This window comes from Uloborus diversus, unplaced genomic scaffold (genome assembly GCF_026930045.1).
Source record: "Uloborus diversus isolate 005 unplaced genomic scaffold, Udiv.v.3.1 scaffold_12, whole genome shotgun sequence".
In the NCBI taxonomy this organism is placed as follows: domain Eukaryota; kingdom Metazoa; phylum Arthropoda; class Arachnida; order Araneae; family Uloboridae; genus Uloborus; species Uloborus diversus.
This window is the reverse complement of record NW_026557876.1, coordinates 6,565,549-6,637,637: the sequence shown is the minus strand read 5'-3', so window position 1 is coordinate 6,637,637 and position 72,089 is coordinate 6,565,549. Positions and strand designations below refer to the sequence as shown.

At 34.2% G+C, this 72,089-nt stretch overlaps 2 protein-coding genes across 2 annotated transcripts; one reads left to right on the top strand and one right to left on the bottom strand.

Annotated features, from left to right (window-relative positions):
- The first annotated feature begins 7,654 nt into the window (after positions 1-7,654).
- LOC129232445 (zinc finger protein 569-like) lies at positions 7,655-8,881 on the top strand. Its single transcript, XM_054866591.1, has one exon. It carries the CDS (start codon positions 7,655-7,657, stop codon positions 8,879-8,881), a length of 1,227 nt encoding a protein of 408 aa, XP_054722566.1.
- Positions 8,882-17,476: 8,595 nt separating this feature from the next.
- LOC129232356 (serine/threonine-protein phosphatase 6 regulatory ankyrin repeat subunit B-like) lies at positions 17,477-54,828 on the bottom strand. Its single transcript, XM_054866504.1, has 3 exons — positions 54,676-54,828; positions 45,165-45,268; positions 17,477-20,130 (listed from the first exon to the last, which is right to left on the bottom strand). Exon 3 carries the CDS (start codon positions 20,124-20,126, stop codon positions 18,489-18,491), a length of 1,638 nt encoding a protein of 545 aa, XP_054722479.1. The 5' UTR covers positions 20,127-20,130; positions 45,165-45,268; positions 54,676-54,828; the 3' UTR covers positions 17,477-18,488.
- Positions 54,829-72,089: the final 17,261 nt, after the last annotated feature.

Below are 72,089 nucleotides of genomic sequence, written 5' to 3'. Positions count from 1 at the left end.
AAAAAATCATACAGAGGTTCTTAGGAAAGAGGAGTGGCATATAGAATTAAACAGGCATTATTGATTGTAATTTGCTCACTTATCTGCTTCCTCTACATTGCTAGCGATTGAAATTATCATGTCCTGTGCTTCAAGAAGAAAGTGCCCGAATTTCGTACCTAATGTCACAGCTTTGCAAAACAAAATGGCCCCATTTCTCAAAACTTATATTTCCAGTCAAATTTTTACCACAACCCCAGTTACTACATGGTGGACCAATTATACAATAAATGAAAGTTTCACGATCATTGCTTGCTCCTTGATGTATTGTCTGCTAGCTCTTCTATTCCAGTCAAATTTTTACCACAACCCCAGTTACTACATGGTGGACCAGTTATACAATAAATGAAAGTTTCACGATCATTGCTTGCTCCTTGATGTATTGTCTGCTAGCTCTTCTATTCCAGTCAAATTTTTACCACAACCCCAGTTACTACATGGTGGACCAGTTATACAATAAATGAAAGTTTCACGATCATTGCTTGCTCCTTGATGTATTGTCTGCTAGCTCTTCTATTCCAGTCAAATTTTTACCACAACCCCAGTTACTACATGGTGGACCAGTTATACAATAAATGAAAGTTTCACGATCATTGCTTGCTCCTTGATGTATTGTCTGCTAGCTCTTCTATTTCAAGAATATTCTAAAGTTTCTCATTTGTGCATATTAAATTTAGAATCTGTTTAGATTTTTGAAACCACCTTTTCTAAGAGGCAATTGCAGAGTCCAAACAATGTAACATTTGATTTTGAATTATGATAATTTTGTAATAAAATTACAGTGCTTTGGTTAACAATTAATTATTTTTTCCATGCATGTTCTGTGTATATCAAGAATTACTTTTTCATTTTGTGAGTTTTTGCCAGTTTCTGCCACAAAAGTGGCAGAAAGTGGTTTTTGCCATGCCGGTTTTAACCGGTTTCTACCAGTGGTTTTAACCGCCTCGGCAGAAACTTGCCAACCCTGGTTTATCTATTTATAATTCAGTGTTGAAAACACATTTTTTTTTTCCATTTTGCAAACTTAATTTACTGAAATAACCACTCCGGGCCTATGGACCCCCCCCCCCCATGTGACGAAAAGTACCGCCAGTTCTCCCGCGTTAATAATATCCGTGTCTTCACTAGCCTTGAGCCGCCTGTCACTGCTTGCATTTTCTAATTTTAAAGGATAACACCTTTCAAAATCATACCTTAGTAACACCCACTAAATATTTATGTTCTAACCCCAAGTAATTACTTTTTTCACTGTCTTCTCTGTAAATGCTTAGTTGTCCCCAGAATTCATTTACACGACCTGCCGTGGTAAATTAACAACAAGGCAAGTAGAGCTGCTCACTGGTACATTACCATTACCCCCGAGGGTCCCCTGTTCCTGTCACCAGTGGCGTAGTGAGAAAAAATCCTTGGGGGGGGGTTAATTTTTTCTGAAGTTTAAAGTAAAGCCATGCCCTCAGTTTATACACTTATACTGTATATATATATATATATATATATATATATATATATATATATATATATATATATATATATATATATATAATAAAAGTGAAAAATATTGAAAAGACCACACCAAGAGCCCATAGATGCGCAACGCAGCAAGACTAAAAAGCCAAGTAAATATAAAATTAAGCAAAAACAGAATTACAAATATTAAACAAATTATAAATAACAAATGATGATAAAAAGGAAAAATACAAACAGCTATTAAGTAGAAATAGAAAAAGAGTGAATCCAGAGCTCATCAGCCGTGGAGGATTCATTAATTATGGTCAAAAGACCAAAATTTTAACTATGAACTAGAAGAGTCTTCTCTTGGTCTTTTGACCATAATTAATGAATCCTCCACGGCTGATGAGCCGGCTAGTATATATATATATATATATATATATATATATATATATATATACTAGCCGCCTGCGGCGACCAGCTGGTCCGCCTTTTTTACGCCAGTGGTGCCGCCTTCGGCGTCTGCTTAAACAATTTTGCGACGACATTAATCAATGTTTTTCTCTATAAATCAGTATTATCATTCGTTTTTTACGCCAATGTGGCCGCCTTCGGCGGCTTTTTAAATAAATTTCGTGGCGGTGTCAATCAATCTATATCTATCTATATCATTAATAATTTGAATAAAATATTTTCTAGATCTGTCTCCAGTTTCGTCGTTTCGAATATTTTTAAAGGAGGGGGAGAGGAGACACAAACGACGTACTCTTCATGCAAATTTTGTCGAAAAATAACAAAAAGCACTTCCACTTTTATGTGAAAGCATTGTTTTTTCAAAGTCATGGTGTATCTGGAGGAGGGAGGGGGGCATTGACACCCAATGTGCAAGCAGCCACCTACGGCGGCTGTTTGGCTAACTTGTCATTTACCTTTTTACTTCAAGTTTGCCGCAGCAGTATTAATCAATCCATTTCTATCTTTTTTTTGTGCCATTCACATTTTTACGCCAAGATTGCCGCCTTCGGCGGCTATCTACCTTTACAATCTATCTCTACATTTTCTTATCCATCTCTATTTATTTTGACTTCCTCGTCCATTTCCTAATAAAAAGAAAGAACACTCAAAAAACCGCTTTTTTTTTTTAATTTAAGTAGAGCAAAAAAAAAAAAAGCTCAAACTCCCCGTAGTGTGCAAAAAGTAGCGTTTGACAAAGATAAAAAAATCTCGCTGTTTTTATTGAATTAATGCGCACAACTATGAAATGTAACGTAATATAGATACAGCGAAAGGTCCAGCTTGGGGGGGGGGGGATGGAAGAAGAAATAAATGCAATCCCTAAATAAAACAAAAAAAAAAAAGGAAAGAAAAAAAGCAAGCGCTGCCGAAAAAACATGTGGTCATCACGTCAGAAAATGTAAAAGTAAGCTAGATAGTAAAAAAAAAAAAAAAGATTGACATTGCTTGCGATTAAGATTCCATCGTAAATATCGAATCGAAACCCAAGTAGTGACGTCACAGGTATAAAAGATTGAAGAACGCTTTTTTCGACTGATGCGTGAAAGGACATGATGTGTTCAGCATTAAAAAAATTGTAAAAAAAAAAAACTATTGCGTATTTTTAAGAACTTTTTTCTTCTGAAGAGGGCGAAATGTTTTTACTATTACCAACTTAAATTTCAGAAAAGAGGCTTTGATACTTCTCGCAGGATGATATTAGGAAAAAAAAAAACCCAGGAAAACATGCAAATTAAAGGTTTTTTCAAAAACTCATAAAAAATACAAAAATTGCTTTATCTTCAAAATTTTTTTTGTTTATCATATTTAAAATTAAATTTCCGACACTATAGTACGAAAAATATTTGTCTGGCGCCATTGGTTCGGGGTCTGTGAGGTTAAAAGTACTAAAAAGTGCTAAAAATCACATAAAACATTAAATAACTTTTTTTCTAATTAAAATATCAAAAATCGAAGCCCGAGGTGCAAAACTTCAGCAAAAACTACACCTGTATACCAAATTTCATCTTTCTAGGCCTTACCGTTTTCCCGGGATGCGCGCCACACACACACACACAAACATCTTATTTTATTATATGTATATATATATATATATATATATATATATATATATATATATATATATTGTTTTGAGGCTCATGGGGGGTTCTGACCCCCCTATCCCCCCCATGGCTACGCCACTGCCTGTCACTGACGTGACATACCAGATGGGAGTCCCTCGAGAAATGTTCACTGGTACAGAATTACTTGGAGTTAGAATATAAATATTTAACCCCAAGTAATTCTGTACCAGTGAACATTTCCCGAGGGACTCCCATCTGGTATGTCACGTCAGTGACAGGAACAGGGGACCCTCGGGGGTAATGGTAATGTACCAGTGAACTGCTCCACTTGCATTGTTGTTAATTTACCAAGGCAGGTCGTGTAAATGAATTCCGAGGACAACTAAGCATTTACAGAGAAGACAGTGGAAAAAGTACCAGAACTTAAATGGAAAAGAGCAATAAGTTTTTTTTTTAAAGATAAATCTCACATTTACAAAATTCTTGTAAAAGCCACTTCGGAAACTTCTGGCTCCAGAAATTTTCTAACAAAAACAAACATTAACGGTTGCAGGTAATATGGACAAGACTTCTGCTAGGGAAGAGAATATTATTATAACACGACTGCATAGAAGAAAAAAGACTACCATTTAAGTAAAAGTATGTAATAAAATGGAGTGCTGGCATTGGAATCGAATAGAAAAAAGATATTTTTTACATCGAAAAATAAATTTCGTATTTTTCAGGAAGGTTGCGTTCGACGAGCTCGACCGAGAGCGACCGGTTAGTTAATCACGGTTGCGTTCGACGAAACTCACCGGTCGACCGGTAAGTAACTGGTACTAACCGAATCGTTCTATGATCAACCGGTTACCACGGCGGTTACCATTCTAAGCAGTTGATTGGAGCACGTGATCATTAGCTGTCACGTGATTAACTAACCGGTCGCTCTCGGTCGAGCTCGTCGAACGCAACCCACGTGACAGCTAATGATCACGTGCTCCAACCAACCAATCAACTGCTTGCAATGGTAACAGCTGTGGTAACCGGTTGATCATAGAACGCTTCGGTTAGTAACCAGTTACTTACCGGTCTATCGGTAAGTTTCGTCGAACGCAAACGAAATGAATTCTTCTTTGCAACCGTCGTTTGTTGTTGTTGTTGTTTGTGGTTTCCATGGTTTGTTTGATTTTCAAACGAAGAATATTCAATGCTTGATTGAGATAAACATTCTGTTAAAAGCAGCTGTCGTTCCTTATAAATGTAGCCTGACATATGTTAATTCAGTTATCTGAAATAAATGCCCACCAGGCGAGAAAATTCATTAGGAAAAAGGGGTTTATGGAAGAAGGGACGGATCAGTGTGGACGAATTTGTTTCTGTCCTAAATTTTTACTTGCACATCAAAGCTGGTACGTTTTTATTTTGCACTTCATGAACACATTTATTTTATCAGTGGGAATATAATTTATTTAACCTTTTGCATTATTGATACTTCTATATTTAGGTTAGGTATTATACTTCTGTATTTAGGAATATTACTACAGAAGACCTAAATTTTTGATGGCAAAAAACAGTCACTGAATATTTTTGAAATATGAAAGAGAAAACTAAATGTGGGTGCAGTGTACTTAATGATTTTAGGTCACTATATTAATAAACTGCAAATTATTGAATTTTTTTAATGGTATAATTTTTTTTTTGAAAAATTTTGATAGCCTTAATATTCCTGTATTTGTAGAACCACCCATTTGCATCAGTTCTTCTATTTTGTAAAAAAAAAGTGATAAAAGTTTGTACCTGAAATCATTGTCCAAAACTTTGCACCCATTGAAGATTACATTTCTCAAAACCTTTCGTTTTGTTTTCTTGTTGAAAATTTAATTTAGCAAATGTCGTAAAACTGCTCCTTAATGTTGCAGAACTGTGCTTCAATATCAGAATTTAAGGAGCGGTACTGCTGCTAAAATGAAATATATATTTCCCATGCTGGTGCCCAGGGCTGGATTTGAAAGTGTGGAGGCCCCAAATCAGGGTTCGAAAAGATCATCATATTTTCGAAAATATCCAATACTTATATATATGTTATGATATATATCCGAATATTTTTTTATATATATGTATATATCTGATATTTTAGATTTAAAAAATTTCCATTCAAGTCATTTCGTCAAATAATGTTTAAATTTTTGAGCTCAAGAAGCGAGAAGTTGTAAGGATGACCTGCAAAGTTAACCATTTTTCGGATTTTCTTTTTACTTACTTTATTTTTCTTTAACTCATAGGTACAAATTACAAATTAAATGAATTTAAAAAAAAATAAATAAATTGCCACTGAAATGCTCGATCAAATAAAAATTGATAGTAAATAGATACTTGCAATCAGGGCTTTCTGATATATCAATAATATTATTTTTGTGCAAGCATTCTTTAGAAATATTAAAAAATGTCTGGGAGAAAAAACGTAAAATTTACTAACCCGTGAAAGTTAGGATATTTTGTAAAAATTTTGTTGTGGGGGCCACTTTGTTGTGGAGGCCTCGGGGCAGTAGCTCTGCCTGCCCTCCCCTAAATCCGGCCCTGCTGGTGCCCAGTATCTTTGATGTAAAACCAGGATAGTTTATAAACAAATAGCTCTTCTCAAAATAATGATTGATGCTTGATATACGGCACTTTAAAAAGAGATTCAAATTACATTTACCAATTGAGGCAGTAGGAAGTAAAGGTGTGTAAAGGGGACTGGCTGGAGTTTTTAGTAAACACCATTTTAGCTCAAACCGTGAAACGTTTTTCTGAAACATGCTGTATAGCAGCCATTACCATTGCTACAAGTCCTTCTCCATCCAGAAATGAATAAATTATTAAAAATGTAAAAATTTTAATGACTCTAATCTGTCCTGAAATTGGTTTCCATGGGGAAAATATTCTGCTAAATCACGGGGAAAATATTTGAGCCCCCCCCTTGCAACTCTTCATATGGGCGCCCATGTACACGCTTTTGCTTCTTGGGGCTTCAGTTGAAGTACTCATTTATGCACAATCAAAACTTTTAAGAGCGGCCATAAACTGTCTGACCATCAATTACATGGAAAGGCTAATATCCGGTTTATAGGCGGAAATGGACATATCTATTAGTTTATAGGGGTGTTAGTTGGTTTATTTCAGATGTGCACTTTTGCCTCTCTATTATTTAACCTTAGTTTTGTAAAAAGGAAAATTTGCTCTCAATAACATATTTTAAGTCTAAAGTACATTCGATCTATATTCTCACGGCAAAAATGAATTGATTTATTTTTTCACAACAAAGTTTTGAGCTTACCATTTTGCTTTTACGTTCCTGAATGAAAGGAAAATATTTTATTTTATTTTTGTTGTTTCCATGGTAACTACCTTTGTCTCCCCTTATTTTATCTTTGAGAATGCAATAAATGAATAAGGCACTAGTGACATAATGAAACGCGTGCATCAAAATCCCATCGTTATTTTCCCTTCTTCCCTGCTAGATTCATTCAGATGGAATCGTATTTACTTGGCAGATTGCCAAATTACATACAATCCATGGTCAAACAGTAGGTGACCTTATGAGCATGGATTATCTATGTCTGGCATTAAAATAATAGATGATTTCTTTTTTGCTTTGTCCCTCTTGTGCCTAAATGTCCTTTTTGTTGACTGAAATTATTTTTTTATTTCTTTACAGAAATAAGTTGGACAGCTCGACAGCAGATTTTAAGAAGTTGAACTCTTTTCCGCCACATTTTCTGAAGCACTGATTTTCAAAAACATTTAAGGATAACTTTCGATTTCCTCTCAAAGAGATTTTCTGAGGCTTTGGTTTGCAAAAACAACTACAAATGAGAGAGTTATCTTCTTCAAACAGCGTTTCTGAAGTTCCTTAACCAGAAAACCATAATTGACCAGACGGATCCATGTCCGTTGACTTTTTTCAATTGACACTTTTTGTGTGAACAAATAGGTGGATTCCTCATAAGTAATTGATTTTTAATCAAATGCATCTTCCGATAACTGAGAGGACATTTGAGCGTCCATTTCAGAAAAATTCGCTTTCTATAGTATTTTCAACAAGTGCTCTTTAGTAATCTTCAGCAATGGCATCTCCTTCGAAGATTCAAGCTGGTAAAAAGCAGCATTTGTGCGAGTTCTGCTCAAAGGGATTTTCTCATCTTTACCAGTTGAAAAGACACATTCGAGTACACACTGGCGAAAAGCCCTACGTGTGTACACAGTGCTCGTGGGCATTTTCTCATAATTGCCAATTAAAGACGCATATGAAAGTTCATACTGGCGAAAAACCCTTTCCCTGTTTGGACTGCTCAAGGGCATTTTCTGACGCTAAGCAGTTAAAATCGCACAGGAGACTCCACTCCAAAAAGGCACCCTTCTCGTGCGATTATTGTTTGAAAGGGTTTTCGACGGCCACGCATTTGAAGATACACAGCAGGGTTCATACTGGCGAACGGCCGTACTCGTGCGAGTATTGCGAAAAGGCATTTGCTCAGTCTTCGCAGTTAAAAAAACACGAGAAAATTCACACCAGGGAAGAGCAATTTTCGTGCGAGTTTTGCCCCGAGGCGTTTTCCCGGGCTTCGTGTTTGAATAAGCACATGAGGGTACACACTGGCGAGAAACCCCTGTCGTGCAAACTTTGTCTGAAGAGGTTTAGATACCCTTCCACCTTAGAGAGACACATGAGGATGCATACCGGCGAACGACCGTTTTCTTGCGAGGACTGTCCGATGTCATTCGCCGACAATTCACTCTTAAAAGCACATAAAACGACTCACTCGGGGGAGAAGCCCTACTCGTGCGAGTACTGTCAAAAAACGTTTTCGAAAACCTCGAATTTGAATCTGCACAGACGGTCTCACACGGGCGATAAACCCCATTCCTGCGAATGCTGCTCGAAGGAATTCGCCCAGCTTGCCCAGTTAAGGCAACACATGAAAAGTCACACGGGGGACAAGCCATTTTCGTGCGAGGTTTGCTTCAAGGCATTTTCTCTGGCAGCGACCTTGAAGACGCATATGATAGTACACTCTGGCGATAGGCCATATGTGTGTGACTCTTGTGATAAGGCTTACGCTTATGCTTCACTATTGAAGATACATAAGAGGAGCCATACCGGCGAAAAGCCGTATGTTTGTACATTTTGTGAAAAGGCGTTTGCTAATGCTGCTCACTTGAAGGTGCATTTGAGGATGCATACTGGCGAAAAGCCACATTCGTGTGAGCATTGCTCAAAGGCATTTTCAGAAAAAGCGTGCTTGAGAAAACACATGAAACACCATGCTGGTGAAAATAGTGTACATCAGTGAAAATTTATGACAACTACAGGGTGTCCGAGAAAGATCCGTACAACTTCAAAAATTTATTGAAAAAGAAACAATAGGGTTACAGCGAAACTAATTAGTACATTAGATAGAATGACTCAAAAAGTTTTTTTCTACAGTATTTTTCAGACTATATATGGCGCTACATGTCACGCAAAGGAATATTAAAGCATTTTAGGTATTTCAATGGCGGAACGCGTGAAGAAAGCTCAATGTGTTGCACAGTTTATCGAAACAAAATCCAATAAGCATTCAAACAGCTGTAGCTACTGTTGATGTTAGCATGCTGAAACGGTCGTGGATGGAATTGGATTATCGTCTTGATATTGTTTGTGCTACGAAAGGGTCTCATAACTTAAGTTATAGGAAAAAACTTTTTGAGTTATTCTATCTAATGTACTAATTAGTTTCGCTGTAACCCTATTGTTTCTTTTTCAATAAATTTTTGAAGTTGTACAGATCTTTCTCGGACACCCTGTATTTTCATATGTTGGAGATTGTGAATGTATTTTGACTAAAAAATGTATTATATGAAATTTAGCTCAAGTTGTAATGAAATGAATCTAATCTACTGCTTACAAAAAAATATTTTTACTTCTTGTCATTAGATTTATGAATATATTCGATTTAATCATCCAGATGAGTCATAGTTGGATGACATCAACTTCAATACAAAAAATTCTACAATACTTAAAAGATTTCTCACTTTGAAAATTTTAGCTGTGTTATTTCCAAAATAAAATTTAAAAAACCCCGACCGAGTCGCAAATGTAGAATCTAGAGGGAAAATTGAAAATCCTTTTATAAGCCCCAATACTATTGAAAATCAATTGGAAGTATTTTATTTTGTAACAAATAGAAATTGGCAACAGATAAAAATTTTAAATCATTGTGTTTAATTTCCTTGTCAGCCAACAACGAATTCGGTAACGAATTGCGTGAATAAACGCTCAGCGGTATTTAAAATCTGCTTTAGAAAAATGTTATAATTTGAATTCTATATAACATGGAAGTTCCAAACACATTCTGTCAGACCCAGGAAGAAATACTTTTTAATTTAGTACTAAATTTTTAAATATGTTTTCACTGCCAAAAATCTTGTAGAGGTTTCTAATTAATAGTTAATGTCCTCCAAAGACACAACCTAGCTAAGAACACTCTTGATCAACTCTCCTTTCGAGCAAAAAAAGGTTTTTCAAAATCTGTCCATTCGTTTAGGTGCTAGAGGGCCACAGGCAGATACACAAACATGTCAAACTTTACTTATAATCCTCTTCCTTTGTGTGTCTGTGGTTAAAGATTGTGAGCGTCCTCGTTATTCTGTGATGTCAGAGTGACTTGAGCCACTGGGATCAGAGTACCATTCTCCTAAAATCTGAGGCTGAAGTGTAGATTAGAGGTATATTGGCCAGTAGGGGATTGTTGGAAACTAAGGATTTCCTCGTTGTGACATTTCACAGGTCAGGGTTCGTACTCAATTTCAGAAATAAAATGAAGGAGTTTTGAAGGAGTAAAAGGAGATTCTGAAGGAGTACTTTTGGGCTATCCTTCAATAACACTTTTTTTAAACACATTCGACCCCCTTCCTCCTTCGTACTTTACCTTTCTTCTCCTCTTGTCACATGTCATATTTTTCATGAACATATTGTTATAACTGTGATGTCACTTTTTGTCACCCTCTCTCTCCCCCTTGTCATAATTTCATGAGTCTGTCTCCTCCTTAAGACATGACATCACATGTGGGTGACCCTTTTTACTACATCATAACTATGATTTACTAAACTAAACAATTGTTTTTATAACACAACCACTTAATATGGTAGATCTGCTTATGTATTTTTAAATATTTAAATAATAATTAGACAACCTGACGTTTGCTACTATGGTGTAGGGAATAACAATTATCATAAAACTTTAAAAAATGTCCAAGCATCATTTAAGCATGGTTAACTTCACATATGAAATGTCTTAGTCATCTAGAAATATTTTCACCTTCAACTTTTATGACTCAACTATAATCAATTTGTTAATCATATTTTTTATGAAAAAATAAATACTACATTAAAATCACCCTTGTGATGAAGTTAGTTGTCGATCGAAGTATTTTAAGTTACTCTCATAGAGGAAGATTATGTAGTCTTGAACTAAAAGAGAAGGAGTTAAAACCAAAAAGAAGGAGTTTGAAGGGCCCTTCAAAAACATTTCCTAAATGAAGGAGTTTTGAAGGAGCGTACGAACTAGGGCTCGACCGATGGCATTTTTTGGCCGATGGGCCGATGCCGATTGTTCAAAGATGGCCGATGGCCGATGGCCGATTGTTTTCCTCCAAATGGCCGATGGCCGATGCCGTTGGCCGATGGCAAAAAAAAAAAAAAAAATCAAACAGAAATAAATTGATAAAATTGTCAGAGATTTAAAGGATGATTGATTCATTTCACTTTACTTCCTTTCTACGAATAAGGAATTGCAATCACAAAAAATAAATTTAAAAAAATCAGATTTTCACCTAAATTTTTATTTTACGATCACCCAATTTAAACTTCACAAGTTTTTTCGGCACATCTGTACATGCATATGTACCTAAGAACATGTAGATGACCGAAATATCCATTTTGAACGCTTCCTCAGTTAATTATCGCAAATTCTCTTGTGATGTCTTCATGCGCGTAAACTTACGTCGCTCAAAAACGTTATGAAATAGTAAGTTGAAAACTCATACGTACGTAGTATGATCTAAAGGTTAGAGGACAAGTTGTATAAAACCTTACCCTGAATAGTTCACATTACCGAAGCAAATCTATCTACAAAATAGTCACCTTGAACGACTATGCACTTCTGCCAATGTTCGTATAGCTTTTAGAAGCGCTCCTGGAAGACATTTTCGCAACCTCCTGTAAGGCCTCTTGCGCTGCTGCTTTAACTTCATCGTAGGGAAGAAGGCGACTTTCATGTTGAGGATGCACGGTTCGATTGGTCAATACTCTGATATGACAAACAAATAACATAACGTTTCGTCGGACTTAGCTCCGTGTGACTTTTACCTGTTCCCAGCAAAAAAACATTTGCATGGACGATGCTTTCCTCCGTCAGGAGAAGATAAAGCTGCATCATAGAAGGTAGCGAAAAATGGCTTTCAGAAGTGTTTCCAAAAGTTATATGAACACTGGCAGAAGTACATAGTCCCTCAAGGTAAACTTGTGAAGGTGGATGTGCTTCTGTAATGTGAACTATTCTGTGTAAGGTTTTATGCAGCTTGTCCCGAACTTTTGGATCGTACTACGTACAATCTATATAGGGTGTAGTTATGCTTCTCCTTTTTTGACTGCTGTACAATGAAAGATAAAGAACAGCAGCCAAAAAAAAAAGAAAGAAAGAAAGAAAGAAACTAGCATGTTATGGCCATTACGAAACTTTCTTCTATATTTTTCTTTTTTTTCTGATCCTTCCCCATGCTTGACGAGGAAGCAATATTCCCAACAAAAACAAAATTACACATGCAAATACTTGACGACCAACCCAATGTCTGAATTATTGCAAAAGCAAAGCAAAGAGCGGAAATTGAAAGTTATTTTAAAAGCCTAGCTTGAGTTAAATACAAATATTTTATTTGTTAACAAACATAAAATGGCAACAGTTAAAAATTTTAAATCATTGAGATAATATTTCCGATCATTTCCATACAATTAAAGTCACGAGAAATACGCAGACGACAATCTATTACGATTTATCTTTCTTATTGTTGCATTAATGAAGCTATTTTTGTTCGCAAAAAAAAAAAAAAATCAACACCTCTTGGAGCGATTGGCGTCAAAATTGAACCAAAGCCTGTTTACATATGAATTCACATACATTCCAAATTTCAACCAGAACGTAGCAATACTTCTTGAGATAGGGCACTCACAATGGAAAAAGAAGAACGGGCGATTGCGCTACCCCCTTTTTAGCTGTTGACACCAAAATGAAATCAGCTTTTATACCCACTAAGGGCTACTTGCCGATAAATTTTTCTTTCATTCCGTTCATTATTTCTTGAGATACAGCAGTCACAATTGACGACAAAAAACGTTCTATAGCTCAACCCCCGATTGAGTTATTGACACCAAAATTGAATCAGCACCTGTTCCTGTTAATGGCAACATATGGACCAAATTTTGTTTAATTCCGCCAGTTACTTCCTGAGGAATAGCAAGCATGCGTAACTCAAAAAACGTCCCATTGCTCCACCCCCCTTGGAGGAATTCGCGCCAAAAACCAATGGGCACAGGTTCACATAGGGGCACATATGTGTACCAAATTTCGTTCGATTTCATGCGGTAGTTTTTGCTGTAGAGCGGCCACAAAAAACTGGTCACACACAGACGTGACACACACACATACATACACACATACACACACACACATACACACACACAGACAGACAGACATTTTCCAAAAATAGTCGAAATGGACTCAGCACACCTCAAAACGTTCGAATCCGTCAAAATTCGAAATTCGAAAATTTGCACGAATCCAATACTTTCTTCTATGTATTAGATATAGAAGAAAGTAAAAAGGAAGAAAAACAAAAAGACTGTTTAATAAACAATTGATTTTTTTTTAAATTGAACATATAACTAAGATTTCAGTAATATTGTAATGATGTATGGATTTAAGTTCACTAAACATAGTTAAAAAACATTAAATTATGTTGTTAAATCATTCAAAAAAAAATAAGAATAAAACTATGAAACCGTCAACAAATTACGCAATTAAATTGGAAAGATTGCACGTAGACATTTTTTAGTCATCAAATTAAAAAAAAAGATAACAGATAAATTACAATACTAAATCATAAAAGAAATTTTTTTTTTCTTATTTAAAATTTATGAATAGAAAATTTTGCATTTTTCAAAAAACTAAAACAGTGACATAAATTTTGCTGGAAAAAAATTGCCATGAAAAGAGCGAGGTTCTTAAAACGCAGCTATAAACAAAATCAATATTTACACAAAGTTAATAACTGAATACTTATGACTACTTGATCTGATGTTTGCATACATAATATTGAACAATTAGGTTATTTAATCTTTTATGAAGCTTTGCAAACAAGTTCAAATTAAATTGTTCAATTTAACAGTAATTTTCTGAAATTTAAAAAATTGCATAATAGAAAATCTTTGAAACTTACTTTTCTATAAAAAACGAAAATAACTTATTCATTGATTTTATATAAATACATAAAAATAGTTACTTACAACAGAAAAAAAAAATCGATCGCTATTAATGATACAAAAAAAAATAGCGCATTACGAAATGGAGGGGGGGTCACCCTCTGATTTTGCAGTAACTCACACTTCGGCCCCAACCTCGGCCTAATATTTGTAGTACTGAACCGCTAAAACCAACACCTCGGAAGAGTTTCTGAATCTATTTCAGCACTTCCGAAGAAAAAATTCAAAAGTCCCTTCGATTTCCGAATTGTGTCACCATTCAAAACGTCTTTCTTTAATCAATTTCTTAAATTAATGCTCTAAATTCTTTCTAAACAATAGATAAAGTTTGAAAAAAAAATCTCTAATTTTATGAATGGTGTTAGTTTTAAACAACTCAGGAGTATAACTAGAGTTTAATTTCAGAAATTGAGGGAGTGGGAGGAGGGGCACACAAGTGCTCTCGAAAATTCAAAATAGTCGTAAAAAATCGAGTTCAAAATAATCATTAACATTGAGCAAAAAAACCCTTCCGAAACTTGCACCCGAGTTTGTATTGACTTGCAGTGGCGGATTTAAAATACAGAGTGTTTTAAAATGAATAGCGGGGTTTTGCCATCTCATATTTGTTTCCATAGTCTCCAATTCGGCAATATATCACCAAATGACCGTCAGTCTGAGACGCTATCTTAGTTTTGCATTGAAATAAGTAATTAATAGCCACAAAAAATGAGTAAACAGGCTTTTCAGAACACCCGATCGAAAACAAAAAGGGAAGTGCACAACTGGAACGTACGCACACCCCACAAGCGAAAACTTATCCTTCTACAGTTTACCATTTTGGAGTTATGACTTATGACAGATACTACGTACATCCAGCAGCAAGAAACAACGCAATAATTAACTTGTTTGGTACCTGAATGCAATATTAAAAACTCTTTCAGGGGTGACTCAAATAAAAATTCATACTGAAATTTAGTAAACAATTTTATATGAAAACAACCTTTACTTTGTATTAAAAGGTAAAACATCAAAGGTCTTTTTTTTTTCAAAAACATCGGCCAATTCCATCGGCTTTTCGAAGTTTTTAAGGCCGATGGGCCGATGTTTCTTGCAATTTAGCATCGGCCGCCGATGCCGATGCCGATGGCTAAATTGTTGAACCATCGGCGCCGATGCATCGGCCAGGCCGATGCATCGGTCGAGTCCTAGTACGAACCCTGCAGGTGCAACCGTGATGTGTATCGCCATGTTTGGTCAAAATTACATGGAAACATATTTGGCGATATAGTTTCTTTTAATTTACTTCAAAATAAAACAAGCCATTTAATTAGATATAAAGCTCTATTAAATGGGGGGGGGGGTGTTCTCTGCCAGGTAATATTAAACTAAGCCATTCAATTGTGAAATAGTGATCCAAAGAATAAACATGCCATTAAATTACAGTACAAGTTGTGTGAAAGTGTAAAATAACTAAATTAAACGGCATCCTAAGATCCATTAAATGGGAAAAGTAGTTCGCCAAATAAATATTTCATGTAATTAAAAAACTATTTAAGATTTTGACAGTCTAATGAAATGAAGGTAGTTTTCAGTCAAAAGCACATTATTTGTTGACTTGTTTACTTCCCGTTGGAGACGACAGAAAAATTGCTTGAAGCAATTATCGATATTTTTTCCACCCTAGAATTTAGAAATAAAAGTTGTTGATTGTCAACAATTATAAAATTTTCAGTTTACAATAGCGATAAATTGCCAAAAATATTTCCAAAATTGCACAAAGTCATGTATGTACCTTGAATGGAAAAGTACCAAAATGTGAAGCAAACATGTTGTCAACATTAACCATGTTTACCCATCTTTGCCAAAATAGAAAGTAAACAAATCGCCAACTGCCAGTGTGGCCTTATTTTGCACTTACAAAGCCTGAGCTTTTTAACAGTGATTTTCAATAAGATTGGCATTTCCCAGCACGATCCGAAAGGCAATCTGTTAAGCACTGAGTAGTAGATTTGGAAATGCCATGCTTCTCAAATAAACAGCATTATACAGCTCGCATTAACAGTTTCTCCATGTTACTTTTTTATTCTTAGTCTCTATAAGAGAATCTAAATCATTGTTTCAATCAAGATCTACATAGTAGTATTGCAATGAATTTGTAAAATATTTTATGGTACTGAATTGTATTCTGTACTTGGGCTTTTCTAAACTTATAAGTAAAATTATTTTCTGTTCATTTTTTTCCTGCCCAGTAAAAGATTGTGATGAATAAGACAAAGCTTTCCCAAGTTTAACAAACGTGAGCTGTACATGTTGTACATCTGTTTTTTTTTTTTAAACATTTAATAGTTCTAAAAAGCAGCTTTAAGATATCTTTCCTCAATATTGATTTTGCGATAAGCGATACATCTATAAAACTGCAAAACAAGGCCAAAAAATAACAAAATAGCGAAAAGAAAATTTGCCATTTTTAATGATACAAGTTCGCTTCTACAGAATATAAAGTGTTGAAAATAATGGTAAATTCAAAATGAGTTATGTTCAAGCACTAAAATCACATTGCAAAAAATTCAAATTTGTTTTCAGGATAGCTTAATTTTCCCAGTTTTAATAATTTTTATGTGCAATACTGTTAAATCACTTAAGATTTCAAATGCTCTTTTAGCAGTCGGTTCCTAAAACTTTGCCCAGGACATTTTTCCATGACCTAAAATAAATTTCCATGACTTTGTATGAAAATTTCAGTTTTCCATGACTTTTCCAGGTCCGAAATTTGTTTATTTTTTTTCCATGACTTTCCAGGATTTCCATGAATCCTGGAATCATACGAACCCTAGGATTAATGTAAGTTTTTTTTTTTTTGAATTTTAGAATCAAAATAACTTGAAGCCATCATTTTCTGAAAATTTATTTCCTTTAGGTTAATTGGTCCTTATTTCATTGAAAACCAAGAGTTGGACCTCCCTGTTACAGAGAATCCAAATTTAAATTGGATATAAACAAAGAGGACTATGTATGTTTTCTTTTTTTTTTTTTTCAATTTCAGAATCAAAATGACTCGAAGCAATTTATTTTATGAAAACTTATTTCCCTTAAGTTAATCTGTCCTTTCATTGAAAACCAGGATGATAAAGCAACGCAAGTAACTTCACAACTTCTCGTTTGCAGAATACAGGGCTCTCCGACAACGTAGGACAGCCCCCAAAGCATAGTTCCTGAAAAATATTAGGTGTGAAATAAATCTTTCAAGTTATTCTGCACCTAAAATAATGTATAATCTTTCCACCTGACAGTATTGTAAAACTAAAAACCGCCAGGTTCCTTAGCCCGGCCCTGCATACACGGGTTTGTGTGTAACATAAACTATAACACAAAACTCTTCATACAAATAATCTCTACTACGCATTTTATTTAAATTTTAGTCGTCTTGTAAAACATAACACAGGTCTGTAACATATAATTTAAAATAACAATAAATATTGCTTTGAAATAAATAAATTCATCACAGGTCTTCAGGGGTCCGTCAAGGATTTTTCACAAGGTCTTATTTTCGTGAAGTTTTAAAAACATTTTGGTAAATCAAATCATTTTGTGAAATTTCAAAATGTGAACCAAAAGTAATGCATCAATTTGGTCAATCGGTGAACGGTCCATTTTAAACAGTTGGACTTTTGTGAAAGGTCCTTAAAGGAACACAAATTTCTATTGGTCAGACCCGTGGTCATGTTTTCAGCAATATATCTTTAAATTGGTACTTTCCAACATTTCTCAATTCAATTGTACAACAATTCGAATTTCAAAACATTATAACAGCTCAAAAATAAAAAAACAAGTGAATTTAATTTCATACAGCACATAATTTAGAGTGAAAACAACAATGCTGTTTCAAGACAAATTATTTTGTAACAGGAAAAAGAATAATTTAGTAAATAAAAATGGTTCCACCTGTTAAAAATGTACATCAGGAAGAATACAAATATTAATTTTGAAGAATACATGCAGTATTTTTTAACATTGAATTTTGTTGAGAAATTGAATGGTGCGTATAAAAAAATTCAAAATGCACCATCAACTGGGGCGGATAACTTTGGTCTAATGAGCGAAAAGAGATCGTCTTACTGTATCCAGAAGTGTGAAAATTACTTATTTGTTTCAAGGGTTTAATAGGTGGCAGCAGTGGCTTGCTTTAATTATTGCTGGTAGTAATGATAGACTTAACGTCTGTAGGACCAATGTGACTTGTAAAGGCCAAAGTTACCCGAGTTGATGGTACTTGTGATGCAATTTAAATATGTATATTTTACCATTTTTTCTCTCAAAAAAGTTTTTTACCTAAAGATGCCAAAATTTCATGATGCTCAGGTTTCTTAGTGGTTAACCTTTCTTCACCTAAAACACAATTCTCAGGAATTGAACTGGAAAGCAGCGACAAAATTCTCCATGTCTCGCTCATTTAAACAGCCCAATATGATGTCGATGCTTATTCTAATCAGAGGAGGCAAGTTCCTGCACAAAATAGCGAAACAGTCCACACACTTGGCAGCCAGGACTCGCCTCTCTTCGGCTTTACCCGATCTGAAAACAATCAAATCGGAGTAGTGGGGAAAGATCAATATTGCCGGGTACCCCAGCAATGCATTGCGAACGTTTTCGTTCTCGAGGTACACTGCGGCTTTGCGCAGGGGTGCCTTCGCAAAAGCATAGTAGGAGAGGGTAGTCCCATACACTTTGCTGTTCTTCATTTGCTGGATTTCGGCGTCACACTCGGACATATATTCGATGCATTCCTGCTCCTCATAGGGCCTGAGCTTCATCGCCGTCCAATCAATCGCCACCCCTTTCCAAGCATACATTTCCAGAAGTATATTCCGGAATTTCTTAACCTCTTTACACCCTTGCAGTATATATCTTCCGAACTTGTTCTTTGCGTGAGGATTCGCGCCGTAGAACAGCAGCTTTTTCACCGTGCCTTCATAGTAATGCTGAAAGGCAAAAACCAGAGGGGTCGTACCGTCTACATCCGGTACATCATTTCGGCCATCCACATCGGCGAGGAATTCCGCCTCTTCCTTCTTCCCACAATCGATAGCGAGATGCAGGGGAGTGAAGCCACGTTTATCTTGGAGGCGCAGATTGACGCAGGCAGAAATAAGCTTCCTCATGATTCCCGCATGCCCGTACTTTACGGCATAATGAAAGGCAGACCTCCCTTCTTTATCTTGAACGTCATATTCACCGCCTCCAGCCAGGAGGACTTCTGCCTCCTCTTCGTCCCGATAAGCCAGAGCGACTTGCAGGGGGGTCCGGCCATTTTTGTCTTGTATATCCATATTGACCTTTCTGGCCAGCAGCTTCTTGACCGTCTCCACACATCCATACCCGGCAGCTACATGCAATGGACTTCTTCCCTCCCCATCTTGAATATCCAAATTGTCCTCGACGTCGATGAGGACTTCTGCCGCGGTTTCCTTCCGATATATCAGAGCGATGTGCAAAGGCGTCCGGCCACTCGCATCTTGGATGCGGGTGTCAACGCCCGTGGCAACCAATCTCCGCACAATTTCGACGCATCTGTACTCGACGGCTATATGCAAGGGAGTTCGCCCATGCTCGTCTTGGACGTTGTTCTTGATGTGCGGATCCAAAAACATATCTATCGCGCTCCTCTTATCTCTGAGCAGAGCGATATGGAGAGGTGTCTGGCCATGTTTGTCTTGGATGTGGGTGTTGGCACCAACTCTGACCAGCTTCGTCAAGGCTTCCATGCATCGATACTCGACGGCTAGATGCAAGGGAGTTCTTCCATCCTCGTCCTGAATGTCGAGACTGTCGACCATATCTATGAGGACTTTTGCTACAGCTCCTTTCTGGTAGATAATAGCGAGGTGGAGGGGCGTCAGACCGCGACCGACTCGGATACTGGTACTCGCTCCATTAACGAGAAGACGCCTCACTCTCGACACATCTCCTTCTGCTGCTGCCTCGTGCAAGGGAGTCCATGACTCTCTTTCAGACGCTTGCTGAGACGATGTAGAGGCCATTTTCCTGGAAGAAAAAGGAATTACAGTCAAACCAGCGTTTAAGCCAAGTTTAAAAATTCTTTAGCAAAAAAACTAAAATTGGGGAAAAAGTCTTTAGCAAAATGCTAAATTTCAGGCTTGAAATCTTCGAAGAAATAAATGCACGTTATGTGATATCTTTTAAAAATTTGAAATGGAAAATTCAGAATTGTTCTTAATATTGAGGGAGCAAACTTTTTTTTCTGAAAACCCCCAGTAATGTATTTATTGGGGGGATAAAATGCCCATTAAGACGAAATATTGTTCAACTTAATAACAGTTTATGCATGTTAGATATGATTTATAAAAATGATTAAGTTCCATATCGCTTCCTCTCTCTGATTGTACACTTTTCCCCCTTCTTTTTCTTGTTATATTGGAGCAAAAAAGCGAAAATGCTTTGTTCCATTTTCGTAATTTGAATAGTATTTTCGCATTTTGCGAGAAATGCGACCGTAGCGGAAACCCTGAGTCAAACGTGCCTATGATGATACTTCTGGGAAACGAGAAAAAATAGTTACAGACAGATTATCGTTGCAGACAGTTTTAATATAAAAAATTTCAAATTCTGTGCATCAAAGATACTATGTGAACATCAGTTTATTTCGTAAGAATTTGCAGAACTTTTTTTCTTTTTCGAAAAAGCGTGTTAATTTTTTTTACTTTTTTTTAATGCAAATCACATCAAAAATGAATTTTGCTTAAAACATGGTCTTTCCAAATCACGTGGAGTCGATCCTCTACAAATGAAATGCTTCGACACTGACGTAAAAAGAAAATTCCCTCGTTCCAAGTTGGGCGTTATTTCCAAAAGAAATAACCAGTTGTACACATTTCAATCATTACTTCTTCCCCCTCCTTTTCCCCTTCAGCTACAAAATTGTAGAATAACGTTAGACATATTCCGTTCTTTTCTTATCTCACATTCCTTACATTATAGAGTCGTTTTTTTGAGACAGAAGGGGAAAAATCTGGTTCTTCAATGAGCTTACTAAAGAGAAAAAAATATCGTTGTATACAAGTTTTGTTAGAGAATGAATACAGTCGAGTCCCGACTTACGCGAGGGATGCGTTCTAAGACCCCTCGCGTAAGTCGAAATTTCGCGTTGTGGAAAAGGGTATGTGTAAAAACTTATAAATGTACCCAATTATTTCAGACACTTGTAAACACCCCTTCAACTGTTAAAAAACATTTCACTGTACAGTAGATCCAGTAATGATATTTGTAACTTAAAAAAGTGAAGATGATAATGATTTACGCTGCGTGCTCAAACCGTTATTCTAATATATTTTTAAACAGTTGCTTCACTAATTCTTTTATAACGTTTCCATCTATGGCAAGACCCCTCTTCCAGGTTTCCATAATTCACAATACAAGAGCAGATTCCATTTCCACAAATTTTTGCATTTTAATAAGATATTACTTGGTAAACTTTTACGGGTTTCCTTTTCTCGACTTTAAATTGTATGTATGGAATATGGAAGAATCAATCATACCTAATTGTCGTGCTACCTTCAACGCTTTTTTTAGTTGAGATTCAGCTTTTCAAGCAGCTTTAACATCCACAAGGTTTAGCTTTCCTTTAATTGTTAAAAACTTTCTCTTTTTCTTTCTATCTTCACAAACTTTTGATGAAACAGCTCTCTTATATGTCATTATATTTCATCAACTTTCTTGTTTAGAATGAAAAAAATAAATGGAAAATAAGGATTAGTTATTTGTGTGAGCGATGTTCAGACTAGTACGGTGTGGGGACTTCCGCTCGCAGTGATGCGAAAGGGATGAAAGTCTATTCACGGAAAAAAAATTATAGTAGCCAATTACAAAGCCAATATTTGTGCACCACAACTCCCCATCGGAATTTTTTGCGTTGTGGGGAGGAACTTGCGTTAGGCCTAAAATTCTTTACTAGTGAAAAAATCGCGTTATAGCCATTTCGCGTAAGTCGGATCGCATTGTAGCGGGAGTCGACTGTATTGTTGTACGCAGGTTTTAAATGCATCGAGTAAATAGGAAATTCCCGGGGACGAAGCGGAAATATCGTTGTAAGCAGGTTTATAGTTATGGATAGTATCTTTATACACAGGTTTTACTGTATCGGTAAATATAAATGCAGAAATGAAACTGGTCAGCAGTCAAATAGTGACCCTAAACTTTTAAAAGTTTTCGCACTTCAACTTCCGGCATTTTATAGTCAGGGTTTGCATACCAGACCCATGGGTCTTTGTATAAATAAAGAAATAATTTACTGTCATAATTCAGACATTATTAATTACAAATAACCAAGAATAAATTCTTGCAGATTAATTTCTTCATAATCATAGCTATCTATTATAAATAAAAACATAAAAGTAAAATTAAAATCACACATTCTTAAACATGGAAAGTATTTTGCAGTATCTTCAAATGAATCATAAGTCTGATGTACATTATACAATTTTAAAAATCAAAAGATAACGCATATTTTGTGTAAAGATTTTTAAAAAAGTTACTAATTATGTAGTTTATTTACCTAATGTATCAGTGATAACAATTATTGAAACAGGACAAGTAGGTTTTAAAGAAATCACTACGTTTTCCTTTGTAGACATCATTTCTCCTGGTTTAATGCATTTAGGAATATTTTTTTTATTAAAGAAAAAGAAGTCATTTTAATTAAAAGCCTCAGTATAAACTTAAATAAAAATATTTTTAAACATATTTTAATAATGAAGACTCATAAAAATTAATGTTTATTGATTCTTCCATCATTCATACATGAGACTTATTATATTGGGGTCAAAAAAGTTCCTAGAAAAGTGAAAATTTGGCATTAATTTTTCTTTTATAAGAGCACTGAGTTACATAAATACTTCCTGTTTTCATAATTTTACATATTTTCTTTTCTTGCTATGACTGCATCGTCTACCAGGGATGCAAAAAGTGTGCAGGTATCAGCACAATTTTATGCCTACTCTACTTGCATTACCTTAAAAAATATAAGTTTTTAAATTTATTAAATCTGTAATTTATCAATAAAGCTCTGCTAGTCACTTTGCATTAATTAGATTTTACTCCTTGCAATAATATGTAAATTTATGAAATCATATGGGGGGAAATGATTAAATTTTTCAAAAACAAAAACATTTTTGAAAAAAAAAAAAAAAAAAAAACCACTTGGTTTAAACCACGGTTGGGATATCATTTTAAACACCTGAAAACACTTCAGTTTTTTAAGTCAGTTTTGCAAAACAATTGGCGACACCTTCAGTACCAGTAAAGGAAAAGTTTCTACCTTTTACACCTTATTCTTACAACAATCCCCATGTTTAGTGCCACGTTAATGCGTTTTCATCATTTCAACCAGATCATTCATTAATAAGAATAAGAAATGAAGCACAGAATTCACAAAAAATATGACTTTGTTCAAAGTTTACAAAAATTCGATTTAATAGTGGACTGTAGTGAATGAAGTCAGAAGAATTCGCACAAAGAAACTCAAAACACAACCCAAGAATAGTTTCACACTCGGACAAGAACAAAGCACCACTGAACTGGCATAAAGAATACAACCCAATTAGATAGAATGTTGATCAAGGTCAAAGTATTTTTAAGCTGTTACATAAAGAAAAAAATTCAGGAAATTTACAGTAATTATATTCAGATAAAAATGATAAATCAGGTGTGAAGTAGGACAACACCATTTTCTTTATTCTTCCCTTTTTTTTTTGTTCTTGCTGTATCAAACACATTATTTGCCCTTCAAAAACTACAAATCATAAATGATAATAATGAACATTATTTTAATTTTCAAAACGGATAAAAATTTAGGAGATTGAAAAATATTAGTAAAACAAAATATATAGCAAAACATGTATTTACAATATTCAGTAAATCACCGCCCATTAGCCAGGGCTAAAGCAGAAATACCTGAAATCAGGGGCGCCGACTTGCAAAAATTATTGAGGGGGCTAGACGTCACCGGTGGTCCTGGGGTTATGAACTCCCACGGCGCTCCCCCCCCCCCCCCCCAACTTTTCCCAAAAAAAAAAGTTCAGATATTTTGAACCTTGAAAATGCCAATTTATATATTTTCTGGTGTATGTGATTTATATTAACAAACAATATGTGGCATGTCGTTTTCAAAGTCAATCTAAGAATTTGTATGCAAATTTTCTGGTTCAATTAGGTCATGTCACTTATCTTCAGTGTGGGACATTTTTGCAGTTCTATTTTGGGGGAAGTCGTGCAGTTCCGTGGCTAGACATTGCTATAAGGTGTAGGGCACTTGACTTGCATGGAAGGGCGCCTAAATACCCAGTGCGCCTAAATACAAAAAAATATTGGGAGGGTGGGGGGCATGCCGCGGGTTTAACCCCGGGAAATTTTCTAAATTGGAGATGGAGAAAGTAAGTTTTACAGTTTTTTAAGCATTTTAGAGTAATATATTATCAACATTAGAACCCCGAAAACTCTACTCTCGCTAACTCGACACATGTTTTGGCTTTGAAAAACGAAAAAAAACAAAAACAAAAAAAAAGGAAAAAGAAAACCCCACATGTACGGTGTTTTCGTAAAAAAATAGTTTAATTTATAGTATAATAATTTTGTTTTTAGACTATTACAGAATAGTGAATTTATATATATATGAAAAGATTGAAGTTATATTTAAATAAACTATCATTAAAAAAAATAAAGCATAAGATATTGCTGTCGCACTTTGATTAATAAGTGAAATAGCTTTGAATAAAGCTCAGAGTTCATTAAATAAAAATAATATCCCACAGTTAATTTGTTTAATAAAGTTAACATAGTATGTAAATAGCGGGTTTTTATAGAGTCTTATACCCTAAAAATATTTAAGTATTTGAAAATAACTAATGCAGTACTATAGTAATACGGTAATAAAATAATACTAATATTTCGAAATTTTGAATCTAACATTCTGCTTTAAATACCAATATTAGGGCTGTCTTTAGAAAGGTGCGAATGTCGACCGCCTGACTAGATTACTGAATTTGAAGTCGTTGACGTCTGGTCGAATATCCAATTCATCAAAAATATCTCGGTGGTTATGAAAGTTGTTCAATCGCATCCCATTGTTGATCGGACAGACTATCCGCAGGTTCGCACACTGGGACAAATTTAAGCGCTCGCAGCACCGTAACACTATCATTATTCACACCACTCGTTTTCAGTTAACCTCCTTTTAACCATAAAAATTATTTGTTGTAACTCATTGCTGAATGTATTTTACAAGGTACTTCAAACAAGGAAAGATTACTATCTTCAAACAAGGAAAATAAAAAATACTGAGACAAATTTGTGAGTTTAGAAAGCATTAAATAACTAATAATTTTCTTAAATTATTGGGGGGGCTCTGCCCCCTCAAAATTTTTTTTGAGGGGGCTCGGGCCCCCTCAGGCCCCATGGAGTCGGCGCCACTGCCTGAAATACACCGCCAGCTCAGTCATTTCTGCTCAGTCTGGAGGTTTTCCATCTCCAGCTCAGTCACTTTCCTATGCCGGGCTGATGAGTGCTAATAAGCACGAAACTGCAGTTTTGGAATTGACTGAGCTGGCGGTGTATTTCATATATTTCTGCCTTAGCCCTGGCTATAGGGCAGTAACTTACTGTAAAAACAGATTGTCACAAAGAAGCCCTTGCAGCAACAACTTAAACAGGTATTACAATCACGGGAATTACCTCACAGTAGAGGGATTGCTCCTTTTTTTTGTCCCACGAAAAGTTCCGCGAAGACTTGTCACTTTCTTTATTTTTTACGTGATGGGTCTTCGCATTCACCTTGGTGAGGTAATTCATTGGTGATCATTGATTTCTACTCGTACAAGTTTAATTTTGCCAATGCGACCTACGCAAAACATTTCCTACCAAAACATAAATGTGGTGGATCATTAACCGCCGCATCACGCATTTCGTCACGCAGAAACACTGTCCCTTATTCACTTAGTTAGTAAGGGACTTAGATGTCCCTTATTCACTTATTTACTAGCGGTACCCACATGGCTTTGCCCGTAGTAGAAAATTAAACAGTCATTTGATTCACGTATGTATTTACAATACCTACTGTTGTGGGCAAGTAAAGGACAATAACGGCAAATGTTTCATTTTTCATTGTTTTGAATGATCTATTGTACCTTAGCTTTATATTACAAGCTTGCTTAGTTGGTTTCCAATTTAAAAAAATGAGCCAAAAAAAAAAAAAGCTTAATGGGGTTGTTTCTATCAGTCAAAAGCACTACTTTTAGTCACTGAAGTTGATTGATTAAGCAGAAAAAACTCATTTTCAAAACATTTAATTTTTAACTATTTTTTTTAAATGTCCACTTTTTCAAAAAGGTGTGGTTTATATGACGTCACAAGTGATTAACTTTGGAGCGCTACTCCACTGGCTTACGCTTGCTGTCTACTGCGTTTCCACGATATGATAATCAAGAAAGGAATAAATATTGCGCTCTACGCTTAGTATCAACCATATCGCTGCCAATGCAGGTGAGTAAAGATGTGAATTAAATATTGAACTAATGGCACCAGTAAATGGCATTTCATCACTTATGTCATGTGCAGAAGCGTAAGAAAATGAAATTGAATCTGTGCACTAATTAAAATAATTGTTAAAAAATATTAAATTTGTCAGTTTATTTTTAAAATGGTTAAATCCTATGTTTTTAAGCATGCTCTTCCAGAAAAAAATACTTTTAAAATTTCGGAAACAACCCATTCTACCATTTCCCTATCGTTAGTATTAAATCCAAAACGAGTTTCTTCAAATATCCCGAAAACTCATTTCTGCAGATATTGCCATTTACCTGCCCACTACAATAAACTTACTTAAGCATTTCTTTCCAACGCACCCATTATAGCACTGGCGATGTCCAAAGAGTAATATTGACAAAGTTGGGAAACAATTACAAAAATAAAAAACAAAATAAGCCACTTTCAAGTAACATATGTTAAAAAAACTCCAACTTTTAAAATTTGATCAAAATGCTGATAAGGATGCTAAAGGATTGAAACCTCAAGCATAAGAGAAAAATATTTTTTAAAACCCTAATACAGGGTTCATACTCACTTCAGATAAAAAAAATGCCCATGATTTTTTTCACAACTTCATAAAAATTTTCATGACCTTGTTGCACAAAGAGAATAGTATTATTTAACGTCAAGCTCTTCAACTTTTTTGGAAATAGGCATTTAGCAAAACTTTTAAGTGAATGCAACTACCTCATTGAAGCGCTTACTTGTGCTTGAAAAAATGCTAGTGCACACTATAGGAACATGGGCGGATTTATGGGGGGGAAGAGGGGGCAATGCCCCCCAGCTTTGGGAGGACTTTATGTAGTAACAGCACATCTTCCAAAAAAATTTTTTAACAATCATTATTATAATTATTATTATTTTTGAATAATTCAGAAGGGCATGGGTGGATTTATAGTAGAAAAGGGGGGCATAGAGGGCAAGGCCCCTCAGTTTTGGGAGGATTTCATATAGTATCAACACATTTCCTAAAATCTTAAAACAAAAAAAAAACATTTTTTTCTTTGAATTGTTCAATGAAAATGAAGAGATTAACGAATGTGCTTTTCTGATTGGAGAAGAGAAAAAAAGAGAAGAACATGAAATACAAATAGTACAGCTGTCACTGGGGTGCTGAAAATATGTCTAAATTCACTATTTGACTGAAGACCATTTGAGCAAGTATATAAATGGAAATATAGGCTAAACGAGCTATGCATTCAGCTGCAACACTTATAATAATTGACGATTATTTTTACAAATTAGAACCTATAACAAAGGGAACCCCCCTCCCTCTCCCGTATTTGCAGTACAGAACGATCTACTCGTTATAATTTGTTTTCTTTCTTTTCAGAATGTTTATTTTCAATTTGCGTGATTTCAAAAACTAGATATTTTGTGTTGTTACAGCCAAAATATGTTGATGAACCTTCTGGATTCACAAGTTCAGATTGTTAAAATTGTAAAATCCTTTAACTGTAAAAACTGACGAATTTTCGTTAAAATTGCAAAAATCTGCAGGTAAGAGTGAATTACATACAGGGCCGGATTTGCCTATAAGATAAACAAGCTATAGCTCAGGGCCACAACTTTGAAGTAGGCCCGTAACTCAAAATTTCATGATTCGCTCCTTAAAAAAAGGAAAATGCTTGAAAAAACTAATTTTATTTTCAAGAGTTTAAAAGCTTTGAATATTTACAAACGTGAGGTTACAAACCTTAAATTTTAAAATTTCTAACAAATGGTAGGGGGAGGAATGCCAAAATATGTCAAATTCAGTTCCTTGCTACATCCTGCATAAAAAAGGAAAAATCACAGTTCTTACGTTTGTAACATATATTACTTGAAATAAATTTTTGAGACTCACATGTTTCATATCTTGCTATTTATTTAATACCGAATGCTGTATTTTGGAAATTCTTTTGTATTGATTGTTTTTATGTTACTTCTACTGCATATTGTTAATCTGTTTAGCCCAGAAAAAAAAAATGATACACTACCTCCATTCCTTTTCGTTTTCTGCACTGCTTATAATTTAAAAAAAAAAAAGATTATTGTAATTAGAATTCTATAGCTTATTTTTTCTTTCAAACTTAAAATAGCTGTTTTTTTTTTTACAAAGTTTGAAAAATACTGTACAACTGTATAATCTAGTACTCAATTTCAGAGACTGGAAAGTGCAAATGAGGTGTCTTAAATTATTAAATGTTCTAAAATCCTTGAAAAGAATTGGAGCAGTATAACCTACTAGGGCTCTTGTGCCAAAACACCCAATCTAACCAACCAAACTTTGAAAATAATTAGATAAGTCTTTGAAACTCCTAAGCAAAGTGTGCTTCAATTTTATTTCTTATCAAGTGTATAAATTATGAATTGTTCAAATAAGTAGTATGTTACTCTCATGTTACTTATTTTCTAAATCTGTACACCATTTCTTTTAAAATATTAACTTACATCACAAAGCACATTTAAAATCATAAAACTTAAAAAAATATATATATTTGTCTATTTTTCCCCCGAGATTTTTTGTCTGTCCAATTAACACTTATAAGGCTTTAAAAAGCAGAATTTTCTATCCATTTTACAAAATTTCCTCCGGGGGTTGTAAAATGGATATCCCCTAAAATTGGAGATCTACTATATCCTACTTAAAAGGGAGCCTTGCGTCACTCTCTTGATACCAATCACTCCTCTTAAGGTCAATTCAAAAAGAATAGCATATAAAAACACATTAATTAAAACGACACAAAAAAAGTAAAGCATGGCCTTATGCATCACAGGAAAACAAACCAAAACATGTGGGGGGGGGGGCATTAAAAATGTTGCTCAAAAAAGATTCTGCCCCCCCCCCCAGGAACTCAGTCCTAAATCTGCCTATGTATAGGAATTAATTATAAACTGTACTTATTTGTCTTTAACATATAAATTTGATTGAAGTAAAAATATACAGAATGCAATATATTGTTACAAATTCTGTAAATAGTAATTATTTTGATGATTAATTTGTTATAATCTGGCTAAATTTGGCGTTTATTCCATTATTTTTATCTAAAATTATCTAAGTAATGTAACCTGTAAATAGCTTCTTGTAATGTACATAACACATCGTTCAATAAGTCCCGAGACTAACAATGAAAACACAATTTTTTTTTTAAAATCATTTTTATTCGTCAATATAATCTCCTTTTAGAGTGACACAATCTTTCCAGCGCCTTTCCAATATTTCTATTCCATGCTTATAGAAGGATTTCTCCTTTGCCTCAAAATAGGCTTCTGTTTCGGCAATGACCTCCTCATTCGAGCCGAATTTTTTTCCCTGGAGCATTTTTTTCAGATCTGCAAAGAGCCAGTAGTCGCTAGGGGCTAAATCTGGCGAATACGGGGGGTGGGGAAGCAAATCAAAGCCCAACTCATTAATTTTTGCCATTGTTTTCATGGACTTGTGGCATGGCGCATTATCCTGATGAAAAAGGATTTTTTCCTTTTTCATATGCGGTCATTTCGCCGCAATCTCCTCCTTCAAACGTACCAACAAGTCAACATAATAATCGCTATTGATGGATTTGCCTTTTTCCAGGTAGTCAATGAAAATGACGCCATTTGTATCCCAAAAAACAGACGCCAAGACTTTGCCAGCAGACTGCTGCGTTTTTGGACGCTTTGGGCGGCTTTCTCCAGCCATGCGCCACTCAGATGATTGCCGTTTCGACTCCGGAGTGAAATGGTGTATCCACGTTTCATCCATGGTCACGTATCAGCGCAGGAATTTTTTTTTTTATCGTGATTGAATATCGATAAACAGCTCTCTGAGTCGTCAATTCGTTGCTGTTTTTGCTCCATTGAAAGCAATCGCGGCACCCACTTTGAAAAAACCTTTTTCATGCTCAATTTTTCATGAAGGATTTTAAACACGCTTCCAGATGATATTTGTATCATTTCTGCAATCTCACGGACCTTCACTTTGCGATTTTTCATTACTATTTTTAACGTTTCACTCACATTTTCCGGTGTAACGGCTTCCAATGGCCTACCCGAACGTTCCGCATCATTTGTGTCCGTACGACCACGTTTAAACTCAGCAAACCAACGACAAATCGTTGATTTGGATGGACAGGAGTCCTGGTAATGTTTTTCAAGCCATTGCTGGGCTTCTACGGTGTTTTTACCCATTAAAAAACAATGTTTAATTAACACGCGAAACTCGCTTTTTTCCATTTTTCAAACTAATAACAAAATCACTTTACTCTAACCTCTATAACTCTGCTGTTTGTTGTTCAATCGACGTGAAATTTTTACACGTTTCATGTAAAGGTTATGTCTCTAGGGAAACGTGGCTAGTTTGGTACTACTAGCGCCATCTATGGGTTAGTCTCGGGACTTATTGAACGATGTGTTACAACCCCCTAACATTCGACTAAAGTATACGGTCCGCCCATTTCTGAATGATAAGATTTGTGAATGGAATAAAAAGAAAATATGAGAAAGTGGTAGAACGGTGTAGGATTTTCAAGAATATTTGAGAGCTCTCTTTCGAAGTTTATAAATAGCCATGAAGTGAGTTCAAAGGCAGACTGGTCTGAGCGGTTGCGCTGAGAGCATGTATTTGCCTTTAGGTTGTGTTTCTGTGTATTTTGAAGTAAATAGGTGTGTGATCGTTGAGTTTACAGTGTTAATTGATATTTTCCTAATTGCTGATGATTAACTTAGCAGTTGTAACTACATTTCCTGTACATAGCTGTAAATAAATCTCATGTGCTTTTCTCGAGAACTGTGTCGTCATTTAAAGAAAGTTTGAAGTTGGCACCGAACATGTAACAATACTGATGCTTAAATGTTGAATATCTAGGTCCAGAATAGTAATGAATTGGACTAAGTCTGCATGAGTCGGTAAACTTTCGAGTAATAAATTTATTTTATAAAAATATTGCCCTTAGGTGTCAACAGTGCATCTAACCATCCATGTAACTAGACAGTATTTTCATTCTTTAAAGTAAAGCCACATATTTCAGTAAATTCCTTAATCTAACATGGATATTTCAGTTCGCCACATGAATCAGGCCATATCTTGAGCACTACTGTTTTAGAGTATTAGAATTCCCCTATTTCAATGTTCTATTCCCTGACAAAAGTATTGATTTTCTGAAGTCTTCAACAAATTAAGATAATGTCTGACAAAATTAACCATGATTTTTCTAACGAGTGGCTGAAATGAAATCGGATGCAATTGAATTACCTTTTGAGTGGGTGGCAAAATCAAAAACATGTAATTCCACCACTACAGAATATAAAATATAAGAAGTGCTAAAAATAAAGGCAAATTCAAAATGAGTGATGTCCCAGTAGTAAAAGCACATTACAAAAAAAAATTTTGAAAAAAAAAAAAAAAGAACCGACTTCAAAATTGCTCTAAAAAGTGAAAAATAATTTTATTCTTTAAACACCATCGATAATACTTTTAAACATAATTTTTGAAGTTGGCGCAAAAACGATCGATAAAATCATTCACAGCCATAACTCAACTACAAGTATAAATTTAACCAAGCCCAGTTTCTTCACTACCACATGCATTACGCATTGATGACAGCATATTTGAGTAACGATATAAATGTTCCGTTCCTAAGTTTGGATGATTTTTTGATAAAAATATGAACGAAGCATGGTTACAATGGATTTTACTTTTTGTTTTTGCGCCAACTTCAAAAATTATGTTTAAAAGTATTATCGATGGTGTTTAAAGAATAAAATTATTTTTCACTTTTTAGAGCAATTTTGAAGTCGGTTCTATTTTTTTTTTTTTTCAAAAATTTTTTATTTCATTCTTTTTAGTGTAAATGTAGATATTTCAGTAAAAGTAAGAAGTTACCTAGTAAGAAGTGCGGCTCTATATCACTGTATTGCTTTAGAAAAGCCTTTATTCAAAATTATCATTACAATTACTATTTATGTTACTGTTATATGGCACCAAACTTTTATAACAATGAGTTTCCTATTGTCGCGTGGATGAAGATAGCGAAGACAATGTGAAAGCCAAATGAAGCGAATACTCATTAGTCTCAACTCGAGATCTTTATTCAGAACCACGAATGTACGTTACATCTCCTTATATACAACTTGAGAAAGTGCTGGAACTTTCCAGACTTGAAAAGATACAGAAATTAATAGAACATTCGAGAAAATACGGGAAACAGTAGAAACGAAATTTTAGTAAAATTCACTTTGTCCTAGTCGGGATTTGAACCCGGGTCGCTCGTGTGGGAGACGAGAATTCTACCACTGAGCCACCGTTATCCACGGATGAAAAGAGCGAACTTCGCTACAATATCATTTGGAAATTGCATAAAATTTACTGTTTTTTGCCCATAACTTTTTTTCTAAAGAACAAATATGGTCAAACAAAGTAATGGGACCTAAGCTGAGCCATCCTCTATCCATTAAAAAAAGAATCATCAAAATCGGTTCACTAGGTGGGACGCTATGAGTGGACAAACAAAAAAAAAACATACATACAGTATGAACTGATAACCGCCTCCTTTTTGAAGTCGGTTAAAAAGGTGGGTGGCTGTAACAGAAGCGGATGCAAAAGGCTTCCAAAACTCAAGATCTATTTTTGGGATCATTCAATTTTCCAGTATTAATATCTTTAACAAACAATACTCAAGGTTTTTAATAATCTTTTAGCATGCTACTATCTTTCTGCTCAACAAATTTTCCCATGACTTTTATTAAAAATATTAATTTTCCATGACTTTTCCAGCTCTGAAATTTGTTTCTATTTTTTCCAGGATTTCTGTGACCCGTACGAACTCTCTTAATAATTAAAATTGGGTCATTTTCAAAAAATGTATGCAGTTTAGGAAATACTTTTTAAAAAAATCACACTGAAAGTAAAATAGTTGATCATGTATGTGTTAACAGGGTTCCCACTTTTCCAGCAGATGAAAAAATAGGGTCTTTATATGGCCTTTTTATGGCATGTTTTTAAGCTATTTAGGGCCATTTAAGGCCAATGGCTCACACCATAGTGTCTTAGATATTTTTATATGTATTTTTACTTCCTTCTACAAAAAAGGAAGTATCGTATTTGCGAAAAAAATTTCACTCAAAATTCGGCCTTAATTTCCATTTTGCTCACCCCTGAATGAATGTTGAGTTTTTTTTTCGACCCGACCATACAGCGATAAGTGCCTAAAAATGTATAAACATTCGAAATATCCATTTCGACATTCCCCCAAGTTAATTACAACGACTTTTCTCGTGACGTCCGTATGTACCTATGTATGTATGTGCATATGTATGTCGCATAACTCAAGAACGGTATGTCCTAGAAAGTTGAAATTTGGTACGTAGACTCCTAGTGAGGTCTAGTTGTGCACCTCCCCTTTTGGTTGCTTTTGGGTGTTTCTAAAAGGGTGTTTTGACCCTTTTTGGGGGGAAATCATTGTTGATTTCGATGCATACGCAAGTGGTGTTATAATTTTGTGGACACTTGGCGATATATCGGCAGTCTTTTGGCTGCCAAGTTTTTCGTCAACTTGGCGACAAATTTGGCGATTTTTTTTTAAAATCTGGTTTCAATTTGCCCACTGTTTTTTTTTAAATTTATCATTTTAATTGATGAGTAATTTTTGCAATGCGTTAAAAAGTTTTTTTTTTTGACTAGACAGCAATGTTTTAAAATGCTATAGCTAAAGTTCTATTCGAGCTATAGAGTTAGCTGTATGATAGCTCATTTTATAGACAATTAAGTTTGTGATTTTTTTTCATAAAACTTTAAGTTCAAAAATTTTTAAAGCTAGTGTCTGTTAAAATTTTTGGAAAAAACATGATTTTTATTCTACTTCAATGAATACAGAGAATTTCAGAGTGTGACAGTGAAAGGATCATCAGTTACAGCAAATAATGTAGGATACATTACTAAAATTTTCGCTAAAACTTTTTAGTAAATGCTGAACCCTTCATAGCTCCACAGAAAATCTTAGAACATTTTTATAAATATATGCATTAGAAATCAAGCAGTATTTAAAAAAAATTGTAGGATCCCATCTCAAAATTTTTTTAAGTTTAATATTTTAAAATTTTGTGGAAAACTTTTTTTTATTGAAAATTATATAACTATATATGTTATATAACTATATATGAAATAATTATATGACTATATAATTATATAACTATACATGAAAATTATATATTATATGTGTAATTCTCTTTAAAAATGAACAATCAAAACTCTGCTGCTTTCATAAAACATGAGCTCTAACATTTGAAAGCAAAAATTGCAAACATATTCCCACATTATTTGCCCTAACTGCTTAGTCATTCATAGTCCTACTCTGAAAAATGTTGGGTGTATTCAATAACATACACATTTAAAATCAAATTTTTTTCAAAAATCTTAAAGGACATATTTGAAACTTTAAATTTGAATGAAAAAAATTTCTTCAAAATAATTAAATTACACAGTAAACTTTCTACACTGCTTAACAATTGCTAAGGAACAAATGATTTATGCAAATTTGTACCTCAACCAGCTGGCCAATGGAAACTAATTCAAGTTCAGATGGCGTGGTAGACATAGACTAATAATAAGAGTAGACCGAGCTATGGCAACCCTTTTGCTGCTCATAAACCAAACCATGTGACTGGTGGATATCCTAGCAACAGCGGGCGTTGATCGTAGCAGACGATCAACGCCAGCGCGAAATAAAATAAATAGAATTGATGGAACACGGAAGAATGATCTTTTATGGAGTCCGATTTGTAAATTTGTTATTCTAAGTTGTAAATATTTGTTAATATAGTGAGTTTTTCGTTTAGATAGTATTGTGCATTTTCTTTAGTCAATTTCAATAACTCTCTAAGCAATAAAAGATGCAAGCGACCAAGAAGAATCAGCAAACGGTAAGATTTTTACCTACAGTTTCAATTTAAGATACCGATTAGTACATTTTTGCGTTAACGCAAAACGTTTACGCCATTTCGTTCACGCCAACGCTGACAGCTCCAAATGAAATAAAAGTTACCGAAAACTGATCAAAAACTGTTACTAATGTCAAAATAATGCATAACTAAAAGAAAAACAGTTCAATCTCTGCACCTGGAAGTTTTTTTTAATGAAAACACATTGTCTTAAAATACATGTCGAGTGCCAAACTATGGATAATGCTGCCATCTAGCAACCATGCTGCCAAAGTCTTCGCCAAGCCCTTCCACTAGTCACATGATACATCTATGAACCAATTTTCTTTATCAGCAAGAATGAGAAAGCTCGGTCTACTCTTATTATTAGTCTATGGTGGTAGATCAAGACTCGTTATCTGTGTAAAAGACAGTGCATACACGCCGAAGTTTCGTACAAAAATTCACGCTGTTTGGTTTTTAACAAAAATAGTGTTGGATGTTAAAAACGGTTTTTCTCTGAAGTTCTGTTTGGTTCTTGACATACTTAAGAGTAAAATGTCAACAAGACATCATTTGAGTATCTACGATCGTGGACGAGCGGTTGGACGACTGGAAGTAGGTCAAATTGTCACCACTGTGGCTGCTGCAATTGGTGTATCAAAAAGTGCCATCTCCGCATTAAAGAAGGCCGCTGAAGGTGGAAATGCTTTGCAAAAGCACGCCAGGGGTCGTCGTATAAACACCACACCTTCAGAGGATCGCTATGTAGCCCTCGTGGTAAAAAGGAACAGAAATTTCACTCCTGGACAGATAGCTGCAAATCTTACAACCGCTACTTGTACGCATGTTTCTACAAGAACCTTCTCACGGCGAGTAAATAATGTCGGTTTGTATGCACGGAAGCCCGTACGTTACATCCAAGTTCAACCACGCCATCGTCGAGAGAGATTACGTTGGTCTGACGAACATGTTGGTGGGATCGTCAAAATTGGTCTAGAGTGATGTCCTCTGACGAATCCCGTTTCAGTGTGACAAGTGATTCTGGTCACCAACTACTGTGGAGAGAGAGTGGAACACGTCATGCACAAAAATTTGCTTGCGAACGTGATTGATACGGCCCATGCGTCATTTTGTGGGCAGGCATCATGCACAATGGCAGAACACCGCTTCACATGTTTGAATAAGAAAACAATACGTCGCAAATGTATTGCAGAGAAGTTATGCTGGGCCATGTTCGTCTTTTTAGGGGGGCTGTAGGTCTAGACTTTCTCTTACTGGACGGCAATACACTGCCACACAGGAGCACTGAAGTGTCAGACACACTGCAAAGTGAAAACATTCTCCGTATATAGTGGCCTGCGTTCTCTAACGACTTTAATCCAATTGAGCACACCTGTAAAGGTCTTGGCAGGCGTGTTACGCAAAGAACCATTCCTCCCAGAACAGTACAAGAACACAAATCCGCTTTGAGAGAGGAGTGGGAAAATAGCCCCCAAGAACTCCTTGATAGTTTATTGGGGAATATGGAAAACAGATGCAAAATTTGTATTAGTGTCCATGGTAATCACACGTCATACTAAAGTACTCATGTCTTCATCATTATGACCTAGATAATTTTTTGGTGGTTGTTTGAAAATCATCTAAGTCGAATTATTTTTTTTATTCTTAAGTTTTTACTTCATTGATGCACTAATATCCGTATTATTTTGTACTTATAATAAAGGCACATCATCCCTACTAACTATATATTTCGTTCTGTTTCTTTGATCATTATCTATTCTTAATTATTCCCAAAAACGTAATTGTTCCTTAGCAATTGTCAAGCAGTGTATTATCCACGGGGCGAATTATCCACAGGCTTTTACATGTACATATATTATTGATATATCTAAAGCTATTAGACAAATTTTGCTTTTTACTTACTTTGCGGATTATCCATGAATTTAGTTATTCACGGTTACCGTGCCACCCTATTCCACAGATAATTGGGAGTTGACTGTATATATAATTAAAGTGCATGCAAGTACCTTAAAAATGAGTTATTATAAAACCCTCTTGCTCCCACAGAACTTGAATAAAACACTTTAAAACACTGCTGGCAAGTTAAAAAAAGTGCTGTTTAACAAATTTAAAAAAATAATTACATATTACTTATAAATGATATTTTTTTTTAAAATATAGATAGACATTAAAGAGAAAGGTTCCTAAAAGTTTCACAAAAATCTGAGACGTCAGGTTGAATTTTTTTTTTTTTTTTTTTGTATTTGACATGGAATGACATAAATCCTAATAAAATAGGGCCTTTGATTAATTTTTAGGGCTTTTAACTACAAAATATCAGCTTTAGAGGGGTCCCTACAAACAATACTTAAAAATAGGGCCTTTATAGGGACTTTTGAGGGTCCGTGGGAACCTTGGTTAAACATGTCTGACAATGTTATTAAGCACTTATGCAAAAAAAAAAAAAAAAAATTGTGGACTGTTTTTGTCAAATTGAAGGTCAGTCAATGTTTCGCCATTTTCAAACGATTTTAGAAACACCAATAAGTACAAAGTTCCGAAACTCATTTAGGTTTTGTATTCCTTTAACTATGAGTATAATATTTTTAATACTTGGTGATTGTTTAAATTTGAATAAAAACAACTTACCTTAAGAAATTTGGGAAACCTTCAAACTCATTACCAGTAATAAAGAAACCAAATTGACTGGTAACGAATTTGATAGTAACATCATGATGTTTTCCAAAGCCTACCTGCCTACATGCTTATAAATCTAACTGCTAACACCAAGAAACAAAGCAATATAAAAATAATATAACCATAAAAATAAATAACAAAATGAAAAACAACAAATTACTTTCAAGCAAAAAAAAAGCATTTAATTTAAATTTTTTAGACAAAAATTTACGAAAGAGACTTGATTTTGAATAAAAGTACTCTTACCTTTAAAAACAATTGTCCATATTACTACACTGTTCCTTTTTCTAAACTGCAAAACAAAATGATTACAAGTAAATACTTAACTTGTAATAAATTCTTTTATTGAAAATGTAAGCCATCTCGAATGAAATTATATTTAGTAAGAGACTGGACAAAATGTTTTATAAATAATTTTCAATTTTTCCCTCGCAAAAATAATCCCAGAAATTTAAAATAACTGTGATTTAATTCATTAAATGTTCCAATTGTTTTTCTTTTATAGTCAAGAATAAGTGAAAAAAATATCACTGAATTCTAAAAAATAAATGAGGAACAGCTATTTGCTTTCGTCTTAACTCGATACACAAGTCTGTCATTGAGGCAAAACGAGTTGGATGTGTGCATCACATGACTTCCTTTTACTCCAATTTAATGATAATAATGCCTCTGATTAAGCAAAGAAACACTTTAAATGTTTTCACCTGAAGTTTGTTGCGAACCGAGACAAAGAAAACCTTTTATACAGATAAATTTTTCCAATGTTGGCAGTTTTAATGTGATTCAATGCTTAACTCTCGAAATATGGCCAAATTAAAACCAGATCTTAAAAAAAATGCCAAATTGGCGACTAAAAGCTTGGCGATATGTTGTAAAGTGTTTGCCAAATTATATCATCATGTGAGTGCATTGAAATTAGCAATGATTTTACCCCAAAAAGGTGTAAAAGACCCTCTTTAGAACATCTCAATGCAACCAAAAGGGAAGGTGCACAACTAGACCCCACTAGGAGTCTACCTACCAAATTTCAACTTTCTAGGACATACCATTCTTGAGTTATGTGACATACATACGCACATACGTACATACAGACGTCATGAGGAAACACGTCTTAAGTGACTCGGGGATCGTTAAAATGGGTATTTTGGGTGCCTGTACATTCCTAGGCATATATCCACGTGTGGTCGGGTCGAAAAGAAAACTCAACATTCATTCTGTGGTGAGTAAAATGGAAATGAAGGCCGATTTTCGAGTGAACATTTTTTTTTCGCGAATACAATACTTCCTTTTTTGTAAAAGGAAGTAAAAATATGCAAGTGATTTTTTTCCGTATTGTCGTTCGTGTTCTCTGTTAGTTCTCAGTGAATGTTTGAGTTTAAATAAAAACTTATGAATTTAGTGGAAACCCCCCCCCCCCCCCAACATAAAACACAAAATCTCAAGAAAATACAGCATATAGCTATTTAAGGCTACGATGGAGCCTTTTCATCAGTGTAAAAAACATTTTTCCACTGATGAAGAGGCTCCATTGTAGCCTTGAAATAGCTATATGAGATTTTGTGCTTTATTTATGCTAGTTTTTCACTTTATTCATTTTGTAGAACAAAGCTTTTTTAATCATTTTTCATTCAAAAACAATTTACCTCAAGAAATTCCGAAAACCTAAAAATTTGTTACGAGGACTCTCTCTATTCCAAACACTCATGGAACCCAACAAAAGTGTTCAAATTATGAGGTGTTCATTATAGTGGGAGACTGGATAAAGAGAAAGATATCTTAGTTTTATTTCTGGGATTGAATATCTTACTGTTGCTCTGTGGCGACGACATGAGGCAGTGAGAAGTAGAGCCATGTAAGTGGCAAAATTAAAAATTTGGAGATAAGCAGTGCCAATAGTAGGGAAACCTCTCCTCTGTCTTGGACAGGGTTGGCAAGTTTTTGCCGGGGGCGGAAAAAACCATGGTTTTTACTGCCCGGCAAAAATAGGTTTTGGCCAAAGTGGCAAAAATAGATTTTGTGTTAACAACTTACGGACAGTTTTTTTTTCCTTTTATATAAAAGTAAAAGCATGAAAAGATTTTGGTAAAAGGCTTTGCCACTTTCTGTAGAGTGAGCTAGTATTACTAAAAAGTAGAGTGAATATAGAATGCACATATTGATCAGCTTTTTTTTTTCTTCTTTTTTAATTCTTCTCTTGGCTATCCATTTTCCCAGTAAGTGAGAAAAAATGCATTATTTCTTTAGTGAGGAAAAGTTAATATTTTTCTACATTCAAGTAAATATTCTGTTATTAATTAAATAACTTAAAAATCTTAGTGGGATAAAAAAAAGTGATTATATATATATATATATATATATATATGTATATATATATATATATATAATTAGAATTCAATCTTTTTATTAATTTACTAAGATTAAGTAAACATTCTTTGTTTTAGCATTGAAGGAATTGGCTCATTCTGGAAAAATTGTTTTAGCAAACATTTAAAGTCTTAAGTTTTGCAATCCCAACATTTGTTTTTAATTTATTTTTCACCTTATAAATCAGAAGTAACATGGAGAGATATAACTAAAATATTAAAGTACATTATTTATATTATATTGTCACTATTTCTTGACTAACACTATAATGCTACTTTATTTGCAATTCGGTTTTTGCTGTTTTTTCCATTTTTGCCGGTTTTTTCCATTTTTGCCATGGTTTTTTCCACTGTCTCGGCAAAAATACCTTTTTGCCGGCAAAAAACCAAACCCTGGTCTTGGGGCAAGAGATGGTACTGGTAGCCCTGGTAGGTGCTGCTGTACAGCATGATTTAGAAAACAAAATCAATGAAAGTCTACCTAGGATGTTATCTTTAAACGCGTTTTACTCCAAACTTGAAAATGTCCACTTACATCCCCCCCTTTGCTTCTCGCAGTCTCATATGTATTCGTTGGGACCATAAAAATGAGGTCAGAATAATGAGGTGTTCACATTAGGGAGTGTTCAGATAGAAAGAGTCCACTGCAACAGACTTGACTATAGTCCATTTAGCGAGAGCTGATAGTGGACGTAAACAAAGCAACGTGACAATTGGCGTTACCGCTGTCTGCTTGGCGCTGGGATGATTGAAAACAGCGCCAATCAGATAAGCGAAATGTCCGCGCTTTCAATGCGAACAGCATTGCCAGTCGGGCGAGTAACTCATGAAAGTAGTAACCCTCTTTGTTTAGTTCCTCTATCAGCTCTCGCTGAATTGAGTATAGTAGCGAATTTGACAACATGGTATGCTTTTCTTCCTTTCTTTTGACTGGCATAACTATGTCCAATTTTTTTACAATTCCCAACTTTGACTAGTTTTTACAGAGCAGAAGTCTTTTGCCGATCTGACTACAGCTGAACTCGCTTGTAACGAGCCCTGATTTAACGAGAACCTGGATTTAGCGAGTAAATCAGAAATACCTGGTTGGTACACTGATAAGTCTATGGAAGCATAACTCGCTTTTAACGAACAAACCCAGCTTAAAGCGAGCATTTTTTTGCGATTCATAAAATTTTTTTTGATTTCCAGCTCAGCTCAGCCTTTTTTGCTAATTTTTCTCCAACATTCCAAAGTTAACTGAAGTTAGTAATCAACCATGAGAACAAGCGATGACAGTACTTTTTTTAATTTGTGAAGTAAAGAAACATTTAAAAATTACATGTGTATATACGTATATCCCTCAAAAACAATGACATAAGAAAGATACATTTAGACAATTTAAAGCAGAATGATGTAATCAACTTCTTTGGTACTGTACAACAGTGATAAAAGAGCTGATGTGCGTATCACATGACTTCCTTTTACGCATATTTAATGATAATATTAGTGCCTTGGAGTAAGCAAAGAAACACTTTAACTATTTTTGCCCCAAATTTGTTGCAAACTGAAGCAAAAAAAAAAAAAACGTTTCATACGGATTAATTTTTCCAATATTGGACATTTTAATGGATTCAATGCAGGGTTGGCAAAAACCCGGGTTTTTTAAAAAAAGCCCATGGACCCAGGGTTTTTTGGGTTTTTTTAAATAAAACCCAAAAAACCCAACTAAAGCTGGGTTTTTTAAAAGAAATGTGGGTTTTTTGTCTTTTTTTAGGGAAAATGTGGGGTACTTGTAGAATATTGTAACGTAAGTATATGAACAAAGCATAAAAATTGTATTGGGGTAAAAAAAGCTGGAAAATTCAGCGTTTTCTGAAGAAAAGTATAAAAGTCGACAAAACCCCAAGAATGGTGAAGTTTCAGATTTTTTACTTTCCATGATTACCAACAGTTACGGCAAAGTTACTTCTACAGTGATAAAATCTTTGTTCGTATGCTCGTTTTTAATTACTACATTTTTTTTTTGCATTTTACTTTATTGTATTTCATTTTGTTATGCAAAACTACTGTAGAACCTCAAATAGTTTAAATCCCTTTTTACTGAATTCCAGCTTAGTCAAGACATTTCTTTGAATTTTATGTTGCCTGTTTTTCTATTTCTGTGTACAGAGTAAGGAATATTAAACTTTTTGGTAAGAAAAGGAAAATACTCTACACCCTATTCAGTTTTCCGTCCGGCCATTTGTAAAACGTGTTAATTTCTAAAAAATATACCTTGTGTGTGTTTGAGATTTGTGACGTGTTGGTTTGCAGAAAATAATTCACACGAAAGCCTTTTGGCTAGAATAGTTTCCTCTGTACAATCTACAAATATTGAGAAAATCAGACGTGACAGGACTTAGTCAAGATAATTTGAGTTATTTATTGTCCAGTTAAAGAAAAAAGTTAAATATATTTATTTAAAATCTTTGAAGAACTTTTTTAATGCCGTTAACAGTTAAGAAATACTATTAAAGCTCAAAATTCATTTTTTATAACCATTGTCTGTGGTGAAGAACAAATAAAAAAGAAGTTTTAATTGTGAAAGTATTTGAATTAATTAAAGAGAATTCTCAGAAAATTTAAAAAAACCCAAAAGTGGGTTAAATAATGGATTTTTTTAGATGGGTTTTTTCAAAAAAACCCACTGGGTCCAACCCAATTGGGTCCAATCCGGCCAACAATGATTCAATGGCTAACTCTCTAACTATCGCCAATAGTGGCCAAAATAAAAACAAATAATTTTTAAAAACCGCCAAATTTGTCGAAAAGTCTTCAAAAAAACTTGGCGATATATCACCAAGTGTTTGCCAAATGATAACCCCACTTGAGTTGAAACTGAAATTAACAATGATTTCCCCCCAAAAAAGGCGTTAAAGACCCCCTTTGGAACATCCGAAATCAAAAAGGCGAGGTGCACAACTAGATATAAGCGACTCGTTATAAGAGTTTGACTGCATTTTGAAAAAGGAGATGTAAGAAACTTTGGTGGGAACCCCAAACTGCATTTTAGATGCAGTACAACCTTGTTTATCTGGACTGAAACCAAAGGCAGGATTGGCAAGGTTTAAGATACTACGGTAGAAATCACGATTAACACCGTCCTGTCTGTGTCCGAAAGCATCCAAAACTATATTTTAAATGAAATTGTACTTTGTGAGGAAGCATAGAACATTCAGTAAACCATCAGTGCAAAAAAAAAAAAAAAATTAAAAAAAGAAAGAAAGAGAAAGACCGCAAATCCACATATGAAGAATCAGGAGTTAATAGTAGGCTGTGTGCTAAGCTAGGGTTCGAAAATATCATGATATTTATAAAAAACTAGAGGACCCGACAGACGTTATTCTGTTCAAACTTTGTAAATTGAAAAGTTAAAAAATTTCAATAAACTATCAAGTGTTTGGACCGTTATTTCAAAAAAATGTTTTAAGCTGCTATGGTGTCAGGATGCATATATTTATTGCAACTTAAATTATCTAATGCCCACTGAGCAGTTGTTTTATAAACTATTTTTTTCTCCCGTACTTGATGGTTTGTTCCTTCAGCCATACTCAAAGGATAAAATGCGTCCTCAGATACTAAGTATAAAAATCTAACTACCCATCTAGAACAAACGGGAAATCCCGCTGCAACATCCCCCATATGAAAAAGAATGAAACAATCGAAATGATATCGTTTTGAAAAATTATAAAGATAAAAACAGTTCTTTGAATAAGGGCGAAAATCACTCATCCCCCCCTCCCGATGTAAAATGAACACATTTTTCAACTAAAATGACTAAAAACTCTTTGAAAACAAAAAACAATTCTTTGCAATTTGAAATATTTCGCCAAACAAATAAAAAATACAATAAATTACATTAACAGTAGCTTTAAAATGTAAACAAATGATCACGCATCTCTATTGTATATAGCCAAAGTCGCCAAGCCACCACGTTACTGTTATCCAATTGATCAGTGAGCGAAGCCAACTCCGATCGATTAGCGGTCCGATATTTCGAACGAAAACTTTTTAAACTTGCCTAATAAAATAGGAAAGTTTCAGACTTACGAGTATACTTTTTAATTCAAGAAAATATTTCGGACATTCTGCCCTGCTTAACGGATAACCCTTTGAAGTTTGTTTGTGAAAAACATTTTTTCGAGTTATGCATTAACAATATGGTTAGAAACCATTCATATTCTTTTCGGTATTTCACAAAAAAAAAAAACTTAGTTTTTCAAAACTGGCCAAAAATGCGTATTTTTTTTATATGGCAGGAAAATCGGCAAAAAGTTGCTAGTTTTCTGTTTTCCCAGTTTTGTGGTTCCCGGATAAAAGGTTTTGCACTGTACTTTTAGCGGGGATAGTCACATAAATTGTTTACCACAGTGAAATGCTTGGCATTTACATCATTTTGAAGGAGAAAAAAAAATTTTTTTTGGCACTTAATGTGTTTTTCAATTTCAGTCTTCAATTCATTTAGTATAATCACAGAATAAACAAAATAATTGGCTTTCTAACTTCAACAAAAATAAAACTTACTGAGTTAAAATTTGTCTTCAATTCCTTCTTTTCTTTTGTCTTTCCTTTCACTCAAAACACATAAAATGTGGTATTTTCTACTTATTAGCTTTCTTTGAAACAACCTAAAACAAAAGAAACAAAACAATTACAAATATGTTTCAAAACATCTCTTACTTTACATTTTAAAAGTTTTTAAGCATTTACAAACTGAAATAAAAGTTGATTTTTAATAGGAACAACACTGAAAACAAATTCCTTAGTTCCCTGTAGACTTGGGGAAAATGGTCACAAAGAAATCTATCAATAGGATTGTCAACCTTAAAAAAACAATTTGAGCGGCATTTTGAAATTTTTCGGGAGCAGTTTATTGCATGTAGAAATCAGAAATAAAACTAAAACCACTTGCCCAAGTCCATGTGCGCATTTTCGTTTTAATACCGAAATATTGATAGAAAACTTAACACAAAAAAAATGGATTTTGAGCAAAAATCAGGGTTTGCAAGTTTTTGCAGAGGCGGTTAAAACCACTGGTAGAAACTGGTTAAAACCGGCATGGCAGAAACTGGCAAAAACTCACAAAATGACAAAAAATTACTAACATACAATAGAAAATGCATGGAAAAACATAATTAGTTGGTAACCCCAAAGCACACTTTAATTACAATATCTTCACAGTTAAAACTTAAATGTGACATTGTTTTAACCCTGCTGTTGCCTGTTAGAAAAGGTGTTTTCTAAAACCTAAACAGTTTCTCAATTTAATGTGCACAAACAAGAAATTTTAGAATATTCTTGCTACAGAAGAGCTAGTAAGCAATGCATCAAGGAACAAGCAATGTTTGAAACTTTCATCTATTGTATATTTTTCTAAAATGGTCCACCATGTAGTAACTGGGGAAATGGTAAACTTTTGACTGGAAAAATAGGTTTTGAGAAATAGTGCCAATTTATTTTATAAAGCTGTGACATAGCGACAAAATCTACGTTAATATTGGCAAGTAAAATTCTGGCACTTTCTTGAAGCACACGACAATTTCAATCACAAGCAATTTAGATGAGGCATATAAGCAAGCAAATTACAATCAGTGATGTCAGCTTAATTCTGTATGTCACTCCTATTTCCTGAGCACCCGTATTATTTCTCGTCCTTTTGTTATATTAATCCAAATTTTTTGAGCATCTGCAATTGAAAAGTTCCTTTTCTGAACTTAATCAAGGGCACTAGCATAGGATTTTATTTTTTTAAATGATGAAATGAAGTTTCATTTTTTAATTCACTTAAACAAATACCATTTAATAATTACTTTAGTTATTAAAGACGCTTTTAGGTTTTTGCCAGTTTCTGCCGGTTTTTACCGGTTATAACCAGTTTCTGCCACGGACACGGCAAAAACTAGTTTCTGCCAGCAAAAAGCCAACCCTGGCAAAAATGTGCATTAATATGCTGAAAATTTTATTACCCTGGATAATTCTCTTTCTTCGGCTTCTACCTAATCTTCATCCAAATGAATGACAAGATTTAGGAAACAACCTATTTATTTTTTTGTTTGGGGGTTAGTAATAGGGAGCGAACACTTAATCCTCACAAGCTAATTCAACATTAATTTTACAAGTCAACGTTACAAAAAGAACAAAGTAATTATCCTAAAAAATCCTTCGCATGCGATTATTTTTAGACTAAAGTTATTGTTAGAAACTAAAAAGACAAAGAAAGTTAGTCTTGGATGTTGTGTTGTGGTCCGATTCTCGCACGAAAATTCTTCTCGGACAAAGGATTTTATAGGACAAGTGACCAATCTAATTGATGATTCTCGTTCGGTTATTACTTTTGTTAAAAAAAGCGGTAACAATACTTTTATTTTTCCAGAAAAGGAAGATATTTCCCATGTCGACCGCGATTCGATTGTTGGCTTTTTAGACGAGCCCCAATTCAACTCCAGGTGTCAAATGACTTTTTCAAATTGTTTAAAGATGTATAATCTTTAAATTTAACTGATTAACTTTTGTTTTAATAGCATTCAAGTCAATAAATCTACTATAACCTGGATAGCTCTTTTTCTTGTGATTACTTGTTTGTGTGTTACTAATTTGATGTTGGACTGATACAGGTAAGAATTGATTTTTTTGCTACTTAACAATGTTCCAGAAAACAACTTTTATGAAAATATCATTTATCTACTCCCACTTTATAGAAATACACTTTTCTTATAATAAGTTAGAAGTTATTTTATAAGAAATGTGCAAAATCAATAAGGCATCTAAAAAGCAGGGTAAATCCTGTTAGTCTGTTACAATGGCATATTTTTGTTCATCATTTTAATATGTTTTACAGTCAGTCCCGACTTACGCGAGGGATGCGTTCCAAGACATTTCGCGTAAGTTGAAATTTCGCGTAGTGGAAAAGGGTATGTGTAAAAACTTTTATAAACGTATCCAATTATTTTAGACACTTGTAAACAATCCTCAACTGTTAAAAACCATTTCGTAACCATACATTACTGTTTCTTACATAAAGAACTGAATGTTTACTAATATTTAAAAAAAAAAAACATTTTATTCAACGTTAAATACTGCTACAATGCACAAAATCAACGATCAATGGGAAAGAAAGACATAAAATTAACTAGTATACGGTGCGTACAGTATACAGTAAGAAAAGCAAATGCACTATAGTTGTACTGTACAGTAGATCCAGTAATGATATTTGTAACTTAAAAAAGTGAAGATGATAATGATTTATGCTGCATAATCAAACCGTTAATGTAATATATTTTTCAACAGTTGCTTCACTAAATTTTTTATAACGTTTCCATCCCCAAAGCAGAATACTACTAAATTTGCGACGTACGTCGCAGAACATATGCCTGAGCAGCAGAACAATGCTGTTCAAATGTGAAAGGAAAATTGACAAATTTTCTGCAGAAACCGCGGTGCCAGAAATCTACAAAAATTGCGGTGCAGAGAATCTATAAAAACTGAACTTCTTAAAATCAAAAGAAAATCTAAAATTATCTCAAATTACGATAATTTGGCGGAAAGCTCGCTATGTTGAATTTGATTAATCCTTTGGGGACTTTCCCAATCGATCTTCATTATTGCAATTTCCGCCATACACTTATGTTTTGGAAACATGCCAACATTGAAACACGTCCACCGCCGGAAATTGCGTGTCTTGCTTGAGATTTCAATCCTTTTGCATCCAAAAAATATTTCAATTGTTTTGAAGTGTTTTATTATATGCAACCCAACCTCGACTCATTCTATTTATTATTTCAGTAATTTCTTTATTTAGTAACATTATTTTAATTGCTCCTTCATGCCATGTAAAATTAACCAAAAAAAATGTAGTTTGACACCTAGGTTCGAATTTTTATAAAATTTTGTATCTTTGCTCTTTCTATGCATTTTGGAAAGCACATAAACTATTTTTGTAAAATCTCAATCGGTTTAGGTTTGACAACTTGTTATTGATTTTATAGTTTTCATGATCAACTAATTTTCCAAATTCTGTGCTCTTTAATTAGTCATTTGGTTGAAAGCTGTGATGTTTCCGAAAATATTTCATTTCCACAGAAATAAATAACAACTGTCCAGTTTAAAAAAAAAAAAAAACAACTCCTATATGAAACGATTTTGATTTTTGCCACCCAATTTGTGGAAAACGTCACGTTTTTTCGCGTACAATGCTTGAAATACTTGCACAACAATTTTGGTCAAATGATTTTACGTTGCAGAACATCGTAAAGTATTCTGCTTTAGGGGTTTCCATCTATGGCAACACACCTCTTCCTGGTTTCTTTAATTAACAATACAAAAGCAGCTTCCATTTTCATAATTTTTTGCATTTTACTAAAATAATACTCGGTAAACTTTTATGGGTTCCCTTTTCTTGACTTTTAATTGTAAACCCACCGAAAATTTTCACGTTGAGGGTAAGGAATTCGCGTTAGGCCTAAAATTCTTTACTGGTGAAAAAATCGCGTAATAGCCATTTCTCGCAAGTCGGATCGCATTGTAGTGGGAGTCGACTGTATAATCATTCATAATGAAACCATTTATCTTCTGAAGTCATGTAATTACTGTAGCCATGTTTAATTTGCAAAAAAAGTAACTTTTTATAAAAAAATTAAGCCTATTTATCTTCTATGATTGTTAGTCTGTTACTACTGCCCAGCAGAATTTGCCGAGACCGAAGAATCCGTTACCCTGACCCTGCCTATATGTTATTTATTTTACACAGCTTGAATGTTATTAATATCGTTCGTGATTTACTTACTAGATTAAGTATTTTGTAGCTTTTCCTGTGTTTAAAATGAATTTATTTACATTTATTTAACACAAATAATTATTTTCTGAAAATTTAAATATTTCTTTTTTTTTTCAAAAACAGCAGGGCGAGGGGGGCTACAAGTGCATCCATGATCTGACCCCCTCACTTTTTCAAGGCACAAGCCGTCACTAATTTTATATTACCGTATATACTCGCGCATAAGTCAAGAAATTTTGTCAAAAAAATGAGATCAAAGGAAGGGGGGTCGACTTATACGCGGGTCAAATTTTCCGGAAATTTTTTTCCGATCAACGAGAGCTGGGAAGCTACGAGAAATGCCGATGTACGGTTACAGGTAGTTGCTGATAAGTTGATCGTGTGAAAAAGTAAACTTATTCAAAAATAATAACTAAAAAACCTAAATAATACACATAAATAAAGATAATTTCTCTTTATTAAGGATCAAATCAGCAATTAACAAATATCGGAAAACGTATGAAAATATTTATCATCAACTGTCACTCCATTCAAATAATTAACTGCTATACTTTTTGTTTTAAGAGTGGCAACATACTTGCTTAATCACATCTTTCGCACTTCTGCCTCCTGTTTTCTTAGTGCCGACAGCGATTCAAACTCTGATATCATTGACGATTCCGCAGCCGCCGATGTATACGATGACGCGGTGATGACGGAAGCGGACTTTAATGAACTTTTTTTTTGCGTCCGACTCGGAATCCGAGTTCGAAGGCTTTTAGAAATGTTTTCCTATTTAATTCCTATTTCATTTGTAAATAAATGTGTTCATTATTTTGAAATTTCTTTGAAAATAATTTGCGATGTTTTTGGAAAGTATGGGGGTCGACTTATACGCGGGTTTTAGATTTTTTCTCTGAAAAAGAGGGGGTCAACTTATACGCAAGATCGACCTATACGCGAGTATATACGGTATGTTTTCTTGTGAAGGATGAAACTGGGGATAAAAAAACAAAGTTGAAACTGCAGTCTCTGGAACCAGGTTGTTGGTGTATTGCATGTCGTTCTGCCTTAGCTCTGGCTTAAGGGCGGTTACTTACTCTTTAATACCAAAGCTTTGCCTTCAATTAACGAGTTGAATCACATCATGGCACTACTAGACTCTTGCTGGTGAGCTAAATTTACTTTAGCTACCAGTTTATTAACACCCTCAGCTTCAATGAGGTGAGACCTGCCTCCAGCTGGGTTATTGTCTGTTCCAAACACATGAGTCCATAACAAGAACAAACTGCTGTCTCTGGACATGATGAGCAGGCTGTCGGTATGTTGCATGTAGACACAGCTTAAGGGTGGTAACTCATTGCTTAATGACAATACTATCTACAAATCTGAACTGCCAATTAAATTTTGCTCAATAAGAAGATTTTGGGAAGTCACAGTGGCCTCCCATCAGGTCACCAGGCCAATGCACGGTGGATAATTTTAGTATGCTTTTGAATATTTAATTTTTTTTTCCTCAAACATTGTCACTAAAGGTGCCCATATGGGAGGGGGGCAAGTGGGGGGCTCAAGCTCCCCCTTTGAAACTAGAACTCCCTTACTTTTAGTACTTTTTTCTTTGAAAAAAAGTAAAAACACTTCTGCTCCAGCTATTAATGAATAAGTTGTTAAACATTTCAAATATTTATAGAACTCTAATCTGTACTGAAATCTGTTTCTATGGGGAAAATAGCCTGCGAAACCATAGCAAAAATATCTGCGCCTCCCCTTAAAATTTTGCATATGGGCGTTCTTGATTGTCACATCCCCTTATATTTGAGCAAACATATTTATAGCAGGGTTGGCCGGATTGGACCCAATGGTTTTTTTAAAAAAAAAAACCCATTATTTAGCCCACTTTTGGGTTTTTTAAAAATTTTAAGAAGTTTTTAGAAAAAATTGATTAATTTAAATACTTTCACAATTTAAATTTATTTTTTATTTGTTCTTTACCACAGACAAAGGACATAAAAAATGAATTTTGAACTTTAATAATATTTCTTAACTCTTAACAGCATTAAAAATACTTCAAAGGTTTTAAATAAATATATTTAACTTTTTCTTTAACTGAAAAATAACTTAAATTATCTTGACTAAGTCCTGTCACGTCTGATTTTCTCAATATTTGTAGATTGCACAGAGGAAACTACTCTAGCCAAAAGGCTTTCATGTTAATAATTTTCTGCAAACCAACACGTCACAAATCTCAAATAAACAAGGTATATTTTTTAGAAATTAACAGGTTTCTCAAATGGTTAGACGGAAAACAGAATAGGATGTACAGTATTTTCAATATCTTACGAAAAAGTTTAATGTTTCTTACTCTGTACACAGAAATATAAAAACAGGCAACATAAAATTCAAAGAAATGTCTTGATTAAAATGGAATTCAGTAAAAAGGGATTTAAACTACTTGAGGTTCTACAGTAGTTTTGCATAACAAAATAAAATACAATAAAGTAAAATGCAAAAAAAAAAAAAAAAGGTAATTAAAAATAAACAAATGAACAATAGATTTTATCACTCAAGAAGTAAATTTGCCTTAACTGTTGGCAAAAATGGAAACTAAAAAATCTGAAACTTCCTTCGGTTTTGTCATCTTTTATACTTTTCTTCAGAAAACGCTGAATTTTAACTCGTTTTCCAGCTTTTTTTACCCCAAGACAATTTTTGCGCTTTGTCAATATACTTACGCTACAATATACTACAAGTACCCCACACTTTCCCTAAAAAAAGACAAAAAAAAAACCACATTTCTTTTAAAAAACCCAGCTTTAGTTGGGGTTTTTTGGGTTTTATTTAAAAAAACCCAAAAAACCCCGGGTCCATGGGCTTTTTTGAAAAAACCCGGGTTTTTCCCAACCCTGATTTATAGAGTAGAAAAAAAATAGTAAAAAAAAATGTTAAATTTTTGTATAAAAATCAGCCACTAAGTGCCTACCTCTACAGGCTAAACCTCAATGCCAGAACAGAAACCAAAAAACTAACCCTATTAAATGCAAGTAGTTGTGGTTAATGTGTATTAGTGGAGAACAAATAAAGGCTTGAAGTATGTTCAAATTTACAACAAAGCACAGACAGGGCCCAATACAGGCTGATTTTGCTACCGTTTTTCGGTATCTTCACAAAAATCTTGTTTTGAAATCGGTACTTTCACAAAAATCAAGTTATAAAAGCAGTGGCTTCACAAAAACATGGAAAATTTCACAAAAATTTGCTTTTGAAATATAAAATTTGTTTCTCTGTTTAAAACAAAATTTACTCATAAAATAATATTCTAAGCAGGTTTATATGAACAATCGCTTAAATAGCAACCTTTTGTGGTATTTTAACTAGTTTTCAGCTGTTTCTCGCCAAAGTGTATTTATGCAATATTATTGCAATCTTTTAACATGTTTTGTGGAACCATTTTTCTCATAATTTCCAATATTGTACACAGTACATAGCCCATTAAGCTGAAATTAGGATGATATTTTTTGTAATTCTTAGGCTTTTAGCTCTCCCTTCCCAAAAAACGAAACCTGTTAAAAATAATACTAGATGACATTTACACTTTTCAAACTAAAATTTCACTTGTTGTACTTCTCTTTTACAAAAATTAGGATGCCTTTAAAATTTCACAAAAACACTGATAAAAAAAACTTTCACAAAAATAGGTAGCGAGAAAAAAATCCTGGATTGGCCCTGACAGATGAAGGAACCAAACTTGTCTACTAATAAGAAAAGAACTCGCTAGTGGCTAGATTCGTAGAAATTTTAATTTATTTTGCATTTGGGGTCATTATATGACCCCTTATTAATGTTTTACTCTTTAATTATGAAACATTTCCTAAGTTGAGCTATGAATCTCACCCCCATTCCCCTTATATCATTGAAAATCGTCGAAAATTGCGTTTTTCAAACTTCAATATTGAAAAATTGAGGAGAGGGCATTCAAGGGGGTGAAGGTTTCGAATCCATATCCTCCAAGAATCATTGAAGAATGTCTGAAATTGCCTTTTTTTTTGGGGGGGGGGGGTGATCTTGAGAATTTTTCAGAGAGTTCTAAACACCATTTACTTCCCCAACGTCAGAGATGGACTGCTTTTTTTTTTTTGAACTTAAATCACAAAACATTTTAGGGGGGGGAGTTCAAAATGTCATTAAAGAGTCTACAATTCCATTTTTAAAATTCAATAGTGAAAAATCTTTCAAGGGGGGGGGGAGAGTGATCCCTATGCATCCTCTTGGGCTCAGCAAAAAGTAATTTCAGTCAGGGTTGTTAGGGTTTCGCCCAATGCTGGTTTTAACCAGGGATAAACCGGTTTGAACTGGCTCGGATAAACTCATTGTTGTCCAGTTTTGGCCATTGCACCCCCCATGAATGTAGGAAATAATAAAGTTTAAAATCAAAAATAAATGAGTATATAATTAAAATAAATATGAAGCATCAATCTCATAATTAAATTCACCATTCAAATAAACAATTAATTATACACCCAATGCAAGTAATAAATGATGGCATGTTCCAAAAGGTTAGTCATATCATAGTGGATAAGAAATTTGTGAACTTCTTTTTAAATGTTTCAAACTGTGTAAATAGCACAATACTTGTTTCATAGTTTTTTGCACACAAAATGAATTTCAAATTTAATCAAAGTAAATTATTTATTTTTTTTAATACATTGAATATTTATTACAAGTTTTGTGAAGAATAGCTGTAAGCTTATATTGCAGGCTATTTAGAATTCCTGATGAACGAACATCCTTTGTCTTTATTGTGAACAATTTTCAGTGTTAACGTAAGAAAAATTGCATTTAAATCACTGAATCAGTTTTAAAAAAATCAATTATGATAAATACACATAATATTTCTTTTGATTCTGTGTGATGATGGGCAACATTATGCATACTAACTTTAGGTGTACACATGTTGGTATTCTTTTAACAATTGTTTTTCGGCCAGCTCAATGGTGGTTAAATCCAATTTTAGCCGGTTTAAACCGGTTCTTACCAGTAACATGGCCAAAATTTATTTTGTCCGGCCAAAACTACAGCCCTGACAGGTGAAATTTACTTTTTCTTGAAATGTTATGCTGAACACATAATTCAAAGAGAAAAAGAAGGCATTGTCCGACGAACAAATAAAAAAAAAACGACATAAAAGAGATCGAAACTATTAGACAACTTTTCAGCGATAGTTATTAGTTGTGCCTCGATTTCCAATGGCAACGAAGAGTGATTAGATAATCAAAATAACTTTACCTGTGGGATATTTTGATTATTGAGCAATAGGTGACCTGATGGCATAAATTTTTATTTTCTTCGCTATGCACAGCATAGATTTTTTAGATTATCGAAAGGACAAACACTTGGTAATAGCTAATAAGTCGCCATTATGTAAACGATGTACACGTAGTCGTAAACAAAAAAAAAGTTCAAACGGTTGCAGTTATCTTAAATAACTGTTGCTCAGCTTTTTTATACTGTTGCCATTTCTTCAGTTGCAGGAAAACAAATAAAATTCAAAATTTCTAATAAAAAAAGATACCTCTTTTGAAAGTTTTCATCGTAAAATATTGTACGAAACTGATGAACCATTTAAATTCTGAATCAAAATAATTGCAGACGAAACATTAAATAGGGCAGTAGCAGTCAGCTGCTTTTTGCATAGCAACGGAACCTGGCAACCGTTCCTGGTGGACAAGCAACCTCCAGTTCGCCGTATTAGCTGCAACCGTCCGTTAAATACAGCTAAATCCAGCCGCCATATTTGAAAAAGGTTGCTAGATTCTTTTGTTTATCGCCCTATTTGGCGATAAGCAAAATGAAGCAATTCTTTTGATATAATCGTTACGGATCAAGTTAAGTTACTTCATTAATGGTGTACAGTTAAGAAAAAAACATTTAACAAAAACAATTTTTTATTTTTAATGATTTAAATATATTAGTTTATAATTGAACTTAAGAACCATTCCTAAATTGTGTTTTATTCATCCAATTCGTTTTAATTAATTTAAAAATATTTTTAATGTCACATAAGAGGCGAATATGAAAAATTATTTTTAAAAAATCGAATTGTACCACGTTTGAAAAGCAAGCACTAATAAGCCACAAACAAACAAACAGTTACACAGTTTAAATGCAGTTACTTGTTTTATTATAACTTCACCGTGAAATTTGGTTATATATTAGTTGATTAATATACTTATGGTAGAGTCCCTGGTAGAGTCATATAGGGTCATAAACTTTTCATACAGGGACTCTAATAACTCGTTGGAGCTATCTGTACAAAGTCCCCCCCCCCCCGCCAAAAAAAGAGACACCATGAATGAAAGAAAAAAGACTCCTTTAAATACTCCTCAACCCCACGAAAAAAAATCAACGGCAAAGTTTGTTCCATGACCTGCATGGGTGCCCTTTCCTTCAAGAGTGTGATACCCCCCCCCCCCAAGAACGAATCCAAAATACCTGTAAAGAAAATTTTAGTGGCAGCGCAGTTCTGTCCCATGAACCCCCCCCCCCCCCAACACATACAACCATACCCGTCATATGGGTGATCAGGGATTCAATTGCCCTTTCCCCCTGGATTTTTGAAATGTTTCTGAAATTGGGTATTTTTGTACGAATTTGGTGGGGGGGTTTTTTGAGCGATCACGATTGCTTATTGTTCTCATTTGACTGTTTTTGGTGTCCGTGCCTTTTTCAACTTGGACCAGAAGCCTTTGCAGCACCACCGCCCACCGTCTGCTGGCGGCGCGGCGCGGCTGCTCCGGTTTTGAGCTATCCGCTTCTCCTGGTCGGAGGCGTCCATGTCCTACACACACGCAGGTTCACACACATACACACAACTTCACACACATCCACTCACACACGCCTACATGCATGCACACAGGTCTACGCACACACACAACTATGCACACGTAACCGCCCAGGAGGAGAGGCAGACTTGGGGGGGACAGGAGCCGTTTCTAGAAACAATAACTCCAATGAGTAGGGTCCTGTCTCAGTTCGTGATTGCGAAAAACATAATTTGAATTCAAATATTCAGAATTCAAATTAATTTTCTTTTTTTTTAAATAAAATGCATTGCGCACAATCTGACTGATTCGAGCACTTATAATGTAAGTTTCTAGAACGGAGGGGGGGGACATCATTCCCCTCCCTCCATTCCAGAAAATTTGAAATGGTGCTCCTTTGGGACAAAAGACACATTGCTACAAACTTACATACATGCTTACATAATAAAGTGCTCGAATCAGTCAGAGCATGCATAAATCAAGAGCGGATCCAACTTCTGCTTTTAGAGGGAGTTATTCAGAAAACGGGGGAGGGGTCGTGTCACATATTGCTCTTCTTGAGCTCAAATGGGGGGGGGGTACCCGGCCCCATCTGGAGCCGTTCCTTAATAAAATTCGCAATGGATAGCAAATTTGCGTATTCTATACTTTGTTTAATATAAATTTCTCATTTCAGTACGAAGATAAATTTTTTGTTTTAATCAGATCAGTTTTTTTGAGCAATCACGATTGCTTCTTGTTCTCACTTGACAGTCCTTGGCGTTGTGGTTCCTTTTTCAGCTTGGACCAGGGCTGCAGCACCACCGTCCACCGGCGGCGGCACGGCTGCTCCTCACCACTGTCCCCCGGAGTCCACTTTTGCTGGGCGGTGGCGACCATGTCCCACACACTCGCCTACGCGCGCACGCCTTTACACACATACTCACGCCTACATGCACACACGCACACAACTATATACTCGTAAGCACCCAGGAGGAGGGACATGCTTGGGCGGGGGAGCCATTTCTAGAAACAATAACTCTAACCAATAGAGTCTTGTCACAACCGAGGCCTTCACAACTCGTGATTGCAAAAACATAATTTGAATTCAAAGTTTCCGAATTCAAATTACAGTTTTTTTTTTTTGGTGCATTTATTTCTTTGTTTTTTCGCAGCCCAATGCAAATGAAATGCTAGAAAAAATTTTCGTTAGCAAACTCCTAAAATCTCATAGTTAAAAAAAAAAAGAAAAAATATAAAAAACTAATTTGAATTCCGAAACTTTGAATTCAAATTATGTTTTTCGCAATCACGAGTTGCAACAAGACCCTACTGGTTCGAGTTATTTGTTGGATATAATTTGAGATTTATGGCCTACAGCTAAGCTGAAAATTAGGCAACTCATTTCCAACTAAAAATTTGAGGTAGTGGTCTGCCCGGAGAAAATAAAACATGAATCATTCTTTACACTGAAAAACATTTATTTGACACATATTGAAAATTGGTTACAACACAATGATTTGTTCCCCGGGAAAAATTAGAAAAAAGATCTTACAATGGGTCCATGCATGGATTAAAAGTCCTGTTGGTGTTCCAAGGTGACGTCTCACCGGTCGTTGGACAGCATGGCAATTTCCACGAATTGCAGGCAGGTCGATTCACACCGCGTGAGCCACAGTTCACCACATCAAGGAAAGGTATGCCAGGGATGGACGCGATCTTCTTCCGCAGGAGAACAAAAAACCCACATCAGGGAAACTTAGAACTCTTTGCTTTTGTAGACGTCATCACAACACACGGGTTCCAAACTCAAAACATCACCAGTGCTTTTCCCGGAAAAACCAGACCTCACCAAGAGGCCAATAACAAAAAATTTAGGAGGACATTTGACGGACACGTTCACAACACACTACACAAGACGAGGAGACAAGTAGAAAAAAACGAAGCGAAGCGATCGAGCTCCTGCCGGTCAGCGTATTTATAGCCCGATTCGGCCTTTCCAGAAACAATGTGACGTTACCTAATTTGCATATTGCCAGAACAACTCAACCCGAAGAAAACACAGCTTGCCGGTTGCACAATTCTTATTTAATTTGGCATTCAGCACTTAACACCTCAACATGATTTCATCACGTCATTGACACGTGCTCCTTCGGAAATTTACCGACATCTGCCGAATGACAACAACCAATCATAGCATGCCGCATGTTTTCCGAACACTTCCGATTCAAACTCGGACATTTGAGTGTTGGCGGCAGGTGGATGGGATTCTTCGCGCGAAGTTTTCTCTCGGAATGGCAAAAGGTAAGTCACAAAATGATTTTTCTTTTAAACAATATTGGTGAAATCCTTCAAGAACCAAAAATAAAGGCATTTAGCCCAACATTATTGTTCCTAGAAATGGCTCCCCCGCCCAAGCATGTCCCTCCTCCTGGGTGCTTACGTGTATATAGTTGTGTGCGTGTGTGTGTAGGCTTACGTGTGTGCACGAAGACGTGTTATGTGTGTAAAGGCTTGCGCGCGTAGGCGACTGTGTATGAGCATGCGTGTGTAGGACATGGACGCCACCGCCCAGCAAAAGTGGATTCCGGGGGACAGTGCTCAGGACCAGCCGCGCCGCCGCCGGTGGACGGTGGTGCTGCAGCCCTGGTCCAAGCTGAAAAAGGAACCACAACGCCAAGGACTGTCAAGTGAGAACAATAAGCAATCGTGATTGCTCAAAAAAAAAAAATCGCAAAACAAAATTTTGAACAGGCATCTCGTTTACAGGACCAATCTGTGAGCTCAAGGCCAAATTGCAACTGTTATTCCCTCCCCCGCCCCCCTCCTCGGCTGCCTGCATACATAGACATTTGTATGTGTAATTTTACGGAGTAACTAAGAAAATATTTCCATTTTAAATTAGTAATAAAAAAGAAAGCTTCGATTATTATGAAAGGGCGTTTATTAAATACCTTCAATAAAGCATTGACATTTTTTCTGGTGGCTGGGCAGCTTAATTTTAAATATAGTCAAATTTTGCCCAATATTTACTAACGAAAATAATTTCAGGTATATAAATTAGTATCAAAGTCTCAAAAATCATATTCATCATACCAACATAAAGGTAGTGTTTGTTGAAAAAATTTCATCATTCTCTTCAAATTTTCTAATTTTCTGGTTTTGTCTCCACTTATTTAACAGATGGTCTTAACATGTGAAATCTACATTTTTAAATTAAAATGTAGCTTTTTTTCTTTTTCATATATTCAAAATTAGGGAGTAGAAACGCGGACCATCGTTTTCCGAAAAGTTTCACTTTTGGTTTCGATTCTATCCCATAGCGCAGGTGTTCCCAAACTTTTTCGATTCGCGGCAGCCTTAGACGAAATATAATTTTTCGAGGCATCCCAGTCTTTATTGATCATATATGTGTACGAATGTTACCGTGGGCACTTCGTGGCATCTTTTCGCGGATTAATCGGTAAAAATCGGCTGAAAAAAATTGTTAAAGTGGCCGCTGACCGATATGCTAATGCATTGTCGCATCTCTACTCCCCACCAGGAAAAAAATGACGTTGATATTCCATTTAAATTCTTGAGTCACTAGAAAAAAATAAATAAATAAATAAATAAATAAAAACTTATATTTAAATTTTTTTCTCTCCATAAGGGAGAAAATGAATAAAATGCACGACATATAAATCCCCAAAATGGGGGAGGAAATCAATAAAATATCTGTTAACTAATTAGTCTCTTTCATTTCTATTTAACTATATTATACTTTATGCTTTATTTTGCGGCCTCTTAACAGAATGTACTACACCGATCCCTTCCATTTTGGTGGAACTTAGAAATATCAATCATGAATTTTAATCTCTTTTTGATATTTTCAATTTGGCCCAGGTTCCATAGTTGTGGTACGCCTTTTGTTAGCACAGCCATAAAAATATATTACTTTTTTCAATTTTTCAGAAAATTTGAAGTGATAAACAAATGTTGCACAACAGTTTTTAATTTTAATCTATACATTGTCTTTAGCAATAAAAATATTAATTTGAAATTAAACCTTGCCAATGTTTGGAAAATAAACAAAATCTGGAAAACTAAGAAGTTACAACAGAGAAAGCGAAAATGAGTGAGCTCTATTTACAATTCGTGTATTGATTTAAAAAAGGGAAAAGCATATCCTCTCTAATATATAAATAAGCATGTCCTTGATGAACATTGCCTGACTGAGACAATTTTTCCCACTCATCAATTAGTCAGAAACTAATGCTTAGTTTCTCTAATTAATATTTCATTATACCTTTTATTAGTGTTCATTTTCAAAAGAGAAACATATCCTCTGTAATATATAAATATACAAACAATTGATGAACTGTATGTCTGAGACAATTTCTTCTACTCATATTTAATCAAACATAACTGAACTAATGCTTATCTGCTACATTAGCAACCAGACTTCACCTGATTAAAATGGTCCCTCCCCTTTCTGGCTTCTTCTTTATAGCAAAAATAAAGTTTATAAATTGATGTAACTTTATCACACTTGTAAGATATCACACAGAAGTAGCAAATTTGAGGGTTTGCAAAAATATAACTATTTAGTCGAAAAAACTAAATATACAGACACATAGACTTGGATATAAGAATTTTATTTATAGCTACAAAAAATATAGGCACCATTTTAAAATATGTAATCTTTACTTTGTGATTCATGAAACAGAAATTTGATACATAGTTATAAACAAAACTCTTTTAATAAAGTTGATTTAATCTTGCTAAGCAGGTGGTGCAGTTGATGCCATTATTTTTTTCAAAAGCATCTTTACTTTTAACATGAAGCCTTAGGATAACCATATAGCAATACAAAAATCTTCGGTTTTCCCTTTGGCCCAGATCAGGGATTATGTGGGTTAATGACATCAGCTTTGATTACTAGACTACATGGAATGCAGCTGAGTCAATGAGAGGCACCCTTGGGTAAGATATCAGGACATGAAAAAAATAGCAATGAGGTATCAAGGAAAAGGGATTACTTGTGATGATGACTCACTGAGCAAAGCATGGGATGTTCAAAGAAGCTTTCACTCCTGGAGTAAAATTGCTTTATACATTTCTATAAAGGCTGTGTAAAGTGAGAGAGAGAGGTTTTTAAAGAAGTGATATGAAAAAAAAAAAAAAAACTTTATTTATAATAATAAAAAAAAACACACACACACACACACACACACACATACAAAAAAAGTTTAGTTGTGCCAGTCATTGGAAATTAAGAGGTTCAATGACACTAATTCCCCACACTTTTGGTTACACTTCATTATGTTTAGTGAAAATATATAATCAGGCGCGGATCCACGGGAGGGGAACTGGGGGAACGTTCCCCCTCCAAAATCCCAAGTGTACATAAAAATTTTCAAAAGATAGTACGGGAAAATAATTCCGTTTTTCAAAACTTGAACTATAAGAAAGGCGCCAGAAAAAGTAAGGAGAGAATTTCAAAAGCGGATCTAAAAAGAGGAACTGCTGGAATGTCCCCCCCCCCCCACACACACTTTAGAACGTGAACTAAGGCACCAGGAAAAGCAATTAGGCAACAACAGAAACGGATCCATGGAGGGAACTGGGGGAACCTTCTCCTCCCCTCAAAACCCCATATATACCTAAAAATTTTCACAATAGAGTGTAGAAAAAATCTTCTGTTTTATAGAACTTAAACTCGAGGAAAAGCTCCAGAAAATTCGATCAAACAATAGCAGAGGCGGATCCCTGGAAGGGAACTGGGGGAACGTTCCCCTTCCTCTAAATTCTCATGTGTACTTAAAAATTTTCGCAACGTATTACAGCGAACTTCTCCAGTTATATAGAACTTTAGCTTGAAGAAAGGCGCAAGAAAAAGATAGGAGAGAATTGCAAAAGCGAATCTAAAGAGGAGAACTGGGGAATGTTCCCCTCTTCCCTGCATAAAAATAAATAAATAAATAAAGACAAACCTGTTTAAACTGTTTTTTGCATTTATTTGGTGAAGGATTGATCATTATATTTAAAGCTACTGCAATTCAGTGGCGCTATTAGAGGTGGAGGCTGGAGGGGGGGGGACACAGGGCGACAGTATCCGTGATCCCCCAGAAGGCCGAGTAGAATGTTTTTGTAAAACATTTCCTATAATTAAAGAGAACAATAGAACGTACCTTGGAAACAGTCGCCTTTTTTAGTCGGTCTAAAAATAAGAAAGCCTTCATAATGTCGGAAGTCCGCTTCCTCTGCCAATACCTTTAAAGCGCGTCTCAAATCTTGTTTTCAGGACTTCAATTTTGAAAATTTTAAAGGGGAGAACTACCTAACACCTCGCATTCTAATAACATCGAGAATCGTTTAAAATTGCTTTTTTGGAGCTTCAATTTTGAAAAATTGCCAAACCCCTGACGTTACCAAATATGGTCTACAGTCATTTTTTTAAGATGTCGATAACGAAAAATTTCCGGACAAGGGTCCGAATGCTCCTGTAGAAAATCTGAAGATTAAAAAATTAAGGTTTTGAAAAATTTAATGGGGAAAGCGTTTAAATCCTTTATCACCGAATATCGCTCAAAAACTTCGTTTTCTAGGACTTCAATTTCGAAACATTTTTTTGGGAAAAGCCCCAGAACCGTACTGCTCGAAGTATTGTCAAAGTTAGTATGTAACTGGGTTTTTGGAAATTCAATTTCAGAAAATTTAGCGGAGGGATTTTCGATTTAAATCTATTTTACAAAAAAACGGAGGCAGCCCTCCAAAAAAATCCCATCTCTGACCCTACCGTCAATAAATATCGCCTATAATTGCGTTTTTAAAACTTTAATTTCCTCAGGCGGCCCCCAAACCTTTCTTTTTCGTAACATCACCAGAGGCCGTCTAAAACTGCGTCCTTAAGACTGAAATTTCAACATTTTTTTTCAACAACCGCCCTATCAGATGGTGAAAATTTTAAAAGTGCACCCTCTATAAAACTTTTGTGGTTGAACCACTGGTGCAAATATTATTTCCTTTAAGCACATACAAATAGAAAAATGAACAAACTTTTTAAACTAATTATTTAAGAATTGTACTTTTAGAATTTGTAATGAACAATTTTTTTTCATAAGAGGCATTAAGAAGCAGTAGATACGTTGTAAAACTCAATATTTATGGTTATTTTTTAATGAGTAATTTCATATAACTCCCCCACCCCCATAAACGTACTTGCTAGAAAAGTTCCCCTCCCAAATCCATAGTCTGGATCCGCCCCTGTATATAATACATTCAAATCTCAGACTGGTTCAAACTTCAAGTTATGGGAAGTTACCACAGCCCCTCAAGGAATATTTGAGATATTGAGAGTTGATTGTATAACACAAATAAAAAAATGTGTTCCGGAATTTATTCCAGACGATTGAAGATATCAGTGATCGTTAGTGGTGACCAGGGCTTGTTAAATATATCCATGGTTAAAGTACAAGTTCCCATGCCAAACTGATACTTTTGGGACTGCTGGATCAGGGGTTGCTTGGCTCCTGGTCTGAATCAAAAAACCAGAACTGTCTTCAAGGCCTCATCCAACTGGTTAATCTCCATGTTGTAGTAAGTATGGGGACCCTGGACTGTTGAGAGAGAGAGAGAATCCCATTCTTCAGTTGATTCAGTAGCTACTCTTCAGGCTCGGAAAAAACCGAAAAGCACAAGCAGAGTTAATGGCAGCAAATGAAGCCAATTCCCTCTACAATGTGCCATTCAGTCAGGAATTTCCAGCCTCTGCAACTGGACACCTGAAATAGTTCTAGGACTCTGGGAAGAAAAAACAATTTAATTTAAAAGCAACAATATTATACAATGCTAATGGACACAATACTGTTTTTCATCCTGTTCAGAAAAATAATATATTTTATTTCTCAACATGTTTGTAATTAAAATATTTCGTCAATAGGTACAATAGTAAAATAGCTGTTATCAATAGCTTATTTGCTATTACTTTTTTTGTCATCTATTACACCAAGGTGTAATCATGTATTATATAAAAAATTTACTTAGCTATGATTGCTTCATAATAGAGATTATATCAAGAATAGAAGCAAGACACATTCATACGAAAGATTATTCAAGAATTAAATGCATTGCCTGTGTTTTACAAGAAAATTCTCTAAATATAGTATGGCACAAAACCAATTCAAGTTGAGAATCAAGTTTTATAACAGTCTGGGATTAACCCAAGTTTCCAATTACACAGATTAACAATAGAGAATAGCATCCATAAGAAAGTAACAATTTTAAAGATCAAACTTACCCACACTTCCGTTGATTCAGTAATTACTCTTCAAGCTCGGAAAAAACCGAAAAGCATAAGCAGAGGAAACGGCAGCAAATGAAACCAATTCCCTCTACTATGTGCCATTCAGTCAGGAATTTTCAGCCTCTGCAACTGGACACCAGAAACAGTTTTTAGACTCTGGGGAGGAAAAACTTAATTTAAAATTTGAATGCAACACTATAACAATGCTAATGGAATGGCATACAATAGTTCTAAATAGGTATCCATCCTATTCAGAAAATAATTAGTATATTTTGCTTCTCAACATGTTATTAATTAAAATATTCTTCAACAGGTACAATAGTAAACTAGCTGTTATCAATAGCTTATTCTCTTTAACTCTTTTTTTGTTGTCTATTACACTAAGGTGTGACCATCTATTATAAAAAAAAATACTTCAGCTATGATTGCTTCATAATATTACATCAAGAATAGAAGTAAGACAAATTCATAAAAAGTATTATTCAAGAATTGAATGCACGACCTGCTTATTACAGGAAAATTCTCAAATTATAGTATGATATAAAACCAATTCAAGTTGAGGATCAAGTTTCATAACAGTCTAGGAATAATTACACAGATAAACAATATAGAATAGTTTCAAAAAGTAGAACTGTAATAAATTAAAATAGATTGGACATCTTTCTGCGAATGGAGAAAAAATCTCAAGAATAAAAACAAATATCAAGCAGTAAAAATCCTCAACATATAAGCACTTTAACCTGGAGCATTTGTTGCTGCTCACAGCTACTGCACCCCACATGATACTTTGATTTAAATACTTCAGGGCAATTCCACCGTTACGGACGTAACAATCACAGACTTTAAACACGCATAATTTCAATTTGGTTTCATAAAAAGCTACAATTTTTTTTTCTGTTGTATAACTTGGTGTTATCAATGCTATCAAAAATTTGGGTGCAGGTTGCTTTATTACAAAAAGTAACAAAAATTAAAAACTACCTGTTACGGACGTAACTCAGAAAACAGCAAAATGTATACATTGTCATACAATTGCCAATATTCCTGTGAATTATTCATAGATTTCTAAAATTTTCTTTGAAATACTTGTTCTAGAGATTTCAAGCTTTCTAAAACCATAAAGTTTTCATGGATATTGTTTGTAAAATTTATGATAGAAATTTATATATTTGTTACGGACGTAACAAAAAAGTGTTACGGACGTAACATGTCTGATATGCCAATAGCACAAAGCAAATAAAAGCTTATGTATACTAATAATTTTTGTTAAGAGAGTGCAATGGTCTAGATTAACACATTATTTTGACCCTTTAAGTTACACTTTAATAGTTTTTAAAGATTTGGGGAGGTAGGGAGCACGCCCCCGTGCATATGCCGCCATGTAAATAAATATAAAATATAAATTGGTGTGTCATAAAAAGTAATATTATCCAAGGGGAAATTAAGCAAAACAAAAGTGGAACTATTCAGTTACAAATAAATTTTTCAAATTATTAACATGAACATGGAGGGGAGGGGGGGGGGGGGCTTCTACAAGGGAGTACTTTTACAGTTTGAGAATTTTCAATGATTTTCTCTATCTCTCAACAAACATATTAACTGCCAAATTTCTTTTAAAGTTTAACAGTTGCCTTTGATTTCGATCGCTTTTTGATAGAATTGGCACGTTTTTGCCAAAGGTGGTAAAAAACGGTCGAAACTGACATCAGAAAAATGCATTTTGGCCAACATTTGCCTAAGTAATCTAAATCTTGCTTCAAAACTAAATGTGCTTTATATGAGAATCAGATGTAGCTAGTTTAATATTTATTACTTTTAACTCTAATCTAACTATGCTTTTTAATTTAAGTTTTAAAACTATAAAATATTCAATGTTTCAGTGAAACAGTAATCTACGTATCTTTTTTTTTGTTGTTGTTGAGAGTAAATAACAATAAAAAGTAACTCAGTAACTTTGGTTTAAACTATTAAACAGAACAAATTATTATCTCTAAGTTAGTTTTTAAATAAGAAGTCATATCAATTTGGCTATGCTTTCAGAATGATAAAAGTTTAAAGAGAAAAACTGCAATTAATATCCGTAATATCAATTTTTTTGAAAAAAAAAAACTTTATTAATGAAAATTACGCACAAAATGCTTTGGATTTCATCTCGTTAAATGATCAAGTAATTTTCACAAAAATCTACTTGGAGAACACTACTTTTTTTGTGTCATAGTGCATTGATGAAGCAAAGCTTGAGAAATTAAGAAACCCTTTAGAATATTTTTATGCATGTTATTAAGCATTAATTGCTAATCTAGAATTATTAACACCAATTGAATTTATTGCATGATTTGGAGGACAAAAAAATCTTACCTTGAGAGGAACACCTCAGAGCAACAGTAGGATATCTTAATGTTATTCCTAGGATTAGATGTCTTAATGTTGCTCTGAGGTGACTATGTGTATTTCAATAATTTTAAAAAATGAAATTAAATATCCACTAATGTTAATAAAATTTTGAAAATCACAGTATTAGAAGTTTTGTTATATCATATTACATGTCATACCCTATATTTTCATTGCCCATCCTGTACTGTTTTTCGTTTTAATTGGAAATATACAGGTGTTACGGACGTAACGTACTGCTTTTTGTTACGTCCGTAACAAAAAATGTTACGTCTGTAACGCCATTTTTTTACAACTAAATAAAATTCTAATGTTTTAAACTATGGTAAACAATTACTCTGATGGATTGCTAAAAGGACAAAAAAGGATTTCTTTTAATTTTGATTTTTTAGGAATTAACGACAACTTTTGTTAAATTTTTGTTACGGACGTAACATTGAACTTCATTTTTTTTAAATTTAAATTGCCTAATTTTATTTTGTAAAAAAATTAAAATAAATGCATGTTACTATAGTATTATGTTAATAGTTTAAGCTGTACTGCAATTAATTTCGTTTATTTTTATTTTGCTATTAGAAATAAGAGTTTGAAAATGGGGTACTTTTTTCTGATTGTTTTGAAGACCCGACTATCATACTTCCAACTAGGAAAAAAATTTATTATTTAATTTTTATTAAAAAAGCAATGCAATATTCTGAAAATACACATTTCAAGCTTTACAATGATGTATAATATAGCAAAATACCTGTAATATGAAATTTTGACCTACTGGTTTCACTTTTCATGGAATTGCCCTTCAGTATTTATCCTTAAGCAGGTGACAATATCTGGAACTGGCAAGAAAATCAAATCTGCATGTTATTTTTCTGAAAGTCATGAAGCAATTCAGCAATAAAAGCATGATTGACAGATCTTTTAAAGGATGATGAGTGAATTATTTAATTTGAGATTTCCGTTACACAGAATTCTATTAAATAGCAGAAGCTAGAAGGAAAAAAATGATTGTTTGATAACTGTTTTATAATTCAAAAAGGTAAGAATCTGCATCAGATGAATATACTCCTGTTTAAAAACATAATTTGGTCAATAGGTACCTGCATTTTGAAAAAGAAAAATACATAAGTTATTTTTCTTCTAGAAAATACCATATTTTGCTCCTGTCTGTAACTTTGCAATTTTACTCAAATGAAATAGATACACTATATAGGAAGCTAAATATAATAACTATTGCAGAAATAGTTATTAGTTAACAGAGAAATCACATTTCGTCTAACGAGTAAAGTATTAAGTCCATAGCAAGAAATTATTGAAATCAAATCCTTATTTACTTCATATCCATAATTAACGACGTTCATCATTGAGCGAAACCGTTTTGTAAGATACTATTAAGATGCATTTCTTTAGAAATTAGTTGATTTAATATGAAATCTACACTGAATTACAAGCCGTTATCTAAGTTTACTTATGCTTTAATCAAAATATGAATAAAATTGTACCATTGTTTGTTTCCTTTATGAATCAAAGCAAAATCCTCTTTGTTCTCATGTTCACGAGCGCCAAACCATTACGAGATCACTTTGAAGAAAGGGAAATACATAAATTAATCATTTCATCTCAATAGCTCAATATTAAATACATTGTAACATGTTATTGACATCAAATATCCCATTTATGACATGTAAGATCGAGCGAAATCATTTTGCAAGACATTAGGCAGTTTTTGAATAAATATTCGTTGAAATAACAAATGAAACTTGCAACATTACTAATTTCAAGAGTTAATTTGTGTTTTTGTGAAACATAAATTCAAATTAATCATTAAAACATACCTCACAATCACCTAAATCCTCAGTCCCCCTCGTGTATCTACCTTTGTTCGCGCGCCAAACCATTACGTCGCCAAATGTCAAGGTTGCCGTAAATTTCCCTGTAAAAATCGCCAGGATTTAGCTGTAATTAATGTCCGCCTTAGCACCATATTATTGCGAGTGCGATGTTATTCTTTTATGCTTTTTCTTTGTATAAAATGCATTCTGAATATTGTCAAAGCCATAATAACGAAGAAAAACGATGAAAAACTGAAAAAATCAAGATAATCAACAATAAGGACCAATATTTATTGAGTAAAAATGAGCTTTCAACAAAGCCATCTGACTTGACGGACTTGAATCCTGAATTATTCGATTTATGGCTTCAGTGCCAATGCATTAGAAGAATTTAAAGCGTACTGAAGTTTAAAAGCTTATTACCTTTCCTCTTGTGGATGTATTTCGGATTTTTTATGTGTAAAATTTCGGCGATATATGTGCGGTGACTGAAACGATAAGTAAAAAATCATGTTTAGCATACCGGCGTCTGTCCAAATATTTTTGCAATGACCTTGTTTTGTGCGCGTTTAATTATATAAATATAAAATTCGATTCATTTTCTAAAGGATTGATTTTTGTTTCGAATATCATATTTTCTATGAAATTGATCCCAGAATTTATGCTAAACTTGGTCTCCTAAGAAATACAAAATTTTTAGTGCAGTTTTTCAAGATCAGATTAATTGTTGAATTGTTAGAACTTCATGAGCAAAAAAAGACAACACACGAGAGGCAGATTCAGTTTTCACACTTGTTAATAAAAGTGAATTATTGGTGAACATTTTAAACAAATGGAAGAATGGAAGAAATTTTTGGCTCTCAAAAACTAAACATGCCTTGACATAAAAGTAGTAGAAAGCATAAATAATAAAATAATTAGTGTTTTTACTGTTTAAAATACATGCTGGATATTGAGTATGTATATTATCTGCAAAGATAAATGATTATTCTGATTTTGAAATATTGAGAAAAACTTCCTTTGCCAACTTTTCAATCCTCTGAATATTGATAAAAGTTATCCTTCTCGTACAACTCAGATTTATAACATTAATTGTGGAGTACATCTGCTAATTTGCGTAGTAAGTTTTCAGTCCTGGAAGTTTTTAGACAGACCTGTCATTTAAGGGTCAACTGCCTCCCCCCCCTTCAGGCTTGTCATTTCGAGTTTTCCAGGGAGGAGCAAGCAATGCAAAACCCCTCTACATGTAAAAACATTAATTTTTCAATGGCCAGCTTTGTAAAATTAATGTTTTTTTCATAAAAGAGTGCAGGTTTTGTTGTTTTTCAATAAAAACTTGCATTAAATATAGCCCTTTGCCCCCTCCCCGAAAAATTCAAAATGACAGGTTTGTTTTTTGAATCTTTTCATCAGTCCTAAATAAACTGTTATTTATTGTGGTAATTAATTACAATTCGTAAAGCAATATGTGATTCCATTTTGAGCGGGATTATTTTTTGTAGTTATTGTAGAAAATTCGTTTTTGATCTCTTAAATACTTGGTTTTAACAAGGCGGGTAGGTTTGTGCCAAGCCTGATCGGTGCCCTTGTGCAAGTGTCTTTTAGGCACCTTTATGCTGTGACGTTCAGGAAAATCTAGTTAACACCTGTAGTGAGGTTTTGTCGACAAATATAGCGAGGAAAAAATACAGTTAAATTTAGGTGTATGTTTTGGTTCATAGCTGCTCGAAGTTCTCACAAGTTCAGTAGCTCATCTGAAATGCTAATGCGTTTCCGGAAAATAAAATACAGTGCACCATTTATACTTATCTTTTTTATATGTTCTTATCAATTATATGTTTTTTAAATTGGTCCCTGCAGAGTCTAATACACATTAACCTATACTTATAATACATTTTTTTTCATTTGTTTGCTTTTTTCATACAGTCCCTTCAAAAAGGTATAAACCGTGCTTTACTGTATTCTAATACTGAAGTTAACGCCACTCTAAATTTCTCTCTAATCTTTAACTGATGAATAATTAATCAAACTTTTATGACTGTCAAAACATAACAGGTTCTTTACTGTATTCTAATACTGAAGTTAACGCCATTCTAAATTTCTCTCTAATCTTTAACTGATGAATAATTAATCAAATTTTTATGAATATCAAAACATAACAGGATACTGACTATATTTCAAAATTGAAGCGCAATAATATAGAGGATATTTCACCTCAAAAACTGAAATTTAATTTTTTTCCTGCAAAATAATTCTTAGGTACGGAATCGTTAAAAAGGCGTTGAATTTAATATCTAAAACAAATGCATTGTGCAAAGCTCTATTTTTTTAAATGCGATATCCAAATAGTTGAAGAAAACGGTGGGGGAGAGGGAGAATCAAGGTTTTTAATTTTTGGTCAAGTGGTCACTTTATGGAACTAAAAGGTTAACCAAATTATTGTCTACAGTATTACAATATATAAATATTACACACAAGTAAATAATATGGGCAATTCCATGATAAAGTCAACCAGATGATCAAATTTTCAAAATTAAAATATGTAAACAAATGAGGTGTCATTTTAAAGGTAAAGAGTTGTATATTTTGAAATGCCTGTCTAAAATTTGATCACTTCAGTTATAAATAAGTTACAGCAGGTTAAACCAAGGTCAGCATCTTGAATATTTTCAAACCATATTTGTAGACTCTCGAAGAAATTCTGTTTTTTCCAAAAAATACATGCTAATATTATGAATTCAGATGAATAACCATTTAAAGATACAGAGTGTTGCTGGTGATGTTGCAAAAATAAGTTTATACTTTAGGAATCTATTTTGAAAAACTAACATGATTTTTTATTCAGTGGGATGTAGGAAGTATCTTGTAAATAAATTTGATCATTTTGGAACAGTTTATATTTGGTAAATGGAATTAAAACTGAGAAATTTTTCTTCATTTTTTACGTCCAACACCATGGAATTGCCAATATGTAATGTGCTTACCATATTTTTATGTATGATAACATGAAGCAGCCTAATTACCACAAATGATAGTTAAAAATCTGAAAAATACGTATTGCACAGATTATAATGCAACATATTCACCACAAGCAATGGCACAGCCAAAGGTGGGGGGGGGGGGCAGGGAGTTAGAACCCTCTCCGAAATGAGAAAGAAACTTCAAAAATGGAAAATGTCCATTTTTTACACGTAGTTTTCTTACATAGCACAAAAAAAAAACTAATTGGAGTGCGTAGAATTATTCCATATACAGTGAAATCCCATTACAATGAAATTTTCGAACAAAAAATACAACGAACCCATGTTAAAACGTATTAAGATGATGTATAAAACATCTCATTTTAACAAAGAAATTTTTTTCAAAAATTTGTTCCACGAAATATTTTTTTCAACG

Bases quoted from the DNA above. Each gene is read 5' to 3' on its own strand.
- LOC129232445 (XM_054866591.1), top strand. From the start codon at position 7,655: ATGGCATCTCCTTCGAAGATTCAAGCTGGTAAAAAGCAGCATTTGTGC.
- LOC129232356 (XM_054866504.1), bottom strand. From the start codon at position 20,126: ATGGCCTCTACATCGTCTCAGCAAGCGTCTGAAAGAGAGTCATGGACT.